The following is a 72,089-nucleotide window of genomic DNA, read 5'->3' on the forward strand; positions in this document are numbered from 1 at the left end:
GTTACTTAGAAGTATGCTGCCTAATTTCTCAACATTTGAGAATTTTGCAGTTATCTTTTTACTGATGTTTAAATTCCACTGTCATCACATCAAGAACGTACCTTATACAATTTCAATTTACATAATCCATTGAAATGTACAGTCTATGGCCTTTCTGGGTGAACAATCAATACGTACTTGAAAGGAATGTGTGTTTTACAGTCATTGGCTTTAGTGTTCTAATAAATGCTGATTTGGTTGATAGGTTCAATTATTTTGTACTTATACTGGTTTTATGTCTGTTTATTGTATTAATTACAGAAAGAGGTAGAATCACCAACTATGACTGTGAATTTCTTTTCCCCTTTAATTCTGTCAAATTTTGCTTCATATTATTTTGAACCTCTCCTAATTAGGTATGTAGCCAGTAAGATTATTATATCTTCCAAGTTAACCCTTTTATGACCACTAAGTTTTTTTTAGCAAGAAAAAATACTTCATGATTTCACTCATATGTGAAGTCTAAAAAAACAAATGAATTAAGACACAAAAAGCAGAGCTAGACGTATAAACTGATGATCACCAGAGGGAAAGGGGGTGGAAGATGGGCAAAATGGGTGAAGGGGGGTGGGAGATATGCTTCCAGTTATAGAATAGGTCATAGGAATAAATGATACAGCATAGGAAATATGGCCAACGATATTGTAATAGCGTTGTATGGTGACAGATAGTAGCTACACTTGTAGTGAGTGTATTATGATGTACAGAGTTGTCCAATCACTATGCTGTACACTTGAAACTAATGTAAAATTGTGTCAACTATAAGCAAATAAAAAATTTTTTCTAAAACAAACCAAAAAAAAAAAAAAAACCAAAAATGCTTTTTCTCTCCGGTAATCCTCTTTATCTTAAAATCTTAAAATTGGTATCAATATAGCCATACTTACTTTCATATGAGTAGTGTTTACATGGTATAATTCTTTTCTGTACTTTTATTTTTAATCTACAAACCATCTCTTTCATAAGCAGCATATAGTCAAGTCTTTTATTACAGTCAGACCATCTGTATCTTGCATTTGGAGTATTCAGAAAAGTCCCATTTGTTCCTTCTTTCCTGCCCTTCTAATCGGTTTTTTAAAAATAAGAATGTTTTTTTATCTTGGTAAAATATACATAAGAAAAAATCGAGTATTTTAACCATTTTTAAATGTGCAATTCTGTGGTAGCAAGTACATTTACAATGTTGTGCAACCATCACCACCATCCATCCCCAGAACTTCATCAGCCCAGAGAGAAACTCTACCCATCAAACAGTAACTCCCACTCCCACTCCCTTCCATTCCCAGCATCATTCTACTCTGTCTCTATGAAATTTGACTTCTCGAAGATTATGATTATTGTTTTTAATATTTGTTTTTGAGAGAGCGAGTGAGTGAGCAAGCCAGAGAGGGGCAGGGAGGGAGACACAGAATCCGAAGCAGGCTCCAGGCTCCAGGCTCCAAGCTGTCAGCACAGAGCCCGACGGGGGAGCTCGAACTCATGAACCGCGAGATCATGACCTGAGTCGAAGCCGAACGCCTAACCAAATGAGCCACCCTGGTGCCCCTGATTATTTCTCATAGACGTGAAATCATGCATCTCTGTGAAATCATGTGTCTGGTTTATCTCACTTAGCATGCTTTCCAGATTCATCCATGTTATAGCATGTGCCAGAATTTCCTTCATTTTTAAGACCGAAAAATATTCCATCGTATGTATTATGCCACATCTTGTTTATTCACTCATTTGTTGATGAACACCTGGGCTGTTTCCACCTTTTGGCTCTTGTGAATGATGATGCTAAGAACACAAGTGTATGGGTATCTGAATCCTTGCTTTCAATTCTTTTCAGTAAGCCTAGGAGTGGAACTGCTGGATCACATATGTTAGTTCTGTTTAACTTTTTAAGGAAATTTATCCATACTTTAAAAAAAATATTGGTTAACACTATTATTGTTTAAATTCATCCAGAAGTTTATAATTTCCCTTGTACTCCATTTTTTTCTTGCATGCTCTGGGTTTTCTTTCCTAAGGATATCCTTAAAAGTTCCTTCAGCGAGGGCCTGAAAATAAACTGGTTTTCATCTGAAATTTTCCATAAAGAACAGAGGAAGAATTTTGCTGTGTCTGTATTTCTGTTTTTGGCTATGTTCTTCAGCACCGGAAGAATGGAATCTATTTTCTTCTGACCTTCACCGTTGCTGTTACGAAGTCAACTGTTCGTCTGTCACTTCCCTGAAGATCATGTTTTCCCCACTCTGGCTGCTTTTAATATAAAACCTACTTGTTTGAGTAGTCTTTTAATTTATTAACATACAGGTGGACTTTTAACTTATCTTGCTTGATTTAGATGGGCTTCTCTAATCTGATGAGGTCATTAATACTGGAAAATTATCTCTGAACAGCATCTTCCCCCCCCCCCCCGCCCCCCGATTCTCTTGGCTTTCACTCACTATCAAACATGTATTTTTCAGTGTCCTGCTTATCAGTTAACACTTCTTTATAGTTTCCTGTTATTCAATGCCGTATTCTATATTTTTACCAATCTCCCAGTTCTTAAAAGAATTTTTTCTGTTTAACTCATCTGCTGAATTTCTAATTTTAACCATCATGTCTCATTTCTATAAATGCTATTTAGCTTCTTTCCATATTTGGTCATTTCTGGAAATCTCATTCTTTCATCATATTCCAATACTCTCATTTCTTTTAATGTATTAAACAGTTCAGAATATAAAATAATACTGGATCATTCCAGTCTGTAAACCTTTGCAGGTTTAATACGGCAATTTGAAAGTTCTTATCGACTCTTGTTCATGGTGGCTGTTTTCACACTTGTTACAATCTATTTGATTATGAATAACAGTGGTGTAACTATCGGTGGGACTCCTTGGAGGCCTGGCTTGGAGAGAAGCCCAGGGAAATACAGAAAGGTGGCTTCCTGATGAATTCTCTTCCTTCAGAAAGGATTGTTTTAAGATCCTACTGTTCTAAAATTTCTAATAATTTCCTTTTCCTTCGTAAACTCTTATATTATGAAAGACAAGACAAAGTATTTCAATCTCTTTGAAATATTTTTTTAGAACCATTTAACCAGTCACTATTTGATTTCTTGGTTAACTTCCACTTCCAAATTTAGTTAATTGGCGGTATTTCTTTGCAAAAGTGTGACAAGGCTTCCATTTGGCTAAGAAGAAACTTATTTCCATGTTAGCATTATAAATTATCACTCACAAATCACTATAGCATCTAATTTCTTTGCTTTTAAGAGGCATTCCCGGAGCAACCTCTTATACCTAGAACATTGCAGAAAAGTGTGCTGAATCTATAACCAGAGGATAATAATGCCAATGAGTGGAGTCAAAATATTATATGAATACTTTAATGCAAAATGCTTAACACTTAAAATTAGCAAAGCTTCATTTAAATTAAAACTCCATTTAACTAAAGATGGTTAAACCCAAGAATTGTACAGTAGTTGATTTCTGCTATATAATGCCAGTCCTAATGCAATACAGTAGGAACTGCATCGTTAGCTGTCATTTCCTCCATCGCTCATCTGAACCCTAAGGGGTAGGGGAGAGGATACTCAGACAGACACAAAACAAAATATAGCCAAATAAACCGTGCAGTGATTCCTAAGAGTTATAAATCCATTTGACTAAGCTGTCCAACCAAACAGCTGGGAATAACTGCAGGTATTGTTCCAGAGCTGGTAAGAGGTTTTGTTTTTACAGCATGGTAGAAGGTCTGCACTAGGTGAAAAGTCACAGTTTAAGGATGCATGTCCTGTAAATAGTTCCTACATATACACATTTAGTGTGTGTAAACACTAGAAATATACATTAGACAGAGTACCCTTACCAGTTGGGTACAGTTTAAAAAAGAAGATGAGGTAACATGAATCTCAAAGTCCACAGGAATCCTGCCTGAAGAATTTGAACAGCTGCCAGTAATTCACGTCCAATGTACAGGGGTTAAGGCGTCCCTTGGACCCCTACGGTTTGCTGAAACTGGATTCGCTGGCTTTCAGCATAGCAATTGCATCTTTCACTGCATGGTAGATAACATTCTTCACCTAAAAGGACAGGAGAAAACATGGTCAGTTCACCAATAAATCTAAAATCTGTCCTTAAGAGTAAACTTTTCCCTTACCAATTTTACCACCATTCTCTCTAAATTAAAAATTTTTTAATTTTTAATATTTTTTTTTAATTTAGAGTCAGAGAGACAGAGAGAGAACACATGAGCAGGGAGGAGGGGCAGAAGGAGAAAGAGAATCTCAAGCAGGCTCCATGCTCAGCACAGAGCCTGACATGGGGCTTGATCCCATGAACCGTGAGATCATGACCTGGGCCGAAATCAAGAGTTGGACGCTCAACCAACTGAGCCGCTCAGGAATCCCCTCTCTCCAAATTTAAAACTCAGTTTTCAACATGTCAATACTGAAAAGGCCCCTAGACTCCATTAGGCCAGTATTTCACACCTATTTTAAACCCATGCCTTTTCCCCCTCATGCAGGTTTTGATGCCACGTGGCACTGAGCCTGGTGAATACAGGGAGAGGCAAGTCCCAAGGTACAATTTTTCAAAACCTGTATGTTCCCCTAGTTTTCCAAGTATGAAATTATATTTTACATAATTCACTATTAAAAGCATCTTTGAACCCACTCTCTGGATCCTCTTTGGATACTCAAGATTCTGCTCTATTCAAGGATAACAACACAGCATTAAGAGTCTTTGTTCAAGACCGATGTCTGGCAGTTGAGCCAGGATTAGATATCAGATCTATTCATTTTCAATACTAAAGCCTTTCTCTTGGGGCACAGTATTTACAACCTAAACAACAGCAAACCAAGGTAAGATTTCTTCTATGTTTGTTCCTCCTTGGCCTATGTAGACAGTGGAACTAGACATAAGCCAGTTCATCAACTCATGTGCCAAGGGTGATATGGCCAAGTTCACAGACTCTCTTTATAAGGTCAATAATGGGTCATGAAGCCAGAGTCAGAGAACACCAGGAATCAGTAATATTTTTACCTGTAATTTATCTTCATGATTGGTGTGAGTCTGTGACAGATAACGGAATTCCTGAGTAAGCCAGAAACAGTGTTTAACATGCTCTGGAGAAACAAAATCTTCGGCCACTTTGATACAGCTATATAAGTTATGAACCTGGAAAAACACAAGCTGCATCAGTAACACATATGCAAAAGTTCTTAGTGTAAGGAGAATAAAGAATAAAGTAATGTTTCTTGCCTGATGTGGAGCTCCTGCTGGGATAAATACCACATCCCCAAGAAACTGTACAATAGCCCAGCCTTGAACTCCATACTCTTGGTGAAGACGCTTTCTTAGTGATCGGTCTAAATACCAGCTCTGATCATGAATGGGATCATGGTCTGCTGGGTTTTCTTGACCTTGCTCTTCTGATACCTAGAATACATTTGAAGTAATATGAAACTGAGCAACGTATTGGGGCCCAGCGAGCGCACTTTCCCCCTCTGAATAGTGTGGGCAGTCAACAGATGTCAGGCCTTCCTTAACAGATACTCTGTTGGCAGAAAGAGACAAGTAATACTCAAAGACATTAATTGAACGAACCAAGAGAAAACTGAAAGAAAATGTGGTTTTCCTTCTGTTATTTCCAATAATCTCTGACTGGCAGTCTGCATATATTTGGAAATGCTATATTTGGACAATATTTTGGTCTAGACATTTTTTTTTTTTAACGTTTATTTTTTGAGAGAGAGAGAGACACAGAGTGCAAGAGGAGGAGGGGCAGAGAGAGAGGGAGACACAGAATCTGAAGCAGGATCTAGGGTCTGAACTGTAAGCACAGAGCCCAACACGGGGCTTGAACCTACACAGTGCGAGATCATGACCTAAGCCAAAGTCGGATGCTTAACTGAGCCACCAGGCGTCCCTGGTCTAAACTTTTGAACATAAACAGGCTCAAGTTCCTTAGAAACAGACTTGCTGTATTGCAGTTATTAAAAATCTATACTCATTTAACAATCTGAAATACAGTGTTACAGACGAGTCCCAAAGATAGCCATAGAATAAATCTGTTTATTCTAGACACAGTTATTTGGCAGCCCAGACTCAGGTTGACACAATCAAAGGAACAATATGGTGACCAGCAGGTTTTGAAAAAGTCCAATGATCCCAAGTAAGAAACAGCTTTGACTCAAACCAATGCTGGTTAAGGACCTACCTGGTACCAGGCAACAGGCTAGGAGTATTCACATTCATTCCTCATGAACTGAAGAATGTCAGTCACGGATGCCTGGGCTGCAATCAGTAGCCTCAGTGGCAAACAGGTTTAAAAACTGAGTGTGTCCATTTCGCCTAGAACTTTCCAGACACAGCCCTTGCTGAACAATCTGCCTACTACTAGAAACCTGAAATCTTAAAAACCCCTGCATCCCTTTCCAATGACCCTTCACAAGCTAATGGCCACAAGCAATGCCTGAGGCTTTCCTGACCTACTACTAGTGAGGGTAGACAAAACCTACAGGGACCTAAGTAACTCACTCTGAGCAAAGATATCAAGGGCCAAGGAATTTTATATGAACCTCTAAAGTACAGTACTTAGATTTTCAAGGCAATAAAAACAAACCGGTACTGGGGCGCCTGGGTGGCTCAGTCGGTTAAGCGTCCGACTTCGGCTCAGCTCATGATCTCGCGGTCCGTGAGTTCGAGCCCCGCGTCGGGCTCTGTGCTGACTGCTCAGAGCCTGGAGCCTGTTTCAGATTCTGTGTCTCCCTCTCTCTCTGACCCTCCCCCGTTCATGCTCTGTCTCTGTCTCAAAAACAAATAAACGTTAAAAAAAAAAAAAATTAAGAACAGAGCGGTACTAACAGATGATCAGAGGAACTAACCTGAAGGTAGAGCACAAAAATCTCCACTATAATGTAAAACACAGTCTTAAGGAAAAAGGCAAGGCCCCTCTCCTCTTTTCAAAGGTGTGAGCCTAATCACTTTGAAGTCTGTTCCTCAGCAACCAGCTTCAGCCACATCAGTCTGACAGGCACAGGTCTAACTTTTGAGGCCGTGATGAGTTCCTGGTAACCAGCTAGTCTCAACATGTGGTAATTTATAATACTGCTATTCTCCACGCCTCTCTCCTCACATGCCATAGGATAAAGGGCACACCTTTTTAAGGAATTCTCGTATTTTCTCTGTGTCCTTTGCAGCGTATATATGCCAGAGGGCTCCCGGCTTCTCTTTTCCCTCAATAAATCGCTTTATTGTGAGTTCATCAGAATCTCCGTCTTGGATGGTTTTAAGGACTTCTGGAGCAAGAGAAAGCAAATATCACACCAAAGTCTCCAGCTCAGAGAGTAAGCCCCACTTTTATGCTCAGCAGCACCCTACCTTCTTCTTGGTCACACTGTCCTTTGGGAATTCCCACATACACCATGACATTGGCTGCATCAGATACGTCTAAGTGAAGATTTGTTGTTCCATATTTCCTGTCTTCCGGAGTAATCAATCCTGCCAACAGAAAACACCTTAAATTTACTGAGATGTGAAGGCTGCCATTCTCTTTCTCACTCTCTGGGAGATACTTGGTCACAAACTTAAAACCTGCCTCTCTAAATCATGTACAAGACAACAGTATTTAATATTAAATTATCCTTTCAACTTTGAAAGAAAGCAATCTCATCAAATATTTAATCATTAAAACAAAACAAAACAACAACAACAACAACAAAAACAAGTTCTAACAGTAGGACTTCTGTTTCTGATGACAGGCAAAGTAGGTCCTTGACACACCCTCCTGTAAGAACCAAAACTACTGGATGAAATTATTGAAGAAAATTTTCTTCTAATGAATCAGTGTGCTGGCAAAAAAAAAAAAAAGAAAGAAACACTCATAAGCCAAGAAATCAGAAAGCAGGACTCAGGAATGGTAAAGTGGCTCCTCCAAAAGGACATGTGCTTGACCAGGTGAATCCAAGCCCAGGTTGTCACAGCCTAGAGCACTGTGGGGTAAAACCTAAGGCCCAGGGTCCACTCAGGATGGAGAGTCTAACAGAAATCCCCTTCACATACACATAAAGCTGGGACCTCAAATGACTATACACTCAGAACGAAAGAAAACACTGCCTTGGTTCCTTCAACTGTAAAAACAAAAACAAATAGGGAGGGTAGGGTGAGCCACAGCACAAGCTCATAGTCTGAGACTTTAATCTCCTACCCTCTGGAAAAGATCTACTTTGCTCAGCACTCACCCTGAGGCTCACCAAGCCCTGTGGTCACCCTGGACAGCCCACCCTGACATGTGGACTCTGCTTCTTGAATGGGCAGTGAAGGGAAGCCTGGCTTGAACTGGGCAAGCAGAAGTCATTTTCTAACCTGCCAGCCCCGAAACAGCCCTGTTTTGTCTGGAGGAGGCCAAGGACTTCCCTCTGATTTGTGAGACCCTACGGTTCTAGGAGCTGCTCTCCACAGCAGAGGGCACCCCATAACGTCCACATGGGACTGTGGCCCTAAAGCCCTGCTGTGCCTTCCTTTCTTTCCATTCAGTTGACCTATGAGCCCCAAGAGTGGGGAGAGAACATTAGGTATTAGGGCAAAATCAAAGGATGTGCTTTAAAGGCGATACATAAAAGATTTGTTTTAACGTGGTAAGGGACAAATATAACGGGATTGAATAATGAAACACTCATGGTAAAAAACTGATAGCTACTGTGACTGGATAGTAAGTATATGGGGAGTCACTGTATTAGACTCTGAAGTTCTGAGTGCATTTGGGACATTTTTCTATAATAAAGAGTAAAATTAAAATTTAAGAAGAAAAAGCAATTAATAGGACACAAGAAAAATGAATGAAATGGACAGTAATAAATGATAGCATGGATGAATATCCAAAAGCCTGATTCTATTTCTATGAAGCTCAAACACAGGTTAAATCTCAAAGAATATTCCGCGGGAATACAAATATATATGGTAGCATCACAAATATGCGGGAACGACAAACACAAATTGCAGGGCGACAGTTAACACTGTGGAAGGAAGCGTGAACAGGTAGGTCTCAGAGCTTCGTCAGGCTGCTTGCTCTTGGATCAGTGCCAAATAGGGGAAAACAGCTGTGCCAACGAGGAAGGAGGTGACACCTACCCAGCCATCAGCACAAAGCCCATGCAAATGTGGCCACGGTGACTGCACACTGATAAAACAGTCTCTAAAAGGAGCCTGAACTCCAACAGACTAAGATCACAAAAACATAAAGGTCCCAGGGAAAGGATTCCCAGAAAATAGAAAATCCTGAAACACAGCACCATGGACTGTTAGGAAAAGCATGTAAGTGGACACAATCCGGGCTGCTGGGGGTTGGGGGCAGAGTAGAATGGCTCTAGCCTGGAAATTAGGAGACTTGACGTCCTAGGCTCAGCCCCGAGAAGGTCACTGTCCCTGCTACTGTCCTGAAGACCTGGACATCTGTAAAACTGCTGGTGGTACTGGAGCTGGAAAGATACTGACTCTCTCTCTCTCTCTCTCCAAAGAACCTTTTCACTCTACTCTGACTGAGGAGTCACAGCTCGATCACTGGACGTTTGAAAATGACCGCTCTTTAATTTTATGAGAAAGTACAAGGTGTTTGAAAACGAACACATTTTCATTATTTTCAATCCCTCACTGCTTATTTTGTCACAGGTAAAGCTTTTAAAGAGTAACAACACTGCCATCTATCTATGGGTGTCCATGCTGCCAAACCATTCAAACCAAGCAGACAATTTATTCTGAAAACTTCTCAGATAACCACTTCTACCCCATAAAGCTTCAGGATGTCTACAAAGCAAGGATAATCACTATGCGACATTATACCACTTCCACCATTTCCTTTTGTGGAAAAATACTTTCATTTATGTAAGTTCACTGTAAACCCCCACTGTAAACAGAGTATGCTCCAACCAACTAACTGCTCCGATGGGCTTGCAGAAAGGCAACTCAACTAGGGAACATGCAACAGCCCCACAGCACATGCAGGGTTCTCTAAACTGAGATTTGGAAAGCAAAGGGAATAGGCCAGGGGACCCCTGCCTGCTGTGTCCTCTCTCCCACAGACCATTTCTCACCATCCCGGGCATCTAGACCGTGGGAGCTTCCCAACATAAACTTCCTTCTCGAAATGTTCCCTGACTCCAGTCCAGGTGGATCCCTGAGCCGACTCCATCCTAACGGAAGAACTGTGGGGCTGAGATCCAAGCCCCTGCTCTTCTCCTCCCCCGACAGTCTCGGGAAAACACAGCAAAGGTGCTAAAGGACTCTGTCTCATCTTCAGGAGGGCTGTCACCCTCAGGCCCAAGAGACTGGAGTGGAGAGTAATTATAGAAGGAAAGAATAGGGGCGCCTGGGTAGCTTGGTCGGGTAAGCGTCCGACTTCGGCTCAGGTCATGATCTCATGGTCCGTGAGTTCGAGCCCCGCGTCGGGCTCTGTGCTGACAGCTCAGAGCCTGGAGCCTGTTTCAGATTCTGTGACTCCCTCTCTCTCTGCCCCTCCCCTGTTCATGCTCTGTCTCTCTCTGTCTCAAAAATAAATAAACGTTTAAAAAAAAAAAAATAGAAGGAAAGAATAAAATCAAAGAAGTAATTTCTAGAAGGAAAAATGGGATCCAAATAGTATAAAAGACTAAAGCAAATTCAATAAATGATCCAAAAAACTGAAACTTCATTCAACAATCAATGGGTAAATAATTCCTTCAAAACAGCCAACTATCACCAAGACCTAAATAAAGACCCAACATAAAACTATTCAAGATCAGGGGCACATGGGTGGCTAGGCTGGTTAAGCATCCGACTTCAGCTCAGGTCATGATCTCACGGTTTGTGGGTTCAAGCCCCATATTGGGCTCCATGCAGAGCCCGGAGCCTGCTTCAGATCCTATGTCTCCCTCTCTCTCTGGTCTTCCCCTGCTCGCATTCTGTGTGTGTCTCTCTCAAAAATAAAACATTAAAAAATTAAAAAAAAAAAACAAACTAGTTGGTGACCAAGGAAATCAATCTCTATCTTGTACAGTCTTCCTCGTTGGATAGTTTATGGAGTCATGTTTAAACAATGAAAATCCAATTCAAAAGGTGCTTCCAGGGGGCCTGGGTGGCTCAGTCAGTTGAGCAGCGACTTTGGCTCAGGTCATGATCTCACAGTTCGTGGGTTTGAGCCCTACATCAGGCTCTGGGCTGACAGCTCAGAGCCTGGAGCCTGCTTCAGGTTCTGTGTGTGTGTCTCTCTCTCTGCTCCTCCCTCACTTGCACTCCTCTCTCTCTCAAAAATAAACATAAAACAACAAACAAAGTGTGCTTCCAATACTAACTTAAGCAACAAACTACTACTCACCAACATGGATTACTTGCATTTAAGTACAGCTGGTTTTAAAACAGCTGCAATGCTAGCAGACTGATTTTAAGAAGAATAACAGAATTGATTTGATGATATACCATACAATCATTTAAAAAATATCACACTAAAAACAATTAAGCACCACAAAGATTTTAAGATATAATATTAGATGTAAAAAAAAGAAAAAGTAAAAATTGCATATGTCTTACAACTGTAACTACGAAAAGGAAATACACACACACGGAAAGGAATGAAAGGAAATACACAAAAATGAAGCCAAATGCAGTGTTATTAGGATTATGAATGTTGTCCATCTCCATCTCCCCCAAAAGCAATTTTCCAAACATTCTGACTTAACTCTATTTCCATTATAAGGTTTTCAACTTAGCCGTTTCTTCCTTACCGTAGGCATTATACATCTTGGGACCAAGATCTGGCCTAACAAAGTAGTTTGGCAGCCTGGAAGCCAAGTTTAGTTTGCCATCTCTCCTTGTGTACTCGGGCAGTGGGATATTGGCCATCAGATCATCAAACCTAGGACAAGAGAACCAACCGTTAGCAAAATAAGTCTGCCTTTCTAATCCAACATTGTTTTGTTCCTTCTTACCAATAGGAAGATAAAGATGGAGATAGCTTTCCTTACAATATTTAAGATGAGACTTATAGTAGTTAGGAACAAAAATGTCTTCTTCCTCTCCTACAGCACACATTTTTAACAAAATGATCTGGGATATTTCAGACAAATGATTTGAGTGATAACTTTCTGATGGTAAGAAGTGACACTCAGGGATGTATTATTAGTTCTAAGCATTCTTTTCAAAGTCCAAGCTCCAATCAGGAAAATGGATCTACCAATTCAGCAGTCTTGCTGTCTAATGCAACGGTATCATTGCATTGAACCTGATGTGTCTGATCCCAGCACTGCCTCCAGCCCAGAGGCTGCACACCTCAGCTGGCCTCTTTCTAGCAGGGCACTACAGTTGAAACTAGTGGACCTTTCATTAGTCAGCCAGATCTCAGAGTCAGGAACTTCTTCATCTCATTTAAAACATACTTCTCCAAGACTAGAAATGAAATATCAGCACCAGTGGAACTATTCCATATTTCATCTTTCTCTTCTGAAAACTGTTTTCTCACCACCTCAAAAAGAATTTATCCTATCAAGTCAAGGACAGATTCATCCCTCACCCCACCAATAATCATACCTAGAAGGCATCATATCTCTAAAATCTTCTCCTGGTGGCCAGTCCTTAAGTTTCAACACCATTGGTTCTTTTTCATTCTTCAAACGGTCTGAAAAGTAGCCAGAATTACTGAATTGTTATTATTCATAACTCAGAAACAGACCAAAAAAATGGCAAATTAACATTTTATGCTTAACAATTCAGTAAAATTTACCTCTGCAAAATCTTCACAATCCGATACGTTCAGTACACAAATATTTTTCTTTAATATTCCCCTCCTGCCAATTGCAATAAAATCGCCTATTTTATTTCCATAGGGCCAAGAAATGCATTCGTACCCAGGAGGTAACACAGGAGTAGCAAAATAAAAATTACGAACTAAGCTTTTCTAGATGCTTATTAAACTGCTGCACACTTACAGACTTCAGCCACCCTCTTTTGCCCTTTACACATAGTTGGTGTTTTGACAGCTGTCTGTTTCAGATCCAGTCTCTTCCTCCTATACAGTGTTCTGGAAGAAGTGAGTAGCTCTCCAACTAATAAACAGTAGTGCACTTTAAAAATCAGAGGCCACAGATGTTTAGTAGACCAGATTTTCTGAGGCCACCATGAAATATAAATGACTTGTTTTGCCCAGCAAGACTGAAACTACCTGATGTTCTGTCCAAGGATAACTAGGGTCAACAGCACCACAGGGTTTAGTCAGCACTATTACCCATTGTAATGCCAAGGAACCAAGAACCAAGCTCTACTTGAAAAAGATACTGATAATTACGATTAACAGCAATGACAACTATTATGTCATTTCTTGCTGTGTTCTAGTCTCTGCTAAGTGTTTTAACCATTTAATCCTTACAACTAAAGCCAACATCCCAGTGAGTTTAGGCACTATTTAATATTCCCAATTTGGGATGAGGAAACTGGCAGATGCCCAAGATCAACCAGTTACTAAGTGGCAGAACTGGAACTGGAGCCCAGGTTTGACTTCAGACCCTGTACTCTTGAGGACTAACATTTGTGATAATGTTTTGTAGTCAACCAAGTACTGTCCCATAACCTAGCTTAGTTAAGTGCACACTACAGGAGGAAACAAAGAAAAACACAGGGTACCGCGTATGTTCAGAATACCAGCAGTATGTCAGTGTGGGTGGTGAGCTGGGGGTGTGCGCAGCAGAATCGTCAGTAAAGAAAAGGCAAGCTATAGTTGACTCTTAGCTGTTTTTACCATCTGCCGGCATGAGGAAGTTTGAGTCCCAGAAAAATGAAGTTACCAAGCTCATATGCACAAGTACATATCAAGAGTCAGGCTTTGAACTCAGGCCTAACTGGAAAGCTTCATAAGGTCTGCCCCAGCTGCACAGGGCTGCCTCGCCAGATCGTGTCCGTCCTGGGACACCACCATTTAGAGAATAAGGGAGGCAGGGGAATAAAGACCCTGGCAATTTCCAACTGCAGCCTAATCAGAGACAATGGAGGTCAATACTTGCTTCGGAACTCCCTGCAAGATTCGCTGAGGCTTTGTTGAGTCTGCATTGCAACTGACTCCTTTGCCTGCTCAGTGCTGCTTCCTCTTCCTTTATTTCGCAGATGTTGATCCCTAAGTAACCATCTTATGTCTGAAACTCCATCTTAGTATGTACTTGTAGAAAACCCCATCGTGCCTTGTATTAAATACTTTGTTACAAATAAAGTATGAGCCATAATCTATAAATATGGACAAAAGGAAATAAGGAAGCAGATTCAAAGATGGAAGTGTGTCTAAAAAAGTGAGGGTGATGAATGAGTGACCTTGAGCTACTGAGAGTCTAAAGAATGAACTGGCCAAACCCTCCAGCAGGGATGGAGGCCTGGTGACAGATGCCTGTGATGTGAATCCCCAGGGTCAAAGATGAACTTGATGTTCTTGGAAACAGTTTACTACTGATTGGCCAATACATAGAAAGGGCCAAGCCTTAGCACCAGACACACAAGCTGCCTTACTGCCTCAATGCCCCTCTAGCCCAGTTGCAGTAGGCAGTGATCAGGACACCCGGTGTTAAATGAATTCACATTCCCTGGCATCTTCAGGTCTTATTTTATTAATCAATAATTAAAATTTTTAAACGTAAAAAGGATGTATAAAAGTGAGATACACATAACACCACCAGCCTTGAGCCCCACGCCCTGGCTTTGTGCTCCCCTCCCGCCAGGCACAGGTGGAGGCACAGAATGTCAGTTACAGGACACACATGGAGCCACCGTAAGTACAGGTAACTAAAACCTCACCTCTTTAAGGAACTACAAAGTGAATGGGCCTCAGGTCGAAAGCATAACCTTTGCAAAAAGAAAGGGGAGGAAGAGAGAACACACTAATTTTAAACTCTAAGATCACAGACAATGCTGTCATTGCTGCTGAAGGGCTTCAGACTCCTGCTACTCCTGTGCTCTCCCTTCACATTCTAACCCCCTTAAAAGGTCTTTAATACATACTTGGAACATCTTCAAATCCATCCCAGAAGTCTCCTACTGTGGCTCCCGTGATGATTTCATTGGTCCTACAGTTAACTAGGTCGACTTCCTGATTCCCAAACTCTTTCCTGAAGGATTCAGGTTTCCAGAGGTCACTGTTCAACTTATGATGCACTCCTGACACCATCACTGGCTAAAAGAGAACAAAGACTTTAGTTTGAACTCCCCCAGCTCTGTCCCCAAACCAGTGGCAGCCCCTTTTCAAACAGCCCCTTGTTTCTCTGTGGCTGGTCCTCAGTGTTAGATCCCAAAGTGACAGCTCAGTGCTCTGAGCTCCCGCAGCATTTGTCTTCACACAGTCCTTGCTCTAACTACATTAGTAAGTGTCTACGAGCAAGAATCACATCTTCGACTCAGATCCATTACTCACAGAATATGCTTGCTACCAGGCAGGAACAGGCACCCGAAGAGGCCAAGACAAGCCCAATTTTTTTTAATGTTTTTTGTTTTTTTTTTTTTTGATAGCAAGAGACAGAGTGAGAGAGTGAAGGGGGGGGGGAGGGGCAGAGAGAGGAGAGAGAATCCCAAGCAGTCAGCACAGAACCTGATGCGGGGTTTGAACTCACAAACTGCGAGATCATGACCTGAGCTGAAGAATCCGTCACCTAATGGACTGAGCCACCCAGGCACCCCCAGGAATCCCGATCTTTATGTGAAACGGTCTGACTAAAATACTGGTGAGTTCAATTTTTTTTTAAAAAATTATGAAATCTAAAAACATGGGTGGTGGATCGTATTCAGCCTGTCACTGCCATCATGAACAAATCTTATTAGTTAGTATATGCGGCTGAATTAAAAAATTCTTAAATTTTTTTTTGGTTAAATACATAACTCTATTTGCCAATTCCCCAAGTCCTGGCCTTGTCCAAGAACATAGCGTTCCTGTAGTGAGGACTCCATTTGGCCCAGAAGAGAAGCCAAAGATCCCAAATACAAAAACAAAAACAAAAACACTGAGGAGTAGGTCTACAAAGCCATGTATCTCCTAAACCATCAACCAAAACCTAAGATTGAACAAGGCTGCCCTTTAAAAACAGGCCCCTGGGAGACGACACACCAATTCCAAGATGATACCACATGGCTCTGGCCCACCTAAAATTGCCTTCAGCATAAGGGTTTTAACTCTGGGAAGAGGGACACATGATTTGGATAGTATTTTGTCTAATCTCCTAAACCCCATCAGCCTCTTAGTCATGCTCTCACTTCTTCTGTTGAGAATCAATACCCAAGAATCACTGAGCCCAGAAAGCACTCATCAAAAACCCAGTGATAACTGGTTTGGAAGCAATCAAAACCTCACTAGTAGAGAGCTCAGGAATGTCCACTCCAAAAAATAAGACTCATAGCTACAGTGCCCTAATTATATTCACCCCAAACAATAAAGTACAAAAGTAGCAGATAAAGTATATACCACTCACAATTGAGAGGTAGAGGCGGGGGGGGGGGGGGGGTGCAGGGCTGTCAGAAGCCTGCCAAAAGACCTCCAAAAGGGGGTCTGAACTGGGTTGGAGGAGCAGAGGCCCCTCTTACCTGTCCTTGTTTCCAGCACTCCCTAAACACATTCCAGTTGCTCTTGTTGTTGGGATCCTGGAGGCATAGCAAGCGATTATCACACAGCCAATAGTGAGGAGTGTCAAAGCCCAGAATGCTAGGCTTAATAGTCAGTCCTTGAGGCCTCTTAGATAAATCAGTGGAAGTCTTATTTTGCACCAAAGAGGCAAAGATGTCATCAAGGATTTTTGGTGTATTCTTGAGTCCATTTTCTGTCTGAATTTGAGAAAGAACACAAGTCTTAAATATTCCCTACCATCAAAAGACCCATTCCTATAATAGTAGGATGGCCATTACATATCCAGAAAAGATTCCAAGTCAGGACCCTAAGACAAACAGGTAAGTCCCCTTCTGTCACTTGACATTACAACTCACAGGAAGCAGGTATAGAAAAAAGTTTACTAGGAGAAAATGGCCCAGCCCAGTACTACAACCCTGTGAAACCTGCCTGCCAATAAAACCTGCACCCATGAAGGAAAGCCTAAGATTCAAATCCTTCTTTCTACTTTCTGTTTCAATTTCTCTAGTCTCTTCCTGCTCTGACTGTATTCATCTTTGTAAGGTGGAATACGAACAATAAAACAAATGCTTACCTTTCCTGTAGAGGAATTCAAGAGATTTCGGAGGAAACCAGAATTGTTGTTGCTTACAGGTGTTAAAATTGTGCTGTTAAAGGTGTGGAGGACTGTGCTGGATTTGCTCAAAGGGGGGAGGGGTGGAAGGCATTTGATTTCGTTCTTTAGAATTGGCATTGTTGGTTGTTTTTCTAGAAACAAAACGAAAAACATCCATATGGAAAAGCATTCCAAAAGGCAAATCCCTTATTTGTCTTCTATTAGAATTACTTTCGAACTTGGCTTTCATTTACTTTAGAACCAAAAAACTTAAGAGGATAAATACTAATGAAATTACTGATTTAGACAAGGATTTCCAACTTGTATTAAAATAATAAATATCCAACATTCAAGGTGATATTATGTTAAAAAGAATTTGTTTTGAGTATAGTTGACACATAGTATTACTTTAGTTTCAGATGTAGCTACCATCTGTCACCATACAACAGTATTACAACATCAATGACTATATTCCCTATTGCTGTGCCTTTTATTCCTGTGACTTATCCATTCCATAACTGGAAGCCTGTATCTCCTACTCCCCTTCACCCATTTTGCCCACCCCCTCTCCCCTCTTGCAATTATAGATCTGATTCTACTTTCTGTTTATTCATTTGTTTTTTTAGATTCCACATGAGTGAGGGGAGTGAGGGGTGCCTGGGTGGCTCAGTCGGTTGAGCGTATGACTTCAGCTCAGGTCATGATCTCATGGTGCGTGGGTTCGAGCCCTACATTGGGCTCTGTGCTGGCAGCTCAAAGCCTAGAGCCTGCTTTGGATTCTGTGTCTCCCTCTCTCTCTGCACCCACCCCCCCAACCCCACCGCTCACACTCTGTCTCTCAAAAATAAATAAATGTAAAAAAAACCACTTAGATTCCACATGAGTGAACTCACATGGTGCAAATGGTATTTTTTAGACTTCCCTCTTCTATTTGTGTGCTCCTGATATACAAAATATAATGGGTTTATGTAAATTAACACTGTAACTAGCAATCTTGGTAGATATGTTTATTAAATATGGATACTTTGATTTTTCACACATATAATCAGATTGTCTAAAATATCGACAACTTTAAACAAATATATATCGACAGCTTTATCTTTCTTTCCAATCCTTATATCTTTTTGTTTGCCTTTGCAACAGCCAGGACTTCCAGTACAATGTTTAATAAAATAGTGATGGCAGGTATTCTCTTATTCCTGAGCAGAGGAAAACTGTTAAAAAATATATCAATTAAAAAAACCAACCATTATATTTGCTGTCAGTTTTATTACAGAAACTCATTAGATTGAGGATATTCCCTTTGTTCCTATTTAAGAGTTGTTTTAATCATGAATAGCTATTGAATTATACTACTTTGTGTCTTGTCACATGACTTTTCTCCCACATTTTCAATGTTAAACTACAGCTGCATTTCTGAAGCCCTACTTGGTCATGCTATAGAATTCCTTTATTCATAGTGTTGAATTTTTTTTTTAATATTTATTTACTTATTTTTGCAAGAGATAGAAAGATAGCAAGCAGGGGAAGGGCAGAGAGAGAGAGAGAGAGAGAGAGAGACAGAGACAGAGACAGAGAATCCCAAGCAGGCTCTGCATTGTGAGCACAGAGCCCAATGTGGGGCTTGAACCCATGAACCATGAGATAATGACCTGAGCCGAAATCAAGAATCAGACACTTAACCAACTGAGCCACCCAGGCGCCCCAGTGTTGAATTCTATTCACTGAAATTTTGATTAGGATCTTTGCACAAAAGAAATTAACCTGCAATTCTTCTTTCTTAAAACATGGCTAAAAAGCACAATCGCCTAAACCTAACGAACTACCTGAATCCAAAGCCCATGTTCTTTATACTGTCGTCAAGCATCCTGAGACAAAGCACAGATGAGAAAAATAAAACTGAAGCCAGAACATTCTAATTAGACAAAACAGAAAAAACAAACAGGGTAAGGACAGAAAGATGGAAAATCGCCTATTAAAACAAACAAGTCTCAGCCCCCTCCTTTCTTGCCAAACACAATCTCAACCTAGAGTTCTACAGTCAGCAAAAGTTCTCCCCTTTGGGGTTGCATTTTAAAAATACTTGCATTTGTACCAGGACTCAGGAGAACTACAGGGAACCAATACTTTCCATTCCACACACTTCTAATTACTCTGTTCTCACAACAACTGAGGTTGCCAATTCCTCCCGTGAATGGACTAAAGTTCTCAGGAACCCACAGGAAAGCAGAAAACACTCACCCTTGTTTTCCTTGTTGACATTCCCGCTGGTCAGGTCTGCCAGCCAGTTTAAAGGAGATGTGCTGGCTGGACAGGTGGGCTTCATGCTGCTGGCTGGCTTGGAAGCAGCCTCCCCAGCCACAGGCACTGGCTCCAACACCAAGGGATTCTGCTGGAACCCGGCACCAAGAGTAGGTTTTTCTCCCGCAAAGGAAGTCTGTGTTGAGTATAAAAGGAGAATTTTCCACAAGCTAAAACATTACATTTCCTTTTTCTTATCCTCTTCCCTAACAGCTCACCAGTAAGACATAAATACCCCAAACAAAACCACCTAATAGTCCTGGACATCACCACAGCTGCAGTAACCTTGCAATAACAGGGCAGAACTATACAAGATAAAAGAGATTTTAATTTTCTTATAGCTTCTAAGTATTACTGGTGAAAACAAAAGACATGTTTCCCTCTCTACCCCTTTACCACCCATCTCTTGCTCATACAAACCCTTATCACTCCCCTTACCACGCTGCTTTAAAATGACTAGTTTGTGTCTATCTTCCCTGTGAGTTCATAATATCTTGAATAGGCACTCACAGCCTGGCTGATGAATGAATGAATGAATGAATGAATGAAGCAGGGTAGGAAAGGTACAGCTGTGATTTCAGAAGGAAATGGGATGCAGAATACAAAATGCTCTTTTGTTTTAGCATAGCATAGTAGGCTTTAAAATGTGATCAACAGCTCTTAAAAGAACTCAAACATTTAAAAAACTAGACAGAGCACACCACTTATTTTTCTGTTACTTAAAAACTGCCTTGGCTCAGCTAATGAGTTTATACAAACATAAGGAGGGAAACAACAAATTCCTGCTGTGGTCCTGATCTTTCTTTTATGTGTGATGGATTTCTGTGATACCCAGTTATCAGTATTATTCTTCTTCTGCTATTGATAAGAAAGTGGAACTCCTCATGTGAAACCGTCCATGTGAGCCAAAGTCATGCAACTAGAAAGTGGCAGAAAAAGATTTCAAATTCAGTTCTGAAGCTAAGGGGCACAGCTCTTCTAGCTGTACTGCCTCTGACGCCAAAGCTTTATGAAAATGTGAAAGAACTTCTGATTATCAAACACAATGTGAGAGAATGATACACTGGGGTAAAGGGGAAGAAGAGAGAGTGGGGTAGAGGTGATGGTGGAGATGAAAGGGATGCTACCAGGAAAAGTCACATGGGCACCACAGAAATGTACATTTTTTGAGGTGAGAAATGGGGATATAAAGGTTCATTTCAATATTATTTCCTTCAACCCCTCAAATATATAGGTAAAACATATTCAGTAATTTTAAAAGATTGTAAAGAATATCTAAATAATCTTAACTCTATAAAGCACAAAGTTTTTTAAAAAACCCACATAAAATTCAATAGCAACTCATTAAGTAGACTACAACAGATAGACGTTTTTGCTCTTTCAAGGAACAAAAATTAAAACCTACTAAAAGAGACTACAGATGAGGTCCACAAAAATAATGTGGAAAGGGAGAATGGGTCTATGAAGTGTCACATGAAATATATGACTTGCCTCTTTCCACGGACCACTGTCCCCATGTTCCTTTCAAATACACTATAGGAATCCTTGGGTTATTTGAAAAGACAGACAACAATCTCAAGGTTGGTGAATCTAGCATAAACAGTAATACCTGTTTTATGTCTTCCTTTGAGGCTGGCTTTGAAAAGAGTTTGAATTGCCTGTTTGAACAGGGACAATTTGCTTTTATTCCCCATTTTGCTCTCACTGAATGAACAATGTCTCCAACATCATAGAGGGCTACAAAAAAAGCGGGGGGGGGGGGGGCAGAGACAAACATCTGAACAAGGGTATTAGGTACTATCAACCTCAATATTACAAAGTAGAAACTGGTACTTCCAACAGAATTACTTTTTCCTTTCTTTTTTTTTTTTTTAGCAGCATGGTGCTTATATTTCCTCCTTTTCATCCTAAGTATGCCTTCCCCCACAAAAGCATTATTTTCCTTCCTTCTACAAAACGATTCACAAGACCTTAATCAAAATGTTTTGGGGGCGTTACTTAACACATTTTGGGACAATTTACGATACACACTAAAGTGAGTTAGCAGGTAATTATACTACAGGAAGTAAAACCAATCACCAGCCCCTGAGTTAACCAGAACAAGGGGAAAAGAAAACCACTGCACTGCATGAAATACCTTTTCCAGGAATGATCTGTGTAGGCATCAGGTTCTCTGGTTCATGTATCTGACTCTTCACACATCTTAGCCAAGAGAAAGTCTTGTAGGCAGCACCTACAAAGAAATGATTTGTAGTAATTGCTCCCCATGGACTCTGGCCCTAAATGCTTCAGAAATCCATCAATCACAAATCAATAAACGGCTTAATTTGTGTAAGGGGGCTTGAAGGAGAGAATCAAGTCATTTCTAACCTTGTTGGCAATTCTTCCTCTTCATCCGGTAGCAATCCACACACACTCCAAACCCACACCTAGGACACACCCAGTGCAGGTTGAAGATGGTGGTGTCACATACATCACACATTTCCCGAACACCTTTGACAGCTCGCTTCCAAGCAACCTGTCCTACAAAAATCAATAAATCACTTAGTCCTGGGGAGGAGAGTGCTTCTGAAGTAAAACATGAAAGGGGAGAGAAGTTGACATCATTCCTCCCTCTCACTGGAGTTCTCATCAACTTTGTTTAACCTTCAAAGACCATCTCAAATGCCCCCCCCCCAACCTCTCCACCCTCCACCATGACGCTCTCCTGGATTCCTTCAGCACTCCCATCAACTTGTATTGGTATTTCAGACTCAAGCTTCTTCACACTGTATACAGTCAGGTGTAGTTTTACCTCCTCCTAGGAGACTAAACTCTGTCCATGCAGAATCCCTGCTCGGACTGTGCCTTATACCAAACCCACTCTGCATACCGCTAGCACATAAGTACTGCTGAATAAATCAATGGAAAAAGCATAAGTAATTACAGAAGCTGCAATAAGACACAGGTATTACACAGCAGTGGTTCTTTCACCTTTTGTTTGGATCATGAGCCCCTTTCCGAATCTGAAGACAGCGTGGACAATACCTTCTCCAAAGGAAACAAGAATGACTCAGATCCGCCAGCCCAACATAGATTGTCAGGTTATTCACACAGGCCCTGAATCCACTCATACAGCCTAGAAAAAGCCCCAAGGTCTTAGGGAAACTGTTCCTTAGGGAACATTAACTTGAAGGGGGCACAACAGTACACAGCTGGGTTCCTTCATTGGCCAGAATCAGAAACTTGGATTTTTTTAGTGCCAGTAGTGATGCAGGCATCCAGGTCTGACTCACACTAACCAAATATCCAACAGGTTGAAGCATAATCCAAGATTCTACAAACTAGTATTTTCTGTTGCAGTGGCCAAGCCCTGATAACTGGATGGGGCAGCCTTACAGGACTGAGCAGACCATCATTCCCCTCCCCTCGTAAGGAGGAGTGCCAAATCAGGTATCAGAAAGCTTCAGGATTATATGCAAAAGGAGGACATTTTCCTGGATCACATAAAAGCCCAAAGTCTGTTAATCAGAAAACTTTTCTGTCTGTCTCTCTCTTCTGAATAAGACTGGATCAATACTGCCATGTTCTTATTTTATGGAAAATATCTTTTTCCTAATCCCATCTGTGGTTTATTCATTCTTGCTTCTGATGGGCCAAAACATAAATGATCAACTTCAGCTTTTACCAAATTAATCCAATTGCTAAGTGAAGTTCTGCCATTTCATTATAATGTAATAGTTCAGTGCACGATACACAGAGCCTTAGGTGTTTTACAAATGAGGTTTTATGAACTTCACCTTGGTCATTCAGGTAGACTGTTCTATTACAGAGTATTCTTACATTTCTCAGCCACCCATTTAATGATTATTTGTCACTGAAGAGACAGGACTAAATGTATAAAGGTTGAGACCTGCTTCCCAATCTCAGGATCAGAGGGTAACCCTTTTTGAAACACCTTGTGGTGCATCTGTCAGTATCACTCACAGTGAGCTCCTCTCTCCAACTGACCAACTTGTCACAGAGGAAACAGAGAAGAACAGGATGATCAAAAAGGCAAGGAGGAAAGGTTAATCATATTTAAATCTTCAAGGACAGAGATTCTTAGTTATGCTCTTAAAAGAAAACTATCTGTACCTTTTTCTATACATTGTTCAAATGACTTCTCTTGAGCAAAGAAAAAAACATCAGTTGCTTATAACAGTCCTGCTAATTCATGAGTGAAGCTACTAATATATTCCAAAAAAGTGTTTCTATATTCCAGTCATTTATATAATACTTCTAGACTACTAACAATTTTTCTTGGGGCACCTGGGTGGCTCAGTCGGTTAAGTGACTGACTCTTGATTTCGGCTCAGGTCATGATCTCACAACTTGTGGGATTAGAGCCCCATTTCAGGCTCTGTGTTGACAGCCCAGACCCTGCTTTGGATTTGCTCTCACCCTCTCTCTCTCTCTCTACCTGTCCCCGTGCATGCACACTCTCTCTCTCAAAATAAACATTTTAAAATAAAACATGTAAAAAAAAAAAAAAGACTTTTTCTTTAACCCCACTTTTACTTAAATGTATTTAATAAGGAAACTCTGTTATCTCTACTAAAAATGGAAACCAGTGTCACTTGTCCTAAATAGAAGATTATAGGAAAAAAACTTTAATAAGATCCTTGACTCATAAGAGTCTCTATTATTTCAACAGAACGGAGTCTACAGCTCTCTTTAGTGTGACTTTGGCTTCCTCCTGGAACCCACAATCCTATTCTCCTTCTAGCTCTGAATTCCTCCTGCTTCTTGGAATGCCTCAGTTCCATTCCTTGGACTTGGCAATTTAACAGTATCTGTACCTATCCAACAAACTACTTTGGTGCTGAAACCAGTAGCTTTAGTTTCTGGTAGCTAGAACCAGAATTCTTAAGGCTGGTATGTGTGGATGCCAGTACTGAAACATATTTGGTTATGCAAAGTTTGAAAAGATATCTTCAGAGAAACAGAAAGGCTTCACTTTTAAACTGCAACCATTTGGGGAAGACAAAATGATGGAGGAAAGTGTGAGACTTAAATAAAATAGCTGCTCCTTGGTGTTTCTGGCGGGATGTCTCACTTCTACAGAGGCATAAAAAAGGGAGGATGTGCTGCTGTTCTCCCAGACACCAGATTTTGAGACATCATGAGGGAGGTCTGGCTCTCATGTCACCCACACTGATCCCTGTGATTTACTGGGCCGCCAGATCAGTGTGAGAGTGCTCTCAGAGAGTGGAAGACACTGGCACTCATCCAGCTGGAACCTCCATATATTCTGTTAAAACCCTGACTCTAACAGAATCCTTTTCATCTGAACTTGTTCCCATTCTCATGCCTGGGACCCAGCTCCTCAGACTCTGATTTTTCAGTTAAGTCTATTTTCTTTGAAATGAATTCCTGATTAAGAACCTTTGTCTCAGGGACACTTGGGCGGCTCAGTCGGTTAAGTGATTGACTCGATTTCAGCTCAGGTCATGATCCCACAGTTAAGATCGAGCCTCATGTTGGGCTCTGCATTTACTGTGTGGATCCCGCTTGGAATTCTCGCTCTCTCTCATCCTCTACCCCTCCCTGCTTGTGCACGTGCACTCTATCTCAAAACAAACTTAAAAACAAAGAAGAGCGTTTGTCTGAAAAATAACCCAACCAGAGAGGCCTCATCACCTTTTGAGGAGCCCACACTGCTGATAAGGCTGTGCAAATTCCACCACTACTTCACCTTCCTTAACAAAGAGTTCCACTCCTTTGGTAACTACTCCAAAACCAACCCCAACGACAAGTGACTGACTCTGACCAACAGGCAGACCTTATAAAAATTATAAAAGGGAAAATGCAACCTCACTACACCAAAGTCATCTAAACCTCTGGATGAAAATGAAACCCATGCAAATTAGAACTTAGGTGTCATTTAGGAACAAATCAAGTTGGACTCAAAAATCCTACCCCCTAAGAGATGCTCTTACTGTGTGGCTCAATAGTTGACATAGCTTCCTTTTCAGAAATCACCATTTGACAGAAGTGGTCTCCAATGTTGGCCAGGATATACTTTGCAGTGTCCAAATCAGTCCCCACAACGTTTTTGGTTAAAGGCAACCACAAGCCAATTGCTTCACTGTCGTACTTGTTTGGTGTTAAGAACCCTTCCACCCGCAATACACCATGTTTGTTGAATTGTAACCTAGAGGAAGTGGAGGGGGGAAAAGCATGTTACACACATACAAAGAAATGATTTACGCCTTATAGTTACTATTTAAATCAAATTCCTTCCCAGTTTTCTATAATCTCCATGGCTAATTACAGCCAATTGTTACTTAGCAACATCAGTGGAAAGATTTAAAAAATTTTTAAATTTCTAAGTTTTCCCTCAGAAGATGCAGAGAGGGAGGTGGGGGAGAAGTGCTATTTACTTCAACCAAGATATAATCATACTGCCTCCAGAGGAGGTGTTGAACCTTCCAGACTTGGGACTTTATAGCAAGGACCATCACAAGTCACCACAGAAGAAAACGGAAACCAAACAGCAGGTGATAGATAATCTGATCAGATTTGAATACAAACACTGCTTCAAGAATAATGCTCAGCAAAGGAAGGCTAACTCTAGACAGTCACTGAAGCCATGCCCACATAGATCCTTGAGGAATTCAGCACCCATTTGAATACCAGCTACAAATTATTATGTAAGCTTCTGGAATGAGAGGCAGTGTTAAGACAGACCTAAGTACCTGAAGGTGAAGCAAAAGGCAGAATACATTCTCAGGATTTTCTTTCAATATCTTTAACACCCAAGTGTGTTTCCTAAGTGTTAGTTTTGAATTTTTTCAAAATTTATTCAAAATGACATTCTATGTCAATCGAGTTGGAGACACAGAAGTAGACATAATATACACAGAAGTAGGATATGTTAGGTATCGTAACAATCATTAAATCTTATAGGAGCCAGAGAAGGAAGTACTGACTGGGAGTTTTGTGGGGCTAATATTAAGACTTTGTGGTAGGGATAGTGATTAACATTGGCCTTTAAGAACAGGTGGATATTAGGTAAGAGAAAGTATGTCAAAGAAACTATATTTCATACAAAAGAAAAAAAAATGAAGGATCTTGATTTCTCCACTGATCACTGGGCACCTATCAAAAATCTCTGAGTCCATGATACATACCTAATGTTGTATTTTAGAAAAACCATTTGTCCAGAAGAGTGTAGAATGAACTGGAAGGACACTGAGAGTCGCTTAACAGAGGCAAATTTATTTCAAGCAGTCCAAAGGAGAGATGCAAATTTTTAATTGATCGCCCAAATTACAGATAGTCATAATACTAAAAAATGAATCTGAAAAGCTCTTCAAAGGGGGAGATGGCAAACAGGATTTGGCAACTGGGCCTTACTACTGTAACTCTAACCCTCCTATTTTATCTGCAGGAAAATTTAATGAGAAACAAACTTGATGAGGAAGCTAATGACAGCCTTAACTTCTCTCTAAACATCAGGGGGAAAAAGACTCTGTTCTTTAAAGTATGATATTCTTTCTAGCAAAGAGGTGGATTTGTTCTAATTTCTACTAGACTGGCTTCTACCATGCAACATTAAGCAAAGGCACTTTCTCCTTCAAAGAGGTCAAAAATAGGAAAACAGCTAAGTCATAAAATGAGTGATTTCTATCTATATGGTTACAAAACAGTGGTTACAAAAAAGCTCCAGGGGCACCTGAGTGGATCAGTCGGTTAAACATCCGACTTTGGCTCAGGACATGATCTCACAGTTCGTGGGTTTGAGCTCCGCATCGGGCTCTGTGCTGACAGCTCACAGCCTGGAGCCTGCTTCAGATTCTGTGTCTCCCTCTCTCTCTTGCCCCTCCCCTGCTCGCATTCTGTCTCTCTCTCTCAAAAAATAAACAAACATTGAAAAAAAAAAAAAAAAGCTCCAGTAATATTCAAAAGAAAAAACTATCCCCTCCCTATAAGGCCTCTGCAACTTATACCAAAACCTGGGGAGCCTGGGTGGCTCAGTCGGTTAAGCGTCCAACTTCGGCACGGTCATGATCTCATGGTTTGTGAGTTCGAGCCCTGCTTGGGGCTCTGTGCTGACAGCTCACAGCCTGGAGCCTGCTTCAGACTCTGTGTCTCCCTCTCTCCCTCTGCCCCTCCCCTGCTCACACTCTGTCTCTCTCTTAAAAGCAAACATTAAAAAAAAAAAAAAAAAAAGGAAATACAAAGATCTGTACAACGCATAATATTTTGTGTTCTCTAAAAAACATATATCAGAACCCACTGCATATGCATCTTCACACACTTACTTGTATAAAAAAACTCTCCAGAGAAGAAGTAGGATAGAGCTAATCTGTATTAAGAACTTATTCTGGGCCAGGTGTTATTTAAAATATACACTAATATATGGGTATGGTAACATGCTAACAGTTATTACAGTCCTAAATACTAGACACACACCTTATCATGGTGCTTTTGCAATTTACTCAGGAACAAATGGGGCAAACTACCACCTAAAAAACGCTAGAGTTCATTAAGTAAGACTGAATCTGAAAGTTACCAGAACAGATATAGTCAATGACCTGAAATATCTGTGCATTTAATTCAGTTATTCATCACTCTTTAATCCTGATAAAACTAAAGAGGAGGGGGTGAATAGGAAGAAATACAAGTCAACACCTGTTTAGGATCAGAACTAGTTGAGCCTAAGAGCGTCTACATTTCTGAGAAAGTGAATCCTACCTAAAGTGAATCTACATCCAGAACAACACTGCTCACTGATATATCAAAAAGAAGCAGCCTTTTTCTTCACTAAGGATAGAAAAATTTAGAGAAAATTAATTTGACTTAAAAATACAATGTCAAAATAAAAGATTTTGCCTATACAATTACAAAAGATTTTTTAAAAAGATACACCTCTTTCTGCTGGCAAAACTGCACAGAGATAGGAAATCTCAACTACTGCCACGGGGCATGGACACAGGTGCAGCCCTCTTGTAGGGGAATTTGGCAGAACATACGTATCAAAGTCTTAAAACACACACTGCTTCTGACCCAGTGATGCCACTTCCAGTAATCCTTCCAAAGTAAACAGTGAGAAATGGGGCCAAGGAGATGATTGTTACTGTATTATTTTCAGTGGCAAAAACCACAAAATGATCTTAATGCCAATAAGAAAACTGGTTAAGTGAATTTTCAAACACTGTCACGCCCACCTATTTTTTCAAAGATTTTGTAAAAAAAAAAAAGCTAACACGATTAAGTGGTTCCTACTACATGCTGGAAAACTAAGATTCAAAACAGTATCTGCAATATACCCAAGTAGATAAGCTCAAACATATTTTATGACCACATCAAATACTAAATTGCACTGGAAAGTAACAGTGGTTACTTGTACTGGTTTTTTTTAAAAACTTCAGCACTTTTCTATAATGTTAGTGTTAGAATAAGAATTTTTTTTTAAGTTTCTCTACTTTAAAAAAAATGGAAAGGGAGATTGAGAAGGAAATAACGTTCAGTAAGATCTAGATGCTCAAACCCAAAGACTAAAAATACAATCTGCACTCTTTTTAGTTCTAGATTTACTGTATGCTATCAGGCCCAGATTATTATTAATTATCAGATTATCCAAATGCCTCACCTCCTGAAGTGAAAGAAGCGACAAAACACAGGTGAGTCTTTCTGTTGCTCCTTATCCTTGCGGAGACTGTCCAAGCGACACTCCCGGCACTTAGGCAGTTGTGCAACAATGTTCACACAGGAGTCATCCTGTACAAAGGCCTCACCACTCTGCTGCAGCTTCTTGACTTTGGCTGGGTCTGTCAAAACCGACTTTCGGGATGGGGCTAGGAAAACGCAAGATTAAAAAAATGAGACCTCAAATTTTTAAGTCACCAACATTTGACTGAAATCTATTCCAAAGACCAGTTTCCCCAAATGGAGAACTCCTTAAGTTCTGGTTCAACTGTAATTTCTGAAGATGGCTTAACATAAGATAACTATCAGAATAACTGGAAAGTTTTACTATCTTTATAAAATAATCCTCAGGGCTCCAGGATGGCTCAGTCAGTTAAGCCTCCAAATCTTGGTTTCAGCTCAAGTCATGATCTCACAGTTGTGAGATCAAGCCCCACAATGGGCTCCGCGCTGAGTGTGGAGCCTGTTTGGGATTCTCTCTCTCCCTCTGTCCCTCCCCCACTTACACTCTCATTCTCTCAAATGAAATAATTCTCATTTGGTAAATCAATTTGGCAAGGCAACTTAAAGCCCCAAATTCACCAACTAGACTCATAATTCCAAGTTAGTGTGTACTTCTATTCACAACCCTAGATAAGAAAACTATTTTAGGAAGACTCTTCCAAATCAGATACTTAAACTCATTCCATTAGCAATGCACAGAGACAGGTTCACCTCAACAGAGGGGTCTGTGTGCAAGTCAATTTTGTCACTTTTCACACTCAAAGACTGGTTTAAGTGTGTTTTCCAAAGCACCCTGCAAAAGCTAACCATTCTAAATATAATAACCAAACAGCTTTCCCACACAGGTCCCTGGGTCTATAAAATAGGAGCTATCTTCTAAATGCTTCCAAGGGGTGTCACTTGACCTTTGATAGGTCTTCAATTTCCTTCACGTGTATGTTCCACTCAGGATTAAGAGCAGTGACTACAGACAGGATGATGATTTTAAGTAAAAGCATTTTTTAAATTTTAACTTGCAACGGGCAGGATAACTTAAAGGAAATGTTAACACAGTTTCTAAAGAAAAGGGGAGAGGGGCACTTGGCTGGCTCACTCAATAGAGCATGCAACTCTTGATCTTGGGGTTGTGAGCTCAAGCCCTGCGTTGGATATAAAGGTTACTTAAATAAATAACCACCATAAAGAAAAAAGGGAGAAAAAGCAGAGATTTGACAGGAAAGAGTGATCTTTGTGTCCACTGCATCAGCCCAAACAGCACAGAAATGAACCTATTTATAAATCAAGAGCCTTGAGGAGTATTTTATATGAAACTGACAGACATGACCTTTCTGAGGGCGCCTGGGTAGCTCAGTCAGTTAAGTAAGCATCTGACTTCAGCTCAAGTCATGATTTCAAGGTTTGTGGGTTCGAGGCCCTCGTTGGTCTCTGTGCTGACAGCTCAGAGCCTGGAGTCTGCTTCGGATTTTGTGTCTCCCTCTCTCTGCCCCTCCCCTGCTCACACTCTAAAAAATTAAAATAAAATAAAATAAAATAAAAAAAGAAAGAAAAGACCTTTCCTCAGGATCCAAGGGAGCAGGGAAGTAGATTCTTTGGCAAACAAACAAAAAACAAAAACCAAGAAACAACTTTTGGGGAGCCAGTTGAGAGACAGCTGGGAGAAGTTAGTAGTTGTGGGAACAAACTGTAAGATCTCAAAGCAAAGATGGCTTTAAATAAAATAAGCATCTCTAATAACGATCATAGAGGTGTTCCAATCTTACCTCTCTTAAAGCCGAACCAAAGCACACTGTAAAACGCTAAATGGATGCTGTCAAGCCATGATCCCTTAAGCATTCTTATTCAGTTATAGTAAAGAGAAGGTACAGCAAGGAAGGACAGAAAATAAAGAGATCAATAGTTCAAGGATGGAGTTTTAATTACTCAGATACTGAAAAAACATCATCCTTTAAATTGGGCCAGTTTTTCACAGATCATGGGCAAAGAGTCCAAAGGTTATCTGTTCTTCGCCGGCTTATGAGAGGAAATGCGTAGAAATAAGCAAGCTGAACTATCTATATCTAGCTCTTTAGTGAGGAGAGCAATAATAGTTGACCCAATAACTGATTCCCTCAATTCAGAGCAGAGCCAAGGGAAAAAGGCAATGCCAACTTCTGAGGAGGCATATATCTACCTAACGGAAAAAAGGGAGCTGTTCTTGCACTCAGCTTGCTTTTGTTTTCTAGTCCCTAAGCAGAGAAGGAACGCAGGGGACAGAAGAACTTCCAGTCAAGTTTTTCCATACCCACAAGCAGTATCAGTGGACACAGTGGAGAGATCCTGATCACAGCCTCTCATTCTTCAACCAAGAGTTCCAGTAGACAGTATGCACCGGGACACTTAACTAGGTTTTTCATTTCTCTTAAAATCACTTTAGCTGGTGCACAGTTGTACAACATATTAAGACAAAGTGAGACTCCATAACTCATTAATATACTTACAATGTGCTTATCAGTCTAGAATTGTTACTATTTCTTCACATAATATTAAAATAATTTGCCTCAAAAACTAGCTGAATGTAAGGCCTGATGACTCAAAAAGAATAAAAAAATAGAACAGAAATATGGTTATGAATATTCACTTTCTTTGGGGAGTTACATAACTCAAGAGGAAAAGTATAATATTATGCAATTAATTTTATGCAAATCAACAGTTCTATCAACTTAAACCTCAAGAACGTGGAAGCCGGGCTAGAAGTATCATTAGTCAAAGACAGGTTTTCCCACTCCTCCAACTCTGCATCCAAAGACCAAGTCAAATCCACCCATTTTCTCTCTAGCTTCACAGACCTGAAGTAAAAGCTAAATTGTGGATATATTCATGTCTTACTTATCCAAGTGAATAGTGTTTCTCATTAAGTTTTTTTAAAGCTATCAAAAATTCATGCTCATTTTCCCACACAGCTGACAATTATCAAAGGTATTTTTAAATTGTAATAGCTCTGAACTTTCTGACATACTAAAGCCATTTAGTTCTACTAATTCTAATAAGGGAACTTCTGCTAACTACCGTCAGTGGAATGCATCCTCCAACTTAACAGAAGCTGTATGAAATACAGTGTACCATTTTCTCTAAAGAGTATAGGCATACCTTGGAGACACAGTGGGTGTGGTTCCAGACTACCTCAATAAAGCAAATTATTGCAGCAAAGCAAATCAAATGAATTTTGTTTTCCCAGTGCACATGAAAGTTATATTTACACTATACCGTAGTCTACTAAGCGTGCAACAGCCTGGATCCATTAAAAAAAAAACAAAAAGAAAAACAAAAAAAAACAACAACAAAAAAAACCACATTATCTATGGCAGCTATAGCCTTACAAAATATATTACTTAAGTAAGACTTGCAAGTCAAAATTATTCCTTGATCCATGGACTGCAGAATGGATGCTGTGTTAGCAGGCATGAAAACAACATTAATCTCATACATCTCCCATCAGAGCTCTTGGGTGAACAGGTGCATTGTCCATGAGCAGTAATATTTTGAAAGGAATCTTTTTTTTCGGAGCCGTAGGTCTCAACAATGGGCTTAAAATATTCAGTAAACCATGTTGTAAACAAATGTGCTGTCATCCAGGCTTTGTTGTTCCATTTATAGAGCACAGACTAGATTTAGCATAATCTAAGGGCCCCAGGATTTTCAGAATGGTAAATGAGCACTGGCTTCAACGTGAAGTCATCAGCTACATTAGCCCCTAACAAAGGAGTCCGCCTGTCCTTTAAAGCTTTCAAATCAGGCATTGATTTCTCCTCCCTAGCTCTCAAAGTCCTAGACGGCATCTTCTTCCAATTTGTTTAGTCTAGCCACCTTCATTAATTATCTTAGCTAGATTTTTGGCTAACTTGCTGCAGCTTCTACATCAGCATTTGCTGCTTCATTTTGCACTTTTATGTTATGGAAATGACTTCTTTCCTTAAGCCTCACAAACCAACCTATGATAGCTTCAAACTTTTCTGCAGCTTCCTCACACCTCTTAGCCTTCAGAGAATTGAAGAGAATAATGACCTTGCTCTGGACTTAAAGGAATGTCGTGGTTGGTTTGCTCTTCCATCCAGACCACTAAAACGGTCTCCAAGTCAGCAATAAGGTTGTTTTACTTTCTTATCATTTGTGTTCACTGTAGTAGTACTTTTCATCGCCTTCAAGAATTTTTACTTTGCATTCCGCAGCTTGCCTGTCTGGCACAACAGGCCTAGCTTTATCTTGGCTTTGAGCATGCCTTCCTCACTAAGCCTAACCATTTCTAGCTTTTGATTTAAGTGAGAGACGTGTGACTCTTCCTTTCCCTTTAACACTGAAGAGGCCGCTGTAGGGTTATTATTGGGCCTCATTTCACTAATTTTGTGTCTCAAAGCATATGCAGGCCTGAAGAGAGGAAGACAGATGAGGAAATGGTTGGCTGGTGGAGCAGTCAGAACAAACGCAACATGCTGTCAACTAAGTTCGCCATCTCATATGGGTGCAGTATGAGGTGCCCCCAAACAATTACAACAGTAACATAAAGATTACTCATCACAATCATAACAAATATGGTAATAATGAAAAAGTCGGAAATACCACAAGAATTACCAAAACGTGACATATAGACTAGAAGTGAGCAAATATTGTTGGGAAAATGGTGCCAACAGATTTCTTGACAAAGGGTTGCCACAAACCTTCAATAAGTTAAAACTGCAGTATCTGCAAAGTGCAATAAAGCAAAGCACAGAAAAAAAATAATAATAAAAAATAAGGTATGCTAACACATAGTTTTAAATTGTAGGTGCAGCAGGATTTCCCCTTAGGCAAGGAGACTGCCCGGTGTTATAGCCCTGTCCTTAAAATCTTTAACCAAAAGTCCCTTTTCTAGAGGTGCTAGTATAAATTCTGTCTTTAAAAATACATTGCAGATCTGAATTACCTGCATAAGCATACAGTGTCGATCATCTCTAACACTCCATCTGGATGCTACCAAAAAATCAGTGATAAGCTTAAGATAAAATAATCATCAGATTACTTTGGGTTGTGTTTCAAAATTATTTTCTTACAACCAGAAATTGGGAACCGCCTAATTACCCATCTAGTAGGAACCAGTTAAGTCATCTAATAAATGCATATATAATGGAATCCGTACAGCCTCTGAAAGGTTGATAGACACTTACACTAATTCACAGGATAAAATTGTTGGTATAAACCCATTTGTGTTATAGTTTATCTGTACTTCTAATACACATGGAACCAGGTACACTAAAATATTCATAGTAATCATTTCTAAGAAGATTTTAGGATGCTACTTTTCTCCTTTAACTGTCCCAATTATGTGAACTTTTGCTATAGTCACCTTCATATTATCTTCTCATAAAGTAAGGAGACATATATGTACCCACTACCATCTCTCAGCTTCTACCAATAAAGACTTGTAGAAACACTCACCATTCTGGATTTTACTGTTGTTTCTTGTACAACAGCTTTCATTATCTATTTTTACTGAAGATTCCTTCAAATTCTGTGACCGGCATCCTAAAGTTGAAGATTCTATCTTTTTTTCCACACAACTATTAAAGCTATTACTATTGACACCTGCTTTCTCCTCTGGCTTATCTGAAAGGACATCAGATGTGGAAGGCGTATAATCTAGGTGCTTCTGCAGTTCAGGAGTACTGGCAATTTCTAATTCTGCCGTAGAAGAAGGCTTTGTAGGTGAGCACTCCTTAGGAAAGCCAGTCGATGACTGAGAAACCGATTCCGACTGGTTTTCCTGATCAGTGCTAGTCTTCAGCTGGGTACAGCTACCTTTTGGTTCACTAAGGGGTTTTAAGTCTCCAGTTCCAATCTGAGAGAACTTTGAAGACAGCAATCCTACTTTGCAGACAACATCTGGTTTTGTTCTCAGTATTTCAGGCTTTGTATTTAGACAGGAAGAAAGTTCTTCTGGTAAAATCTGTTTATGACATCTGAAAAAGAGAATACAAAAAACTAGCATCTAGGTCTCTTTTATCACTCCTCTACTGCCCAAAAACAATTGTTTGGTACCTTAAGGCAACCACTATTGAGAGAGAAAAGAAACTGCTTATTTTAGAGAATGAAGGATAGGTTTCTGTGAGCTGGAGTTAAAGATAATCAGTCAATGGCTCTGCAAAAATATCCTAAACACTTAGAAAAATACAATCCTAAATCCTATCTATATATGCTCATAAATCTCTAACTACTTCAGGTTAGTTCTATTTATCACAGTATAATGAAACTTAGCTTTCCCTTAAAGCACACAGTAGCTCATGCAACCAAAACCACCAGCAGCACAAAACCCAGTCCAGCTACAAACAACATGTCACTGACTCTGACACTGGATAATTCCATTCCTGTTTGGTTAGTGATCAAGACCCAAAGCAACTGAAAATTCAACTAATTACGTGCTTGCTCACAAAATGATGGGGTATTTCTCCTATCCCCTACCTTAATAGGAAGCATCCTTAAAGAACTTTTGTTTCTCTGAAATTCATCTTAAAGTTTTTTCCCCAGCAAAACATAAAGGTTTTTTTTCCTATTATACTTTTTCCTTTTTTTCCTTTTTTTCTTCCTTTTCCTTTTCTTTCCTATTATACTTTTTCCTTTTTTTCCTATTATACTTTTTTTTTCTCTGTCTCTAACACAGGATTTCCTCCTTGAGAAGATTTTCTTTTCTTTAAGTAAGCTTTACGCCCAACGTGGGGATTGAACTCACGATCCTGAGATCAAGAGCCACAGGCACTACTGACTGAGCCAGCCAGGTGCCCCAAGAACTTCTTCATTTAAGTACTCACATGAGACATTTTGCTTGGGTAGCACCAAACTTCTTACCGTTCCCTTTTTCTACCCAAAGACTGTTCCTCCTTCTATCTGACTGCTCTGTGGCCACCTTCCAAGCTCATCCCAGGCAGCCCACTTTCCTCCCAAGGAAGCAATGTGCTCAACCAGTCTTCCACCTTATTGCAACAGTCTTCCAAACCCACCTTTCTACATCGTTGTCTCTCTGACCTGTATCTTAGGTCTTTATCAGCTGCCTGCACAGGCCGCCACCCCTTCTAAGAGTCTTCCTTTCAAACTCTTCTCTCTGTAACCTTGTAGCCACTTCAACTCTCTGATTACACTTTACATTTCTTATTCATTTTTTTCACCTATAAACTAGTTACCTATTCCTCCTACAGCTACCGCATCCTCATTTCTATGACTTAATATTTTATCTGCCGCCGCCTATACTTGAGGTCTGGACTAGTAAGAACTACTCTCTTATCACCATGTCTCCGTGTTCTGCACACTCCCACTGACCTCAGTCTTCCACATACAACCACTCCGCTCCCTTTTTGTCACAGCAGACGTTTATTCTGCAACTGTCTACAGTATTTCAACTGACCATTCTCACTGCATCAAGTGAAGAAAGTTGCCCTTTCCTCACATCTTCACTTTTTAAAAATGTTTTCCACATTGTTCTATATGCCTATTTCCCTTTTCACCTCCAAAAAGGCACCTGACCGATTTGAAAACTCTAATGAAAAACCTCTGTGGATAACCTGAGATGTGAGGAATGGCAGGTCATGATGCCGAACGTAGCTGTACTAACACCCTATGAACCACGGAATGCAGGTTAAGTCTTGCCACCAGAGCAATGGTTAAGCTCAGACACAGCGAACTACGGCTGAAATCATTTCTCTCCTACTATGACTAAACATCTTTAACAAATATCCCTACTTACCCTTGAGGAATTTTTGCTCCAAGATTGGGTGGCGAGTTGGCAGCCTGAGGAGTGCTCTGCTGCCTCGGGTCCTTACTAGGTGGGGTTGCTGCCGTACAGCCAAGCAGGATCTCCTTAAAAACCGTTGTGGGCACAGACTGTACAGGACACATACTAGGAGAGGCCTAAAAAGATAGCAAACCAACAGATATTAAAAGGAAAGTAACTAGTTGGAGAACTGTGAAGTCCTAGCAAGATTCACATTTATTTGCCTGGTTTAGTACTAAACAAGCACAACACCATTTCCAAACAAAAAGCACAGAACAGTCAAACAACTGAAAAGTCACAAAATTAAGGACTTGTATCTGAAGGCTGTTAAATCATCCCAGCTTTTCATAAAGCTAGAGTCTTCCTATAAAAGATCACCGGCTGATCTTTTACAAACCTCTGAATCGTTATGTCAGGAAAATGCAGCCATGTGGCAATTACTTTAAAAATGTGATGCACAAAAGTGAGCTTTCAAGTGACAGTCTTTAAACGGTGGCAGCTTCACATGCACTCAGTTTCGCATGTGAAGTGCACTTACTGCACAGGCTGGCAGGGGACCAGACCACTAGGACTCCTGTAGGCAGTGGTGCCTACTGGGTACCAGGGTAAGCCTCTACAACACAATAAAGTTGAGAACATGGTTCTTGCTCTTATGTGGCTCTTCAAGTCACAAAGGCAACCGTAAGCTGCAAAAAATATCAAGTCGTGACAAGCCTGTGGGACAAAGTTGGGACACCTTCTCTTTTCAAGAAGTTTTATCTTCACAAAAATATAATAATGGACCCTCTTCTTTCCAGTTTCTACTATCCACACAAGTCAACTTCCCACCAGGGAAAAAGGAAGGGATTAAACTTAACTCCCCGTGACCAGTCTTCAACGAAACCAGGGGAAATTATTCCGCTTGATCACCAGCCTCTTTGCATGGGCTTTAAACTTTAAGTCCTGTGCCCTTCCCCTTCCACAATGACTTCTACATTTATCTTACCACCAAATCTAAACCGCAGGAATCTTCAAAGTTTCTTCATCTTCTAGAGATTAGCTTCTAAAATTTGAGGTACAACCTCCCTTAGTTTTTAAAACTTCACCATTCTGAATATATTGATTTACATTCAGTCTACTCATGAATCTTTCTCAGACATTTAACTCTGGCAGCCTCGAAAAAGCTGTCTAATATATGCTAAACAGAAATATCTGAAAAATAAAAATCTACTGAATCACTGTCAAAGTTTTGGCACAGTTTCAAACTATATGAAAATATAAAATTATCTGCTCGTATATTATACTACTTCAGTCAACTCAATTTTGGTTAAGTATTAACTTAGTGTTCCCCAGAAAAATTTCTTTGGAGGTGGGGAGGCTTTGGCTATTCTAAGAATATTCTTGGGATGGTCAACTTCGGTTCTCTGAGCCTCAGTTTCCTAATCATTAAGCTGAGGAAGTTAGAGAAGTCCTGAAAGTCCTTTTTGACTCAGTTTCGTAATTCTCTAGTAATCGCCTATAAAACGATTACCCTCCCAAAGTTTAATTGCCAAGTCATTTCAAAATGCTTACTTGAGGCTCACTTTTACCAAGGATCTTCCCTCATACCGCCTTCCTTGTTCTGAATTATGTTTAGAGTTGATATGCTAATACATACCTTTTTTTAAACTACTTTCTTGAGAGCAATTTTGATTGCAAACCTAGAGTAACACACTGAAGAAATTTAGATTGCATAAACTTTTATTCTGTACAACAGCCATTGAGCTGCTTAAGTAAAACAAAAACAAAAACAAAAACCCTCCATCTCATTTCCTAAATCCAATCAATGGACCAGTAAATCCTGCCTCTATTTCCAAAATATTTACAGAATCTAACCAATTTCTTTACATTCCACCACTACCACCATTTTCCCCCCACATGGGATTACAATGGGTCTTGTAACTGGCCTGACTTCCCTCCACGTTTGTCCAAATGGTCTGCCTCCTACCCAAAATGTATCCTACCACAGACCAATCTGTAACATATAAAGCAATCAGATCATGGCACTCCACTGCCTGGAAGAGTTCTGTGTGGTCTGGTCTCTACCAACCTTCCCGATCCTCTCATTCTACTTGTTCACAGTGTTCCAAATACATTGGCTTCATTTCCGGTCTAAACTCTTTCTTGCCTGCACCTTCTTGCTTGCCATTCATTCCCTCTGCATAGTTTTCATGTGGCTGACTGGTTCCATCCCTTCACTCTCAAATCTGTTCTACTGTCACCTCCTCAGAACCTCTGATTACTCTTTCCAAAGCAGTGCCCCAAAAAGCATCCCACTATGCTTCATCATATTTCTATGTTTGTTTGTACCCGCCATTGCTTTAGGACACTGCACTGTCAAAGTTCCTTTATTTAAGATACTTCTTTATTGTCAGTCTCCTCACAAGGAATCATACACACTTACAGGCAGACCCTGATCTTGTGTCCGCTGTTAAACCTTATAAAACAAGGCACACGGCAGATGCTCAAATAAGACTGGTGGAATGCATGAATGAATGATGCCGTTAGGACTTAATATTTCAAAACAGCTAGGTCAGTCCTATGACTGACAGTAATACTCACCAATGTCTAGCAGATATTTAGTATTCAGTAAATATCTGTTGGAAAGACGGATGGAAGGACAGAGGGAATGAAGCAGGAATCTGCTGTTTTACAATGGTGACTCACCATACCAAGGAAAAGATGTGGAGAGGAATGGCAACACCAGCACAGTGCCTAAGGGTACTGGGCTTTGGTGGCAGACCTTGGTCTGAATCTGGTCTCTGACACTTCCTAGCACATTATTTAACCTCTCCGAGTTCAGTTTCCTCAACTGTAAATGAGAATAATGACGCCTATTTTACAGGGCTGTCCTTCACCATGATGCCTGGCACACATATTAGCTGACTGAAAGCAGAAAGATGAAAATTTTCTCAGTGCAGTCACCATGTATTACAAATACATAACTTAGGAAGCTTTTCCTTTTAGAAACTGAAATACGCTCAACAGGGATAGGGCTCCAATTTCAAAACCCATCTTCACGTGCACATCACTGCACTGGCCTCTGACTTGACAAGGGTCAAGGTTTCTTCTTACCTGAAGAGTTTTCCCTGAAGGTCTTCTATACCAGTCATGGCAATAGTTCCTCCCTGCCAGCAGACGGAGATAATATAATTGAGTGTATGATGGTATTCTAAAAAGGACACTGCTGGCTCACACTACTCAGCAGACTCTCTCAATTAACCAAGCAATGTCCTAACTCTGAGGAATAGTCTGCTAGGCAGAGAAGACCTTCAAGGAGCCAGCTGTTACTGGCAAACAGGCTTATTCTGTCCAAAAGTATTCACCAACGCAATCCAGAGTCTCGTCTACCTAATCCCAAACTCCTGTTTTCCAAAGGCCACCCTAAAAGTAAACTCTGTGCCAGTCCAACACATCTGGAAAGTGCAAACACGGTAAGATGTGTGCCAAGTATGTTACTATACTCACCTTTCACTCCCACATTTAAGTGAACTCTTTCTTTCCTCACTTCTTCCTATACCTCTCTAGCTCTCTTAAAATCTAGCCCCAGCCACTGTTTCCAAAATTTGCCTGATTACAAGAACCACCCAGAACAAAAAAGAATATTTACACATACGGAAAAATATTCCCAACACACTGGAAAGGAATCAAGGAGGCTACAAAACGCTATGGTTTTTAGTTTGTTTTGTTTTGTTTAAAGGCCTCCATGATTATACAGGAAAAAATGAAAAACAAAAAACAGTAGAAGGACAGGTATTCCAAAATGTGAATAAGTGACATTTCTTTAGCGTTTTTCTGGGCTAACTAAATATTTTTAAACAACTTTTTTTTTAATGTGAGAATCTTCATTTGACAAATAAATGCAGTATAAAGGAGAAAAAGTGTTACAATAAAAATAATAAAAAGCCAATACCCATCTCCAGCCAAATCTATCATCCCAATTTCCTTTAAAATGAGAATTTGACTAGTACAAAGTTTAAGAGCTGAAACAGACATTTTTAAAACATCAAATTTAGTTTCTCAATTTAGATGCAGAAATTAAGCTCAAATAGGTTATGGGAACTTATCTCCTAGCCAACGTTCAGGCTTTTTTCAAAAATAGCCTGTACTGTGCCCAACAATCAGTTCAGCAGCACACAAACCTACTGAGCTGGACAAAATGCTATCAGAGATCAAAAAGACATGCTTCCTGCCCTTGAACAGTAGGAGTCAGGCAGACAGGATCACTTATAGACATATATGTTACCACATTTTACAGGTGTCTCCTTGAAGGCTATACATCTACTTGCTCACCTATCTGTCCCATCACTGATAAACCTGACATTTGTCAGGTTGGGACATGTGGTAAGGGACATGTGCCACTCCTGTGGCACCTTCTTCCGCAGGAGTTCCCTACTGACCCCAGTCCTCTGCCTGCACCCCAGGCTGATTCTTCAGTGATCTGTCAGGATGCCATTTCCTATTCTCTGGCCTCTCCTCAACACAACATCATGTGGTTCTCCTTTTCATCTCACCAACTATTTATACTGATGTATTCTCCATGTCAGGCTACACCCAATCAACTTTTCCAAACTGGCCTTTATTACCTCTGGGACCCAAGACTGCTAATAACCTCACAGGTTCTACTCTGTTTCTCTCTCAGCTGCTGATACTGTGGATTACTCGACAATATCCTCTGTGAGCTTAACTCTAAGATACAATAATCACTCCCTACTACATTACTTCCCCCTTGTAAACTTAAAAGCAAAAATGAAAGTAGTAATACTAATTTCCAATAATTACCTCTTCATTGTTTCCTGAACAACCTAAAGTCAGGCCTACACACTTGGAAGGAAGACAATACTATATACCTTGGTTTACAAAGTTTTTGGTCAAGTGTCAAAGTTCCTATTGCCTGTTCACAGGCTTAAGACTCAGGAAAGGCAATCATCCTAGCCACGCAGATTCTTAAATTTTTTTGTGTAGCACAGCACTTGCTTTGGTTCTACTTGATGTTGTTGTAGTCCACTGGGCCCCGATACAGAACCCTGGATGCATTAACTGACTCTGGCCCACTACCATGCCTTACTTGCCTTACTCCTGCAGACCCCAAAGTTCCCTCTAAAGTGCTGCCAACAATCTTAATACCAACTTGGTCCATTTTCAAAATCTAAGCTCCAGCCTGGAGCAGAGCATCACAAAGGTGTTTTTGTCCCTGTAACATGAGTGCATTTGGATACACAGCTGTGTGAGCTTTTACCTAAGCTGTAAAAAAGTTATGTGTATTGTAATAGGTGCTAAGGATTCAACTCACCTCAAAGACAAACAGTCTTAAGTTTCTTGATCTAAATCCTTACTATTTCAGAACAGAATTAAATCCAGTACTTGAACTCACAGTGGCATTCATACAAGCCTATACTTTTCTGGGCAGAAATTTGTTATGGCAAACCAACACTTCCTTTAAAAATCTAGCATGTCTGTTTAACCAATCATAAATTACCAGTCAAACCTATTACCAAGGAGGGAGGAGTCCTATTTCAACACCTACTCAGAATTCTAAGGTTCCTCCCCTTCTCTCGTGCCAGGCCTTCTTCCAATTTGATACACACAACTCAGCTTACCCTCAAAAACACTCCTTATGGATGAAAACTGTCAGATCTATTGAGCATTTTCAGCAAATATCAAAAAATACTACACGTTTTACACAAAAAATAGTTAACCAGAAACTTATATTATCTCCATCTGCTTGAGTGTAGAAATTATGGCCAAGATCTGGAACTAGCAAAGAAGAGCAGACAACACAGCGTAGAACAGCACAGAAGAAAGCTTTATAACCACCAAACAAACTGGCCACGCACCATTAGAGTTCAGGAAACTCTGACACAAGTGACAAACATAAGGTTACCTCAGAGCAAGATTTTGCTTGTTTGGAAACTAGGCTTCCGTTATTCTCAGAAGACTTGCGTTTTACGGCTCCAATTTTTGTGGAATTACCTAAAATATGTAAAAATAAGTAAGTTGGCTTCCCTGTTTCTCTTAACATGCAAAGGAGAAAGAGGAAAGGTCAGAAGGAGAACAAAGGCTTTAATCAAACAGTATCTTACCACATGTCCCAAAATTATCATGCACAACTTCAACATGAATCAGTGATGGATCAACAATTTTCAGTGCTGGAATCTTAAAAATAAATAAAACAAAGATACTGGGAAACTTAAAAACGCTCAGAAACATACCAGAAATTAGTTCTGTTAACATACAAGAAGAGCTTCTTACAAATAATTTCTTTTAAAAACAATCATGATATTTCTCTTTCTACTCTTTTAATACAAAGATAATAAAACTATTTAACTCCTATAAGATATTATAATTCTTTTTTAGAATTATCTTTCTCTGTCAGGTTATCTTACATGCAATTAGCATCCTATTTTACCTCCTCACAGTTGACTTGCAGAGTTTTTGATGCTGGGTTTCCGTTTACAATTGTTGCAGAAAACCACTGAGTCGATGGGTCCAAGCTATAAATTTTTACTTCTGAACCAACTAAGTTTTTGTCACCTGAAAAAAAAAAAATCCTTAGAGCAATCTGCATTATCTCCCCACACACCAACATCCAGGATAATCTTTTCTCAAGTCTTTAAAAAAATCAGTAGACAAAAATAAACAGTAAAAGATACTGCTATAAACATGAGAAGACAGACATTTCAGAAAAGCTAGGAGAAATTTTTAATTTTATTTTAAACTTTTTATTCCATTTTCCTATTAATTTACCTAAAAGTGGCAATATATTTATTCTACCATTTGTATGAGACCAAGCAGAATCCAGGTAGCTCACTGAACCTAAACTTACTTTCCTGTGCAGAGTTTTAGGGGATCCAAATTCAGGAACCCCAACAGAACTGCCTAAACAGAACTTAAAAAACTGTAAAATTGACCAGGAAACTCAGTAACAGTATATGGGAAGATCAGGATTACCACATTCGTGTTTCATTAATTTTATAAGACTGAAATTTCAAACATATCAAATTCCATGTCAAAATACATCTGAGCTTTTTTAATACCTACTTTACTAGTTTTCACATAAGCCCTGAGCTTTCCAAATTTCAGAGGCTTTTGAATATATAAAGTCCTTCAATCATCTAGTTGCATGAAGAAAGCAATTACTAAAAAATTAGAAATTTCAATGAATGAGGACTAAAATGTAGTTTCTTACAAACTATTTGTCAACTCGTGAACTATCATCAACAGATAATCTATATACCTTGTAAAAGATGGCTTTCATCCAAATGTTTCACAATCAAAGCTTGAAATTCTTTACTGACATTCTGATTATCCATAAGGGAAAGTCGAAGATTGTTTACATCCTGAAAAATGGAAGATTTTAAGGTAACAAATAAGAAGCGTTAAATTCCAGTGGATATTTCAATCAGCTTAATGTTTAAGTACTGTCAATAGCCATTTGATGGCACCAAACCACTGCAACTCCAATGAACTGAAAAGGTCAAATAGTAGGAATCCATCAAATGATCACAGATATAGGGAGACTAAAGTGAAGTCACCCCAAGCTAAGAGCATGACAAATACTAAGGAGTGGCTCAAAGCATAATTTTAAGTATGACACAACTTTGACTACGGAAAATATAATAAACTAGATGGTCAATCCAAGGATTTCCCAGGGGCAAAAGACACACACATAGAAACACACGGATATGTAAAGTCAATTTGCTGAAATTGTTTTTAACAAATCACCACACAGATTGATTTAACCCAACTAAAATTCCAAATGCATTTTTGTTTACAAATGGTAAAGGGAGGTATGGGAGAGACAAAATCTGAATGAATAGCATTAAGTTTTCAGCAAGCCAGTTTTGAAACACTCAATTCTTGGCAGCAGCTCCATCTTGGGCGCTATTCCACAGTCTTCTGGCTTTGTGTGCACACTAAGTTATGATAAATGTATACAGAAAATGTCAATACAAATAACCTGCTGAACACAAACTATACAGCACAGAAGCTCTTCTAATATCAGGGCTTCACACTTTTCTGACACTGAAATGGATACACAGTGGCCAAAATTAGTTCATCCATTTCTCCCACTGGGAAAACTAGTCTTTTAGAGAGGCCATGCTGGAAAAATGCATTTCTTAAGCCAAATAACATTAGACTTAACCTAGGGTCTTCAGAAGAGCTCAACATTAATTATCCGAATGAACCATTTACGGTTGTTGTTTTTTTCCCCTCATGCTGCTGCAATTTCAAAAAAAAAATGTAAATGTGTGCTCCAATTCCTATTAAGAGATAAAATGCACATTACTAGGGACAGTCACAAATGGCTCTTAAACAAGGTAGAATAATTCTACTCTGCCCAGGAAAGTTTTAGTGCCAGATGACTGACCTGGGTATTTTGTCTTCTTACCCACAGATAAATAAGTCAAATTCAATCCAAAAAACAGACCTTAAGTTTCAATTCCAACTTCTATATATGCCAAATGATTTTCAGGTTCTCTGTGTATTATATAGGGCAAGCATTCTACTGCACTAATAACATCTCCCAACACAGTTTCATACAGTGGCAACTGGATGTAACTACCCACATCTACAAGAGAATGTCCTGAAGCACTAAGCTTGGGCCACTATTATCACCAGTAAAAGTGAAGAGCACACATCATAATCTACCTCAATTAATATTACTAGCAATATTCACAATGATAGCCATGGTGCACCTTCCTGAGAATAAAAACTTACTGATCTAGATTTTGCTTTTTCCATCTTAAGAAACAAAATTATGAGTTCTGCTTTGACTAAAAAGCTTGGATATACAAAAGATGCAAAACACAACTGTCCAGAAAACAATGCTGAGAAGTAAAAACTACTCTATCACTAAGTAAAGCAAGATACCCAAAGCCCCTCCTGTATGTTCCTTGGTCCTTAAGAGCAAGGCATTCTTCCTTTTAAGGCAGATAAAACATCAACATGGCTATCTGAACATCACGAAGGTAACCTGCATCTGAAATTAACTTAAGCAAAAGCACCTTTTTTTGTTCTGTTTAATCATTGTAAAATAAGGTTCAGAATGTGGACCTTGTTTTCACTCACCTTCAGGATACAGAAATGAGACGTTAGTGAGAAAGCCCGTGCTTTGGGTTTTCCAACACAGGCACATCAATGGCAATGACCATTGACCCTAAACTGTCTTTTAACAACAGTTCACAGAAACAAGTCAAGTCACCAAATGGATGTGGATAAAGGGGATTAAGTTTCATAAATGACCTCTAAAAGACAAATGATATGACATGACCAACTCTATTCCCAAGGTAGTAATCTGGAAATAATCTGTATGTTCTTTCCCCCTCTCTGCAAACATTTTCATGAGGAAAATAATCACATATAAGCAAGACCCAAGAGCCTAAATGTTGTGAAGAAAAGGGTGGGGGTTTTGCAAGCTAATTGGAAAGAACACACATGCATGTGCTCTCAATTCTCATTATTCATTGTAATTATGTTTATTAAGTCCACAAACACTGGAATAGTGAATAGTGAACCACTGCTCCTAGTGGAAAGATAAGGTTAGGTTCCTTTGAGCCTCTGGGTCACAATTTCATCAACCGACCTATATATAACCTTGTTTTATGTGTGTGTGTGCGTGTATGTGTGCTCACATGCGCGTGCTAGAAAACACATTATTTAATATACGTTACTGCATTATTAACTTAGAAATCACAGCCAACAGCATTATAACTCATGGCTGAATAAAACTTCTCTAACAAATGTATTTCTTCCCTAAGACACATCACAGCCTTCTTGCACTTAGGAAGACTAGACAGTACTTCAGCACTATAGTTGGTGTAGTAAAATCACAAAAAAAAAAAAAAAAAAAAAGCATAAAAATTCAGCACTAATTAGACCTCAGAAAGGATACTTGTTTACAGTATAAGAGATGAAACAAGAAGGCAGAACATCACTTTATTCAACCTCAGTTGGGAACATTTGTCAGGCAACTCAAATTTTTTGCCACCCTGCCAATGTCTGATGACCATGAAAGTGCCGAAGTACTGATCTGAACGTTACAAATATATTTTAGCAAATAGGCAACTTCCCAAATAATACAGGATACATAAAATAACAACTGCCATATATGGATATATACTCATGTATATATATATATATATATATATATATATATATATATATATATATACACGAATGAGAACCAATCTTTTTAAAATTATTTTTGTATCACCTAGGTGTTTCCATACATATGCGCGCATGCGCGCGCGCGCACACACACACACACACACACACACACACACACACACACTCTCCAACCATAGTTTCTCTGTCCTTCCAAGACCAAATGGATAGCACCAACCGAATGGCTAACACTGAGGGATGATGTCTAACAACTAACTGCTGGGATGGGTCCTTTTCTGTTAGATAGCTGTTCGAATTAGAGCAATCAACATCAGTATTTTAGTTCTTGTCTTAAAAGACTCTGTATTTCTATCTTTAGAGTTTAATATTGTTTTTATGTTTTACCTGTATAGGCTTCAGGAGGTCTTTAGAAAGAAATACTCTTTGTTGATCTCCCAGAAAGCGAATAGACGTTATGGATCCCAAACCAGCTTTGTCCAACAGAGACTTGTACACCTATAGCAAAACAAAAGAAAATGTTTTGGCATCACAACTGCTGTCAGCATAACTCTGAAAATGGGGACTAGCAATTCTCCACACATAGAGAAAGAGATAAAACCATTAAGTTTTTTTTATTTACTGCCAGTATCCCAATAACGACTATTTATGCAACCATAATATCACACAATTTTTATCCAAAAGTCAATCATTTAAACCAGATACACATTTGGGACTCATTAACATAGAAGTCTGGGCCCAAAGATATACAGCTTCTCTAAAATTTATGCAAAAAATTGTGTATATACATTTTTCTGAGGATACAGAACCATGTTTTTAGCCAATTCTTAATAGCTGGGGTGGAAAAATACAAAGACAAAATATAACTTTAACCAAAACCCTACATTACTCAAAAACCTCCAGTAGCTGTTCTCACCTACAGACAAAATCTTAACTTTGCTAACACAGCAGACTTGGCTCTTCACAATCTGGTCAGCCTTTCAGTCACCTTCCTGGCCTTTCCAACTGTCTAAATCTGACCTTTCCACCATTAAGCCCTATGTCTCACAAAACCTGAACTGTCTTCTCCAGGCCCTGTGATCACTCTCGTATTCCAACTACACCAGACTTATGATATGGAAATGGTACTGACTACCAGTACCTTCAGAGCCAAAGAATATTATGACTCAGAGAGAACCTTAGGGATCATGAGGCCAAGACTGGCAACTCTCTACAGGAGCCAGGCAACAGCCAGATTTTAAGGTATACTCTCCCCATTTCATAAGCAGACAACTAATTCAAATTTTCTTAAAACACTATGAGGGTCAAGCCAAACAGATCTGTATGTCCATATACAACTGCTGATTTCTGACTTCTGACCTAGACATTACCCATATGACCATCCCCATTTTTCAAGTGAAGAAATAGAGCTGAGAAAGTCAAGGGCCTAGACTTCCAGAATTCCTCGCAGGGGGGCTGACAGGAGATCCCAGATGCTCTTCTAACTCCCCTACACTGTCATGTTTCTGTACTATTATTCTCCAGATGCCAAATATAGGCACTACATATCCATTTCCCTTGTTTCACACATAACCAATTAAATACCTTCTTCTCATAAGCCCAAGTTCTACTCACTATTGCAGGCCACTGAACAACTCGTTCAGAAATTTCAGGAGACTTTCGTTCAGCCAAAACCAAGTTATGTTCTACTAAAAATGCTCTCCTTAGAAGGCTGTAGACTTCTATCCATCTTCTCTTCCTCCAAGATTCCCCGTCAAACTCTACGCACACCTAGACAAACAGAAGTTAAAAAAAAAAAAAAAAAAAATCAGATTTGATTAACAAAATAAACACGAGAAATGCCAACTTTGAATTATGCCATTATTCTACTTGAATCTTTAATCTGAATATCTGAATGTTTGCTGTCCCTCTTTCCCACTCTTACTTCCCTTCGCAGTCCACATAAACCAGTCTGACATGTTAATCTAACCATCAAGCTCTGGCTCCCAAATCACTTTGGGAAGCAGCAGCCAAGGGTTTTGGAGGCCAATCTCTGCCCCCCCAAATAACTTCTAGGAAGCCCATACATACAACAAGAACCCCCCCTGTGGAAAGTTTTTACATATGTTAGACATCAGAACTTTAAGAACCAAAAGAAAGAAATGTGAAACCCTAAAAAAAGTACTTACTGCAGGTCATTGTAATTCTAAATTGACACTGCTTGTGGGCCTAAGATGAGCCCCCCCACCCATTCACCATAATCCACAACTTGCTTTTCAATCCCTTTGGTATTCACAGGATTTAACACTAGGCCTAGTAGAGAGCATATCCTCAATATCCCTTTCAGTTGAATAAACTGGGAGTTTGGAGTCAAAGACTACTTTGCTAAATACAGAAGCAAATAGTTGATAAATTGACCCCAGAGTTAAACTTCCTCAATACGTGGTATAAAAATCACTTTTTAAAATTTGATTTAAAATCCCCTCTCCTACTAAAGCAGCCTCTCGTTTTTGGTTTCAAAGAACTAGTTAATAAACATGCCAACTCTGTTCATAAGTTCACAGATAATCATATCTCCCTTTTCAACTTTTAATTAAAAAAAATTTAGTTAACTTCCATTCATCTGTCAGAACCCAATTAAAAAAATCCTTTCCTCCAAGAAGCCTTACCTTACCTTCAAAGAGCCTCCTCCACCCCTCAGAAGAGAGTTCCCTTGTTCACTGCACTCAAAGCCCTATACTTTTCCTTCCTAACACTTACTCACACTTTGAATTATTTACTTGTGGCTGACTGATTGACATAAATTCTAATATGTCAAAGTCTGCATCTGTTTTTACTTAACTGTTGTATTTCACTGGTATCCAGTCCCCAGTCAGTACTCAAATACTTGTTGAATGAATAAATGTCTCTCTGAATTGGGCTCTTACCTTCTGTTTACTCTAAACCACTTAGCAGGCAGGACATTCCCAACTGGTATACCACTATAGCCCCAATCCTAAACCTTCTCCAGTTTCATGGCCTTAGAATATCAATCTTTAAAAATCAATGAAATTTAAAATCCATCCTATCCTCCTCCCCCAACAGTAAAATCTACATCCCTAACTTCCCAGGCAACTTCTCCTGAGAAGATGCATATCTTCTTGGCATGGCAGACTTTTAATCTTGCAGTTATCACAGAATACATCCAAATGTGTGAACACCTACTATGTGCCAAGGCCCTGTGTGTGTACTCTCTCTTTGGTTCTACCCACCCCATCCATCACTATACCCAATCAAATGGTCCTTCACAGAGCTGTTCAGAGACTGCTCATCTTCCTGCCTCCCCAGCCACCAGAATCCAGGTCCTCTGATAGCTCCCCTAAATTGGATAGTCTTTCTGCCCCACATCACATCAACTCCAAACCCAAACTAGCTTTAGATGGCAGAGTTTTCCCATCAATGTGTAAGAGGAATGAGCATATATAAACTACAGCACCAGAGAAATCTGGGTTTGAATCCCAGCTATGCTGAAGCTTTCTTAGAATGATTTTACTTGCATAAAATAAGATACATAGTATTACAAAGAAAACCAATTAACCTGCCTGGCAGGTTAAGAACCCTTACTAAAATCTAAGCTCTTTGAAACTGGTTTTGCTAGCTTCAAAATGAAAGTACTAACATCTACCCATCACTGAACTTTAATATAGATTTTTAAGACAATGTATGTAAAGCATCTGCCACGGAGACTAGGTAGCCTTAAAAGCTCCATGGGAATTCAAATCTTAATTTATCAAGGTATCAGTTCACTTAGTAGTGGTGGAAAGATCTTAAATATGATTATCCAGTATCTATTCAGCAAAAAACTAAGAAACAAAGACAAAAAAAAGTAAAGGATTAAGATATTCAGTGGCTTCCCAAAACTTAAGCAACATCACAATTCTTATCCAACCACCACCTATAAAGCTTACAATCAACCTTAACCCAAAATTTAGACAGGGCCCCTCCCTCTTTATATCCTAATTTTTGAGTAATTAAAAAATTAAGTTTAGCTCCTTAAAAAATAACTTACTTTGTGATTTTGGAGTGTTAGCTTACATGGTCAAAAATTCATATTAACTTTAGTTTAAAAGGTGACTTAAAATATAATGAAACCAATAAGTTGTGAGCTCTTTTCAACATTTTTTCAAAAGTTTCTTCTCATAACCACATATACCTTTCATTTGTGCCTTGAAGCTTGAGGTTCTCTACATAAGGGACCTTCTACCACCAAAGCCTCCTAAGCAAAAATTTATATAAAAAGACACACCAATAAAAATTCAAATTCGGGGGGAACTAAAGTGACTTGACCAAGCTTCTGCAAACTTATCGATATAACTAGTTCTCATTTATACTGTTATTCCCCCATGTTCTTTTGGTCCACAAAGGAGATGTTATTTATGCTATCTGATTCCAAAAGCCAAAAAGAGGCCTATCAGTACTCACTACAAATCATTAACAAATTTGCTCTTCTTTTAATTACGACATTTTGTAAATGTGTACCTTATTCGTCTATTAAATATCTGGACCAGAAACTGGACTATTTCAAATTAATTATTTCAAACTAATTATTTCAAGTTAATTTTTCCCCAACAGAAAATCTCTTTATATCTAATCAAGCTAATCTCACCTGAGTATATGATTAAGAAAACCATCAGAAAGGCCAAGTGAAATATTTCTAAGTTAACGGTAGGTACTTACAGAATGGCATGGTTTATAGGCAAGTTTTGACATATCTATTCTATGCCCAGCACTACAATGTAGAATACCACTTATTTCACTACTCCACAAATTAGAAAATTATTTCATTATGCTTCTGATTAGGTCTTCTTACACCTAAATATAATACTTGTCTAAAATCTCAGAGTCTAGGGGCGCCTCGGTGGTTCAGTCGGTTAAGCGTCTGACTTCAGCTCAGGTCACGATCTCACAGTTCATGAGTTTGAGCCCTGTGTCCAGCTCTGAACTGACGGCTCAGAGCCTGGAGCCTGCTTCAGATTCAGTGTCTTCTTCTCTCTCTGCTCCTCCCCTGCTGGTGTTCTCTCTCAAAAATAAATAAATAAGCATTTAAAATCCCAGTCTAGCGCTCAATTATGGGGGATAAACAGATTTTATTACACTGTTAGGACTTTCTCATTTTACATGGTTTGACTGGCAGCAGAATCTATCAACATGCAAATTCCAACTGTATGTAAGGATGAAAAGGCTAGGCACTGGTCAAAGCACCCAACTGCCAAAAAGGTTTAACAGCAGGAAATAGTATATGGAGATGGCAAGTACTACTCATCTGCTAAGGATATCCCGAAGGACTAAGAGCAGAAGACTCAAGGATAAGGTAACTTCAAAGGAAGGAAAAGACCTAGACAGACAAGTTGGGGAAGGAGGCCATTCCCAACATGCATAATGAACAAACCCAAAGCCACCTGTAGGAAGAGTAGTATAAAAAGAGGTTCTTATAACCACACCTAATAAAAATTTGTTGTTATTCCAGAGAAAGAGAATGCCACTGCTCCATTAGTACATTTCTAAAGCTGCTTTTCAGTGTAGAATAATTTTGATTCCTTCCATTTATTCAAATATTTCAGCAAATATTACATGCCAAGCGATCTAAGTGCTAAGGATAGCAAAATCAAGTGCTTTAATCTCACTCTATTAACTGCCTAGTGCTTAAGATCTAGAGACAAACTTGGTCAAGTTATTTAACTTCTTCAAGCCTCAATTTCTAACACTAAAAAATGTGGTTTACCATCTGGGATATTTGTGAGGATTCAATTAGGTGCCACATACTAAATATTTACTCCTTGTTATGTCTTCACTTTGACTCTATATAATCAACAACTAGACATAATGTACCCAAGTGATTTTGTTATAAAGTCTCTCTCTAGGTGAAACAAAGTTAACAAGCCTTGGCTTTATCATCATCCTCAACTAACAGCAAATCAGTCTAGACAAACTTTATTTCTACCGATGCCAAAACAGTTGCATACTACTTGAATCTTATTCATTTACATACATTTTAGCCCCCAGTCCCATTCCGCCACCACCCCCCCACCCCCCCCACAAAACCCAGGATCCTTAAGCCCAAGTGTAAGCATGGTCATAGCTACTTACTAGTTCCTGCCTGTATTTCCCCAGCACAATTTGGTTCCAGTGTTCTGAAATTCTGTGTTTGCTAATACAATATGCCCTTAAACTTAAGCCATCTGCTACTCAATTAAGGAACATAATGATGAATTATGACTAGATACAAAAAAAAAAAATCACAGAATTTGTACCTTACATTAAAGCTGAATTACGAAGTCTGCAGGTAAAGCAAAAATCAAATATAGTTAAAACTGTTCTTGAAATTAAAATCCCTGTTTATCCTCAGGTGAGGCACTTTAGTGCAATGGAAAAGACACAGCCAAACCTAGATTCAAATCCTCCCTCTATCATTTAGTAGCTAACTATGCAAATCTGGACAAGACTCCTTTCCCCAATCTACTTTCTCATTCTGAAAATGAAGATATTACCACCACCTCAAAGATTTGGGGTGGCAGAAGGTGGGAGATTAAAAAGAACACATAAAAATGACCTCCTAGATTGCCTTCTTAATCCAACAGGTCTATAATTGGGTCCTGTGCGGGAAGGGAACACCTAGTCTGTCATCATCTGCCAAAAAACTAAGGACTTAAATCTTGTTTCCATTCAAATCAGATAAAAACAAATGCACTAGAGAACATTTTACTTGGCAAGTGAAATAAACCACAACAACTATGACTGAAATCTGGTACACAAAGCCCACTTTATGGAAAAAGGTTATTAGCCTAAAACAAATAGGTTGGCCATCCTTGTGCCACTCTACTTTCTTTCTATAAACAGCAAAACCCAGTTTGCTAGGAGTAATGAAAAGGAGGAGAAAAAACAAACTCCACAGTGCCTGAAGGAGTCCTTTGGTGGCACAGGGAACATAATGGTAAAGAGGGTGGGCTCAGGTGTCAAAACTTCCTGGGTTAGAACACAGGCTATGCCCATTTCTATGTGACCTTTGTGACTTAATCTTCCCCAGCCCTGATATTTTTGTCTGTAAAATGGGGCAATATTAGTACCTACTCCCACAGAGCTGCTGTAAGGATTAATCAGATCATGGCTATGAAGTGTTCAGCATGATGCCTGGCACGTGGCTAAGTGCTCAACAGTCATCCATTTCAACATGAAGCCAAGGCACCCTGGAAGCTTTAAAAATACAGAACCACACATCCAACAACCCTCTGCAGACTAAAACTGGCTTGCACATGTATGGCCGCCTTAAAGTGTTCAAATGAACGGTGTGTCCGAAATCAACAGGTATTCAGCTGCTGATGCTAAAACTTGCTTCCCAATTTGAACATCGTTCTCAAGAAAAAGCAGTGATGACCAAGTGAAGATACTGAAACATATCCACTGCCCAGGGTGGAAATCTCTCCTCTTCTAACAAGCTTCCTTCAAGTTGCCACCACTTTGGAGTCTTTGTTAGGGACCTTTCTCCAGTTATTTTTGCACAAAGGAGTCTTTGTTGGCGGAATGGCTTCTTTACTGGTTGTTCCCAGACAATCCTTTGCCACCAATACTTCTACAAGGGAGTATAATCAAAATTCATCTCTTTTTGAAATGATCTAACTGAAAAAGATTCTGAGCGTCGTTCTGATGAAAAGTCACTGCCCACACTTGTTCTCATTTCTCTCCCTCCCTGCGAACGCCAAAGTGTGCTTCAAAGCCATTCCTCTAACACACCATATAAGGGGTGGCTCCACCCCCGCCCTCCATATATGGTCATAGCCCACACCTACCTACAAACTCATCAGAGGACCAGGAACCCACTTCCACTCTGACCCGCCATATACGGACAAGCACCCACCCTAATATGCCAAACAGAACTAAGCTCCTCCCTCTTCACTCACACTTCATTTCCAACACGGCTAAAAGTTTAACAAGTTGGGTGAAGAAATTAAGAGGAGCAGACCAAAAAATCCACCCGAAAACACTAGCCCTCAATTCCTAATGATTCCTAACATCACCTACCCTGACGAATCCAATATTAACCATGCTCCCCCTTCGGAGAAACACTGCTACGGTCCTAGTAGGGCACCGCGCGGGCAATAACGAAGCATGTCTGAGCAACCCCAAGGCCGTCATTAAACACGGGCAACTGGAGGCCAAACACACCTCGGCTCTACACGACCATTTCAAAGACTTTCAAGGTCTAGTCTTCTGCACCTTCAGATCAGATGCCAACTTTCTGGTCGCCCTTTTCTGAAAAGGGGAGTGGGGCCGCTGGCTGTCTCGTTACCAAGGTAACTACGAAACTTCCGACAGCTGAGGCCCGGGAGCTGGTTTTACCTTCAGATCCTTCTTCGTAACGTCGGTGTGGGAGACGGCTCGAATGGTCCCAGAGAGCCAGGGCCACTCGGCGACGCGCTCCACGTCCCAGCTGTCGTGGCCGCCGTCGCTGCCGTCGGCGGCGGACAGACTGAGGAATCGCTTCCCCACCAATACTGGCCAACTTTCTCCGAGCGTGAGCACCATGGTTTCCACGCCTGCAGGAAGGGCTCCTCCCTGCAAAAATACAAAAACAAAATGCAACGGGGGCTGTCGGTGGGAGGGGGCCGGGAAGAGAGGACGCGGGGGAAGCGAGGGCGGAGGGAGGGAGCCTAACCGCGCTCGAAAAGACGAGACCCCAGACGGCGGCGGCCGGTACCAGGCAAGACCCCAACACCCTGTCTCTACACCCGCGTCCTCCCCCGCCCCCCGGATCCCTCCCCCACCGCAAACACGGGCCCAAGCGCCGCGTGACCCTCATTCTCCCAAGTTTCGCTTTTCCAAAACCTTAAACCTAAACGCAGACAGAGTGAGGGGAGAATTATTTGCAGCTTACGCGGATTTTAAAGTGTTCGCCCCCCCACCCCGGGGAAGAAAAGGCCCGAAGCAAGAGCCCGTCCCGGGCGGCCGTGTCCCCGCCCCGGGCGGCCCCGCGGGAGGGGCGAGCCCGCGGTTCCGCACTTGCCCCGCCGCCCCGCCCCGACACCGCGCTTTCCCGGCCGCGGACCCCCGGGCGTCCGTTGTCCCGGCGTGCGCCGCGGCGCGGAGGCGGCAGGGCCGCGGGCTCCGCGCCTTCATCTTTCTTCCTCCTCTCCCCTCAGCCGAGGCCGCGGCGCTCTTACCCCGCCTCCTGCCTCCCTGAGTCACCAGCGGCGGCCGCCGTTTCCAGCCGCCCAGCTCTAGCTCTGACTTGGTTCAAGAGCTCTCACAAGACACGCACAGCCTCTCGGAGCCGCCCCCTCGGAGCCGCTGCCGCCGCTCATTGGCTTAGTTCGAGGAGCTGGGCGAGGCTCGTGGGTAAACAGCCCGCCGCCATTGGCCGGCCTGGCGCAGGCGGGGCGAGAGAAAAAAACAATTCCTTGGCTGCCTCCTCCCTCTCCCCTCCCCCTTCCGACTCCCGGACGACCCCCATTAGGTTAAAGTACACAGAGCGTAAGCGAGAGATCCCTCCGCCACAGCCATTCTTTCCATTTGTTGCCCACGGGATGCAAAAAAGTCCCGCGAAATCGCTTATCAACTTTAGGGGCCGGAGAAAAATTGCAGTGGTGCATTGATAAGACTGAATGACAAGCCCCAGGGCCGTAGGTGCCTATTGGATTGCTCTTCAATTGCGTAGGCTGTCGACGGAAGGTGGACTTTCCACTTGGCGGAAGAATCTCACAGGAAAGGGGTGAGGGCGGTGCAGAGTCAGCGGGGGAGGGAAGGGACGGGAACGTGCGGTTTCAAGCGTACTCAGCTAGAGGGAGGAGCCACTGTGCTCCGAAGGCTCTTGCGCAGGCGCTTCGTGGAGCAGGAGGCTGGAGTTTGGGCTGCTGGGCGAAATGGCCGCGGGAGGCGCAGGCGCACGTGGTGCTATTCGTGGAACGTCTAAAGTCCGCCATTTTGAAGGAAAAATGAAGAAAGGCATGGAATCATTGGGAAATGACGTTCGTTAAACTAGAGCAAAAGAGTCCATTCAGTACAATGCAGAATGGGATTTTTTTTTATGTAGAAGGAAGGTGAGATGATATTCTGAGTCTTATATAGCAATTGAAAGACTAGAGGAAGGCCATAATGGTGCAAGAAATATGAAGAGGTGACTTTGAAGGACAAAGGAGATGAAAGGTGATTGTGTCTTTTGGACCTGAAGTTTTTTGGTTGAATGAAAAGAAATGAATGAAGGAATTGAAGACCTCTTACTTAATAAAGGATGGTGCTTGACATGGCATCACATTTAATCTTTAAATGAAGATTAAGTGAAGAACTCAAACTCCCAATTTTACAAGTGTGAAAACTGAAAATCAGAAAAAGTTCAGAAATGTATTCAAAGAAGTATAGATACAGGTTAATTCCAGATGTTAATTTTTAATATAGATGTTCTGAATATATGACATTAAGTTTTTAAATTTAAGTATAAACACTGAAGAATTAAATTGGGTTTGTAATTTGCAGACCATTAAAAAGGGGGGAAATGGAACAAAGAAAACTTATCCAGTCCAACAAAAGTCAGAAATGAGAACAAGAAAAGAAAAGGAAGCAAGATGAAAGTATAGTAAATAGAAAAAATAAGATGAGAGAAGTAAACCCAACATCAGTATTTACAATAAATATAAATGGGCTAATTTTTAAAAGAAACACTGGATTAAAAACAAAATCCAGCTATAACTTCACCTCAAGCAGACTCAATAATGACGCAAAAAGCTTGAAAATATAAAGTGAAAAGGTTTACAAATCAAATAGTGATAGAAGGAAAACAATATAGAAATGTTAATATAATTGGAAACAAAAGCTTCAAAAGAGAAAAGGATTTTATATTAATAAAGGATAAAGTCCACAAAGATAATAAACACTCTTGAACTAGTATCACTCTGAGAACATTGGTAAGACTAAATATCAGAACTATGGGAAAATTTTGACAATCTGTAATAGAAGCAGAAGATACAAATATATCTACCCCAGAAATAGGCATCTCAGATTTTTAAAGTAAGTGGGGGTATAGAGGACCTTTATTACACAGTTAACTATTAATCTGGAAAACAATCCCTAGGGAAAACTTAGTTGTACCAATTTTCAGAGAACATATAATTCCTATGTTATATTCATGGTTCCAGAACTCAGGAAAAATGGAAAAATATCTGAAGCATTTTATAAAACTTGCAAAAACCTATTATCATATCTGAACCAAGAGAATACAAGAAAGGGAAAGTATACATAAATGAGGCTCATGAACATAGATGGAAAATTCTTATATAAAATATCAACAAATTAAAGTTAGTATCTATAGAAAATAATCACCAGGATTAATTAGATTATCATATAAATACAAGGGTATTTCAATGTCAGAAAATTACTATAATTCACCAAAACAGGTTAAGAGAGAAAAATCATATGTTAATTTAAGTAGAGGCTAAAAAGACTGTGCATTCACACTGAATGCTGAACCACCTAGAATGTTAGGAATGTAAAGATACACTGATACTCATGTTTTGTTTTGTTTTGTTTTGTTTTGTTTTGTTTTGTTTTTTAAAGTTAAACTTCCTAGGAACCTGTGAATATAACACCCACATATTGAACTAGGAGACATCAACAAATTTGTTCATTTCAGCATTGTTTGTGGTTGTGAAAATTTCATAATAATCTAAATGCATTTCAGTTGGGAAATGAATAAATAAAATTAATAAATGGAATGTGATACATCTAATAGAATGCTGTAAATCATTTGAAAATAAATGAGATATATTTAAATGTACCAATAAGGGTATTTTAGCAAAACACATTTTGGATGAAAAAGATAGTTGCAGTTGGTAGTACTTGAAAATACACACAAATAACACCATGTATGTTCTATGAAACATATATACTTAAACTCATAATGACTGGTTTGGGGGTGTGCACAATAGAACTGGGGGTATTGGTCAAAGGTGATTTTGCATCATTTGTAATTCTCTCGTTTTTATAAGGCAAATGTATTCTTATGTTACTGAAAGTTAATTTTTTTTTTTTTAATTTTTTTTTTCAACGTTTATTTATTTTTGGGACAGAGAGAGACAGAGCATGAACGGGGGAGGGACAGAGAGAGAGGGAGACACAGAATTGGAAACAGGCTCCAGGCTCTGAGCCATCAGCCCAGAGCCTGATGCGGGGCTCGAACTCACGGACCGTGAGATCGTGACCTGGCTGAAGTCGGATGCTCAACCGACTGCGCCACCCAGGCGCCCCTGAAAGTTAATTTTAAAATCCTATGAATGGAATCTACTACATTAACACCCAAGAGCATTTGTGACAAACTGTTAGAGCTAATATGTGTCAAAAAGGTGGTGAAATAAAAGATCAAATGAAAATCACAAGAATTCCTATTCCTTAACAAGCATCAGTTAGAACATACAATAGAAAAAAAGAAACCGTCTAGGATCCTAAAAACTCAGAATCCTAAGGAAAGAGCATAATGTGAAATCAACAAAATGTATGTGAAGAAAACTATGAGACTTTGCTGACAGGAATAAAAGAAGATTTGAAAAGTTCTGTCTCCTTATATGACATGATAAAAATGTTTCTTAAACTATAACATCAATGAATGAAAGAATCAAAATAGGAATATAAAATTGTTGAGAATACAGAAACAAATCCATGTATATATGAAAAAATAGTTTATAATTAACAGCATTTCAAGTGAGTGTAAATAATAAACTATTCAATATATACTTTATGGTCTTTTGGTTGTATGGATCAAAGAGCTAAACAAAAATCTACTAATTAAGATTCCTTTCCCTTTTCTTTCTCCTTCTCTTTCCCTTCCTCTTCCTGAACATTTTAGTCCTGAAGGCAGTAGGAATGCAGAGCAAAGGATAGGCCGCCTGGCATGGAATGATTGAACTAGAAAAAGTAAGGAGTAGTAGCCTGGTATGGGGAGGGAGAGCCCAAGTGGGGTGAGAAGGGTAGATACACAGAAGATGAACCCAACAAGGAATATTTAGAGCCCAAGTGAGGTGGGAAGGGCATCCATGAATGGGAGTTACCTAGTGTGGTATGTTAAAAGTCCAACAAGGTGAAGAGACTCTTTATTTGGGGGGAAGCCTGGCACAGGGTATTAGAACGTAAGGAAGGTGACCTGCAAAGGACACTGAAAAGGCCAAGAGAGATGTTTCAAGCAGAAGGAGAACCAGGAGAGAGATGCATTCTGGAAAGAAGGCAGGGGAGAATTCCAATTTGGAGAACCATTCAGAGAGATCAAGGTATGCTGAGGTCAAGGCAGATAAAGAACTGAGCATCAGGTTATTGACACTTCCAACAAATATATTTTAGCTTGAAAGTATTGTTAGACATCACTTCTACTGGTTAATAAGCTCCAGCATATGCATTCCTGTCAAAATCCTGCCACTAACTAATCAGTTGAGTTGACTTTTACCCCAAAGGACATCAGAAGTTTCTAAAAGACTTTAGGAAAGTTAACAACTAGTAATTTGGAATTTGTTTGGACCTTGGTTTCTCAACTGCAAGACAATTAGAATACAGTCTTTTCTGTCTAAATCTCCTTAAATAGCACAAGAATGGTGTCTTTGTGTGAAAATGTAAATATCTTATGCTATTTCTGTTAATGCAGTGCACCTGTAACAATTAGTGAAGCAAGCAGAGCATCAGTACTAAGTAAGCTCCTTGCTATTTTTTAAGGGCTTTTTCTGTTAACTTACATCTAGAGAAATGCACAGATCTTAAGTGAACACTTTCATCAGTTTTACAAAGGCCTACATACATATAACCCACACCCTATCAAGATATAGAATAGGGGTCAGACAACTACAGCCCATCGGCTAAATCTGGCCCACCACCTAATTTTCTACAGCCTTTGAAAAATGGTTTTTAACATTTTTTCAATGTTTGGAAAAAATTCAAGAATAATAATAGTATTTTATGACCATAAAAATTATGCAGAATTCAAGTTTTAGGTCTATAAATAAAATTGTAACACAACCATACCCATTTATGTTTTATCTATGGCTAATTTCAATGGTAAAGTTGAACAGAGTCACTAGAGACCCTACGTGCCTCAAAGCCTAAAGTATTTACTCTCCATCTCCTTACACCCCCTGACAGAGAATATTCCATCACCCCTGAATGTTTCTAAGTGCTTTTTTCTGGTCAATACTACTGCCCATAGTAAACTTTGTTCCAATTTCTATCAATATAAATTGAATTCGCCTGTCCTTGAATTTTATTTAAGTGACACAAACAGTATGTACTCTTGTGCCTAGCTTCCTTTACTCAACATGTTTTTTGAGATCCATCCATGTGATTACATCTACAACATGTTTATTCCCTTTCATTGCTAGTTACTATTCCATTGTCTGAATATGCCGTAGTTTCTATATCCATACCCTGTTGATGGACACCTGAACAGTTTTCAGTTCTTGGCCATTATGAATAATATGATTATAAATATGTTTGACTTTAAAGCTATTAAGTTTTATTTTTATTTATCTTATCTGATCTGCCTTTTTATTTTCTAATATTTTAACTCTGCTGTTCCTCATTCCTTCTTCAAAGTCAGCTTTCCATCCAATATAATTTCCCTTCAGTCTAATGAACTTTTAAAATGGATTAACAATTTATTTGGGAATTTAGGTAGCATAAGGACCAATCAAAGAGATTATCTAATAAAGCTCACTGTGCGATTCTGCACCTATAATATTAAGTCAAGACTGATAATATATACTCCACTTAGCTTTATTACACATTTCCATGTGCGTGATTTGATCAACAAAAAGAAAATACATACACAATGTCAAGCTGTTTTTTTTGTTTTTAAGAACAGCTCAGTGATTTGGGGAATATGTACATTATAGAGAACATAAGGGGGAAAGTACAAAAAGGTACTTAGCACTGATGTCAGGACTCATCTCATGGTTATAATTAGTAGTATTAATTTTTGCATTATTCACTTTGCTTTAGAGCATAGTTAAAGCCATCAGCTTAACTTGAGGTATGTAAGCAATACATACACAATTGTATGAGAAATACTTTTCATCAGTATTCGATACATTTTAAAATACTGGAAACTGAGTATCAGTCTTGGTTTGTATTTTGACTTAAAGGAACAAGAGGAGAACAACATTCAACTAATAGTAAAGCTGATAGTAAAGCTCTTAAATATGTCTTCCTCTCCCTTTGTGCTTCCTACAAGCTAAGCAATGTTCTGTGAGGATTCATTATGAGAAAAATGTCACTCATAGCTTTAAGATCTTACTTTGGAAGGACTTACTAATAAAGCAAATTGGAAGGTGAGGCTTCATGTTTGTTTTCAAATAAGTGATCTTAATTTTTCTTCTTACAGAGAAAACTTAATTCAGTTTATCATAAATATATCCAAACCATTAATTTTGAAGTCTTCAGGTAGAGTCTGGCACTTCTTTTATACTAATGAACTTCTTTTAGTAGATCTCGTAGTACAGATCTGCTATAGATAAATTATCTCAGCTTTTGTTCAAAAACTCTTAATGTCACCTTCATTTTTGAGGGATGTTTTTGCTAGATATAGAATTCAGGATTGACAGGATTTTTTTTCTTTCACCTTTGAAGATGGCAATATATTATCTCTTGGTCTCTATTATTCCCGATGAGAAGCCAGACATTATTCTTATCATTGTTTCCCACTATGCAATGTGTCTTTTGGTCTCTGCTCTCAAAACATTCTGTTCACCTTTGGATTTTAGCAGTTTAACTCTGAGGTGCCTAGGTGCAGGTTTCTTTGTAAATAACTCACTGTAGATTTACTGAGCTTCTTAGATCTGTGAGCTAATGTCTTTAATTAATTTTAGAAAAATTATCAGTCATTATCTCTTCAAATGTTTTCTGTCCATTCTATCTCTCTCTTCTGTGTGGGACTCCCCACACACATGTATTAAACTATTCAATATTACTCTACACAGCTCAGATGCTTCTTATTTTTTTTACTCTTTCTCCTTTTTGTATTTTATTTCAGATAATTTCTAAGGACTTTCTTCAAGTTGGCTGATACGTATGTCTAACCTGCCCTTTAAAAGAATTATCTCTTATACTTTTCATTTCTTGCATTTCCACTTGGTTCTTCATCTTTTTTTTTAATGTTTATTTATTTTTGAGAGAGAGAGAGAGAGAGAGAGAGAAAGAGAGAGCATGAGCAGGGGAGGGGCAGAGAGAGAGAGGAAGAAACAGAATCCAAAGCAGGCTCTGGGCTCTGAGCTGTCAGCACAGAGCCTGATGCAGGGTTCAAACTCACGAACTGTGAGATCATGACCTGAGCCCAAGTCAGAGGCTTAACCGACTAAGCCACTCAGGTGCCCCTCCACTTCTTTTTTCTTAATAGTTTTCCTCTCTCTAGGGAAAAGTCCCCGTATGTTAATATATGTTGTCTACTTTTACCACTAAATATTTTACATATTTATCACAGTTATTTTAAAACATGGAGCTGATTATGCCAACATACAGGACAGCTCTGTGTTTGGTTCTACTGTGTACTTTATCACTTGACAATGGATTTGTTTTTATTTCTCTTTAAAAAATTTTTTTTAAATTAAATAACAGATATCATATGTCAAATAACAGAAGATCCTGGGATACACAATATTCATGCTCGGAAAAAGGCATATCTCTTCTGTCAAGCTGTAGTGTGTGGTATTGGGACAATCTAGTTGGTCCCAAATTATCTGGCACTGGGTTTTATGTTTATTAATTGGGTTCAGTTTATTGTACTTTGAATTATGTGAGAGAAAGTCAAGGCCAGGACTAAGGTAAGGTAAGTGAGGCATTTGCTGAGGTGAAAAATGAGACAGGGTCCATAAAAGCTACGCTGAGCTATTTTGGAGCCTGAGGCAGAAGGATAAATCAGTAATGCCATTTCTGTATTTAAAATTTTTAGATTTTGCTCATCATAGATGTTTTTGCATAACTTTGAGTTTTTGTAAATATTGCATTAAAATATTATTTATTGGGGCGCCTGGGTGGCGCAGTCGGTTAAGCGTCCGACTTCAGCCAGGTCATGATCTCGCGGTCCGTGAGTTCAAGCCCCGCGTCGGGCTCTGGGCCGATGGCTCGGAGCCTGGAGCCTGTTTCCGATTCTGTGTCTCCCTCTCTCTCTGCCCCTCCCCCGTTCATGCTCTGTCTCTCTCTGTCCCAAAAAATAAATAAAAAATGTTGAAAAAAAAATTTTTAAATATTATTTATCGTAAGTGCTGTGTTTGGGGGGGGGGGTACCCTTTTTTTGTGCCATGGGCAAGTTCCTCATTTGCTACATTTGCCTCACACTAGCCCTGATCCTACAGTATCAGAACATTTCTTTCAGCAGGACTTGGTATCTGAATATCTGGAAGATTTGTCTTCCTTTTCTTCCTCTACCCACAGATGTCAGCAGATCCCATGTGACTGTATTTCAGGGGTCTTGCTGAGCTTTTCTATCTCCTCCAAGCAGCAGATACTGCCCGATTCTCAGTGTAAGGCCTGGAGTGCTTGGGGGAGTTTCTCCAGGGGGGCTCTCAGCTTACCTGTCCCTCCCCAGTGGTAGGCAACTGCTCCCTCACATTCAGTGTAAGACCCAGAGTGATTCTCCATGCTCGTTTCACCCTCAGACATCAACAGGCCTAACACTTCTGTGCCTCAGAAGGTGTCTCTCAAATGGCCCGTCTTAACCTTTCTTCTGAGAAGTCAGTGAAAAGGTCTATGGAAAAGAGTTGGCAGTTTGGTTCAGACTCACCTGTTTCTTCACATTCCAGGAATTCTAAACTGTCATAGACCACATCCTGCCTTTAGAAATTCATATAAAATTCAGCTGTTGGGGCGCCTGGGTGGAGCAGTCGGTTAAGCGTCCGACTTCAGCCAGGTCACGATCTCGCGGTCCGTGAGTTCGAGCTCCGCGTCAGGCTCTGGGCCGATGGCTCGGAGCCTGGAGCCTGTTTCCGATTCTGTGTCTCCCTCTCTCTCTGCCCCTCCCCCGTTCATGCTCTGTCTCTCTCTGTCCCAAAAATAAATAAAAAATGTTGAAAAAAAAATTAAAAAAAAAAAAATAAAATTCAGCTGTTTTCTTCTTGCCTGCATCCACAGATTCTTCCTTCTGCTGTTTCTGCTGCTCTACCATGAATGAAATCAGCCATGGGTTCCTTTTCTCCTAAGAAGGTTTTCTGCTTCATGGCTTTTCATTTATTAGATTTCTTTGGAGCTTCTAATGGACTTAACCATGATTCTGTAGATAACTCAGCTCATTTTCATCATTACAGTGAGAACAAAATTCTCTTGAAGTTTTCTACATCCAAAGTAGAAGGCAAAAGGCAATTTTGTTTGCTTATATTACTCTTTTGATAAAAACTGGTCTGACTCTGATGTACTGTTTGAAACTTTTGACCCTTAGATGACCATGATCCTGGATACACTTGCCTTTGACTCAGTCTTAACCCCAACGTTTATGCATTCCCTGCATCTAAACTAGGCTTGCCTACCTTCTCATTCAAAGCTTCTGCCTGGGATTTTTCTATCCTGTCTTATTTTCTTTGAATCTATTCTTAGTAGCACTAGTTAATAGCAGTTCCTCAATAAATATTGAACTGACCCTTGACAGTTTGAATCTATTGCTCCCATGTTCCTTGCTGATTCCCCTTTCATGTGTATTCTGAACCAACTTCCTTCTTTACACAGTTCTCTCCAAATTATCTGTATCCTTGCCTTTGTCTCTGTTATGCCCAGGATCCATTTTCAGCTTACTGGACATGACCAGGCATGGCTGAAAGGAACCAGAGATACCAGGCAGATCCGTGAGATCAGCAGATGCTCCAGGCAGATTTCTCTGGTAAACACAGCATTACCACAGAAAAGTCTGGGCACATACACACAGCTGGAAAAACCAGAAGGGCTTGGCATTCAAAGACAGGGCACAAACACCTGGAAAGAAAAAAGGGAAAAGGCAGGACGATATGCCTAAATGAACCAGGTAGAATTTACCAGTGAAGTCATCTAGTCCTGGGGTTTTCTTTACTGGGAGGTTTTTGATTACTGATTTGATCTCTTTACTTATTATAGGTATGTTCAGGTTGTATATTTCTTCTTCAGTCAATTTTGGTGCTTTGTGTGTTTCTGGGAACTTGTCCATTTCACATGTGTTATCCAATTTGTTGGTGTATAATTGTTCATAGTATTTTCTCATAATTCTTTTTATTTTTATAAGGTTGATAATATCCCCACTTTCACTTCTAATTCTATTGAGTCCTTTTTTTTTTTTTTTTTTTTTTTTTTGGTTAGTATAGCTAAAGGTTTGTCATATTTGTTGCTGTTTTTCAAAGAAACAACATTTGGTGTCATTAATTCTCCCTATTGTTTTCTAACCTTTATTTCAACGATTTCAAATCTTTATTATTTTCTTTCTTATGCTAGCTTGGGATTTAGTTTTTTCTCCTCTTCCTAGTTTCTTAAAGTGTACAGTTATTGACTTGAGATCTTTTATTTCCCTCTGTGCACGGTTTTTGCTGCATGCCCTAAGTTTTGGTGTGTTGTGTTCTTGTTTTTACTTGTCTCAAGATATTTTCTAATTTCTCTTATGATTCTTCTTTGACCCAGTGATCATTTAAGAGTGTTATTCAGTTTCTACTTCATCCATTTTCTTGTTTTTCTTTCGTTAATGATTTATAATTTTATTTTGTTGTTGTCAAAGAATATGCTTTGTATGATTTCAATTCTTCTAAATTTATTGAGACTTATTTTGTGGCTGCTGCTGATCTGAGAGGTTGAGGATGGTAGGCAGGTAAGGAAAAATGCCAAACAATGCTCTATTTAAAAAGTTTGGCAGCTTCTTTCTGCATTTAGCATTCCCTGGTTGTTATAAGTTTTTATTATGTTCTAAGGTTCTGTAAAGTTCATTCAGATGGCTTTTACAAACTTAATCATTGCTTTAAAAGAGGAGCAGAGTTTGGGGTGCTTGGGTGGCTCAGTTGGTTAAGCCCCTGACTCTGGCTCTGGTCATGATCTCATGGTTCATGAGTTCAAGCCCCACACAGGGCTCTCTGCTGTCAGTGTGGAGATGGGAACCTAAGATCTTCTACCCCTCCCCTGTTCTCTTTCTCTCAGAAATAAACATCTAAAAAAATAAAAGAGGAACAGAGTTTTAAACCTCCCTACTCTGTCATTTTCAGTCCTTTATGATTTTTGATTTTCATGCATTTTACCTTTACATATGTCATAAGGCCCAAAATGCATTTTTACTATTCTGTTTTCAATTTTCTATTAAAGAGATAATAAGAAAAATCTTAATTGTTTACCCATGCAGTTGCCATTTCTGGTGGTTTTCACTCCTTGATGTAGATACAGGTTTCCATTTGATATCTTTTTTTTTTTTTAATCTGTAGAACTTCCTTTAACATTTCTTGTATTGTGGCTATGCTGGTGAGTTTCATTTGATTATCATGTGACTTGAGATAATTTTCTTCATGTTCTTATGCTTGAAGGTGTTGAGAGTCTTGGATCTGTAGATTTACAAATTTTCAAATAATTTGAAAAAACTGGCTATTACTTCAGATATTTTTGTTTTGTTTTGTTTTCCTCTCTATCTTCTTTCTCCTACTCCAGTTGTACGTATTTTGGGCCAACCTGAAGTTGTCCTACAGCTGATGCCCTGTTTGGTTTTATTTTAGATCATTTTTATTGCTATGATCTCAAGCTTACTAATTTTCCTTCTGCAGTATCTAATCTGCTGCTAATCTCTCCCATTTTTCACCTTCTTGATCATATGGGATATATTAATAATAATTGCTTTAGTGTTCTTGTCTACTGATTCTATTATCCATGACGTGTGGGTCTGTTTCAATGGATTGATTTTTCTTCTCATCGTGGATGGTATGTCTCTCTCTCTCTCTCTCTCTCTCTCTCTCTTTCTCTCTCTCTCCTGGTGGTTTTTTGATCAGATGCCAGACATTGTGAATTTTGCTTTCCTAGATGCCAGATACTTTTTGTATTTCTATAAATAGTACTAAGCTTTGTTATGGTGTTTTATCAAATGACACTGGGTGGTTACAAATATGACAAATGATCCCACAGCAAAAATTGGATAGTCATCTGAAAAAAAGGTAAAATTGAATTTCGACATCATACTTTACACCTGAAGTTCAAAAATTCAAGCAGGAAAAAATAAAACTGTAACAGTGCTAAAAGAAAACTAAGAAAACTTTTAAATAATTATTTTTTTTGCATCTGTATCTTCTAATCAACTATCTAAGAGTTTACAGATTTAAAATAAACAACATTAGGGGCACCTGGGTTGCTCAGTCGGTTAAGCATCCAGCTTCAGCTCAGGTCATGATCTTGCGGTTCATGGGTTCGAGCCTGGTGTCAGGCTCTGTGCTGACAGCTCAGAGCCTGGAGCCTGCTTCAGATTCTGTGTCTCCTTGTCTCTGCCCCTCCCCCACTCATGCAAGTGCACGTGCTCTCCCTTTCTCTCTCAAAAAAAAATGAAAAATATTAAAAAAAATAAAACATTAAAATAGACCAATGAAATGCTGATGACCTATAAAATGAACATAAATCCAACCAAATGGCTCTGCCTTAGGAGTAAGCTGTATGAATAGCATCTGGGAGGTACTCTACAAAGTAGAGTACCAAAGACTACAAAACTTTCCCATCTGTATGACAAAGTATCCACAACCAATCAACTGTGTTTCTAGGTCCTACCCCCTCAGGTCTCTACTTTTGTTATCATGCACATCTCCCACAGAGCCCTTTTAGCCTCTAAGAGCTTTCTGGGGGTGAAGCGGTCTTTCTTGTGGTTTTAACAGTGTTGCTGAAAGCTCTTAATTGCATTGTGAAACAACAGACACAAGGAGAGGTACTTGAACAGTGGAAAGAACAAGGGCTTTGAGTCACGTATGGGTCCTGAGTCATGCCCTGGCTCCATCATTTACTGTTTGATTTGGCACATTATCTAATCTCTATGGGTCTCAGTTTACTCACAGATAAGATAGCCCCAGTAATACTTATCACACAGTTTTATAGATAGATCCATCGATTGATAGATGGATAGATAGATAAAATAATTAATAATATATTCACATATGTTATTTTCATTAATTAATGAACATTACATTATTCATTATTATTCATCATTCATTATTAATGAAAATAACATGATAAATACTATTTTCATGAAAGAAGAGATGTTTAGCTATACATATTTTAAAGCATACATATGCCACAACAGTATTTATAAAATTAATTTTGAAATAGCAAATTATCATAGCACTTTCCTTTGGAAATGAAGAAAATTATCCTTCTAATATGTCAAGGAAGACAGAGTTTGCATTGTGAGAAAGGAAACATTTACATAAAGCACAAAGAGTCATACATTTTAAACTCTCCAGGGCTCACAGGTGAACTGATGAGATCAAGAGGTTAAGAAAATTAAGATGGTATAAGGTTATCACTGTCAGTGATTTTTAAGAGTGATAGCCTTTCAGAACTCCATTTTATTTGCCTAAAGTGAGAGAGGCATTCCCCCCATAACACAAAAGCCCTGGAAAGTAAAACTGGTTTATCTCTTCCATATTTGGAGAAACACAGGTTTAATCCTTGCAGTTCCTGGTTTAACAAGAGCCATAGAGAAGTGATATGTAACATTGGAAAGTTGAAGAAGTATTCATGAAAAAAGCAAACTATTGAATAGACCACCTTAAATATTTTTTCTGTTTAAATGTCTTCTTACTTCCAAAAGAAAGCATATCTTGACTTATTTGATTTAACTGAACTTGGCTATTAGAACCAGTAATAAAGTATAACTGAGGACATAGTTGATGTGATAAGAGGCTTTAGAAAAGTAAAATCCTCTCATTGGTCCATTTACTTGCCATGTGGCATCCTCAAAACCATTTTTCACATCACTGTATACCTGCCAGAATGGCCAAAATCCAAAACACTGACAACACCAAATGCTGGTGAGGATGTGAAACAATAGGAACTCTCATTCATTGCTAGTGGGAATGAAAAATGGTATGGCCACGTCAGAAGACAGTTTGACAATTTCTTTAAAAACTAAGCATATTCTTACCATGGGATCCAGCACTTGTGCTTCTTGATACTTCCCAAAGGAGTTGAAAACTTATGTTCACTCAGAAACCTGCACACAAATGGTTATATTAGCTTTATTGCTTTATTATATCAGTAGTTGCCCAAACTTGAAAGCCACCAAGATGTTCTTTAGCAGATAAATGGATAAATAAACTGTAATACATCTAGACAATCAGTACTTAAAAAGGAATGAGCTCTCAAGCCATGAAAAGACAGGGAAGATTCTTTTTTTATTCTATTTTTAAAATTTTATTTATTAAAAAAATTGTTTTAATATTTATTTATTTTTGAGAGAGAGAGAGAGAGAGAGAGAGAGAGAGAGAGAGAGTGGGGGAGGGACAGAGAGAGAGAGGGAGACACAGAATCTAAAATAGGCTCCATGGGGCGCCTGGGTGGCGCAGTCGGTTAAGCGTCCGACTTCAGCCAGGTCACGATCTCGCGGTCCGTGAGTTCGAGCCCCGCGTCAGGCTCTGGGCTGATGGCTCGGAGCCTGGAGCCTGTTTCCGATTCTGTGTCTCCCTCTCTCTCTCTGCCCCTCCCCCGTTCATGCTCTGTCTCTCTCTGTCCCAAAAATAAATAAGAAACGTTGAAAAAAAAAAAAATTTAAAATAGGCTCCAGGCTCTGAGCTGTCAGCACAGAGCTGACACAGGGCTTGAATTCACAGACCACAAGATCATGACCTGAGCCAAAGTCAGATGGTTAACCAACGGAGCCACCCAGGTGCCCCTAGATGCATACTACTTAAGTGCATACTACTAAGTAAAAAATGCTGATCCAAAAAAGTTACATACTGTATGATTCCATTTGTATGACATTCTGGAAAAGGCAAAACTATGGAGACAGTAAAAAGATCAGTGGCTGCTGGGGACTGGGAGCTCAGGGAGAGGGATGAATGGGCAGAGCACATAGGAATTTTAAGGCAGTGAAATTACTCTGTGTGATACTATAATGATGGATACATGTCATTTTACAGTATCCTACACATTATACATAAAATGTACAACACCAATAGTGAATGTAATGTAAGTTATGGACTTTGGGTGATTACGATGTGTCAATGTAGACTAGTCAGTTGTAACAAATGTACCACTGTGGTGGGGAATGTTGATAAAGGCGGATAATAATTCCTGCTCACGTTTGAAACACAGCTCCAGTGCCACTTCTCTGATGCTTCCAGGGTAGGCTGAGCATCAAACCTTCATTCTCCTGCTCTTGGGGCTCGGAGATTAGGGTGGGTGTGTGAGGTGGGAGGTTAGTCAGCAGAGAAGGTGATGAATGTCATGATAGGAAGTACAGGGTTCTGTCTGAGCTGCAGGTTTGTGGAAGAAGTGACACTGCAGCTGTTAGCCAAGCAACGAGGGGATAGAGAGACAGTTTTATGCCAAGGGAAGAGTAAGTGTAAAGGCCCAGAGAAATAAGTCTAAAGAGTTATACTGACCCAGATGAAAAGGAGCTTTTAAGCCCTATCAGGGAGTTTGGATTTTCTCCTGAGAGCATACACCAGCCATTGACTGGTTGAAGCAAGCTTAAGCAAATCATGAATTAGGAGGAGATGAGAGCAGACGAGGGAGATGAGTCAGGAGACTGTTCTCTTAATCAAGAGGAGAGAAGATAGTGGCTTGGTCCAGATTAGTAACAGAAGAGATGGAGGTAAAGGAAGGGTTTGGGAAACAATAAGGAATATACAGTAGGACTTGGTGATGCTTAAAAGGGGCTAAAAGTATAGGAGGAATCCAGGATATTTCCAGGTTTTCTGGCTTGAACCATGGGTGGATGGTGACCTTAGCCATGAAACGGGAGACAGGTAGGAAACCTGGTCTACTGCAGATGTGAATTGATCTAAGGACACTTACAGCTTAATTTTTTATTTCTCAGCTACA

At 39.6% G+C, this 72,089-nt stretch overlaps 1 protein-coding gene across 4 annotated transcripts; it reads right to left on the reverse strand.

Moving 5' to 3' along the window:
• Nucleotides 1-3,381: 3,381 nt before the first annotated feature.
• KDM3A (lysine demethylase 3A) lies at nucleotides 3,382-56,418 on the reverse strand. 4 transcript variants are annotated; one of them, XM_058683416.1, is made up of 26 exons: nucleotides 56,288-56,418; nucleotides 55,467-55,682; nucleotides 48,729-48,884; nucleotides 47,502-47,612; nucleotides 44,227-44,329; nucleotides 43,399-43,523; nucleotides 43,073-43,145; nucleotides 42,874-42,962; nucleotides 36,945-37,108; nucleotides 34,649-35,169; nucleotides 29,142-29,346; nucleotides 25,483-25,697; nucleotides 21,893-22,045; nucleotides 21,660-21,755; nucleotides 21,132-21,259; nucleotides 19,463-19,658; nucleotides 17,201-17,373; nucleotides 16,587-16,823; nucleotides 15,018-15,189; nucleotides 12,570-12,657; nucleotides 11,768-11,898; nucleotides 7,395-7,514; nucleotides 7,173-7,309; nucleotides 5,274-5,450; nucleotides 5,055-5,189; nucleotides 3,382-4,093 (listed from the first exon to the last, which is right to left on the reverse strand). In XM_058683416.1, exons 2-26 carry the CDS (start codon nucleotides 55,650-55,652, stop codon nucleotides 4,013-4,015), a joined length of 3,972 nt encoding a protein of 1,323 aa, XP_058539399.1. In that variant the 5' UTR covers nucleotides 55,653-55,682; nucleotides 56,288-56,418; the 3' UTR covers nucleotides 3,382-4,012. The 4 variants fall into 4 exon arrangements, with proteins under 4 accessions (XP_058539399.1, XP_058539396.1, XP_058539397.1 ...); XM_058683413.1 differs by having other exon boundaries at nucleotides 7,173-7,312; nucleotides 56,288-56,417; XM_058683414.1 differs by lacking the exon at nucleotides 56,288-56,418 and adding an exon at nucleotides 56,173-56,191 and having other exon boundaries at nucleotides 7,173-7,312.
• Nucleotides 56,419-72,089: the final 15,671 nt, after the last annotated feature.

The sequence above is a fragment of the Neofelis nebulosa genome, chromosome 9, assembly GCF_028018385.1.
Source record: "Neofelis nebulosa isolate mNeoNeb1 chromosome 9, mNeoNeb1.pri, whole genome shotgun sequence".
NCBI lineage: Eukaryota > Metazoa > Chordata > Mammalia > Carnivora > Felidae > Neofelis > Neofelis nebulosa.

Bases quoted from the DNA above. Each gene is read 5' to 3' on its own strand.
- KDM3A (XM_058683413.1), bottom strand. From the start codon at position 55,652: ATGGTGCTCACGCTCGGAGAAAGTTGGCCAGTATTGGTGGGGAAGCGA. The intron at 43,524-44,226 runs GTATATAGATTA...TTTTTTTTTCAG, and splicing joins TGAAAGCCATCTTTTACAAG to GTGACAAAAACTTAGTTGGT. The intron at 42,963-43,072 runs GTAAGATACTGT...TACATATTTTAG, and splicing joins TGATAATTTTGGGACATGTG to GTAATTCCACAAAAATTGGA.